General features: G+C 40.7%; 2 protein-coding genes and 1 long non-coding RNA gene across 5 annotated transcripts; all 3 read left to right on the top strand.

Annotated features, from left to right (window-relative positions):
• The first annotated feature begins 2,839 nt into the window (after positions 1-2,839).
• LOC121958208 (homeobox protein Hox-A2a) lies at positions 2,840-5,243 on the top strand. Its single transcript, XM_042507077.2, has 2 exons — positions 2,840-3,618; positions 4,167-5,243. Exons 1-2 carry the CDS (start codon positions 3,255-3,257, stop codon positions 4,901-4,903), a joined length of 1,101 nt encoding a protein of 366 aa, XP_042363011.1. The 5' UTR covers positions 2,840-3,254; the 3' UTR covers positions 4,904-5,243.
• A 2,063-nt stretch (positions 5,244-7,306) lies between these two features.
• Positions 7,307-13,774, top strand: hoxa1a (homeobox A1a). Of its 2 annotated transcripts, none has more exons than XR_015779420.1 (2): positions 7,307-7,974; positions 12,653-12,789. XR_015779420.1 is itself a non-coding variant. In XM_088090198.1 (2 exons), the coding sequence occupies exons 1-2, from the start codon at positions 11,553-11,555 to the stop codon at positions 13,018-13,020; spliced, it is 975 nt and encodes a 324-aa protein (XP_087946324.1). In that variant the 5' UTR covers positions 11,487-11,552; the 3' UTR covers positions 13,021-13,774. The 2 variants fall into 2 exon arrangements, 1 of the variants encoding a protein (XP_087946324.1); XM_088090198.1 differs by lacking the exon at positions 7,307-7,974 and adding an exon at positions 11,487-12,159 and having other exon boundaries at positions 12,653-13,774.
• Positions 13,775-24,799: 11,025 nt separating this feature from the next.
• Positions 24,800-51,081, top strand: LOC148186631 (uncharacterized). 2 transcript variants are annotated; one of them, XR_015779491.1, is made up of 6 exons: positions 24,800-24,957; positions 33,391-33,504; positions 36,447-45,607; positions 47,510-47,591; positions 49,553-49,749; positions 49,850-51,081. It is a non-coding gene; the product is annotated as an uncharacterized LOC148186631 (long non-coding RNA). The 2 variants fall into 2 exon arrangements; XR_015779492.1 differs by having other exon boundaries at positions 34,098-45,607.
• The last annotated feature ends 9,644 nt before the right edge of the window (positions 51,082-60,725 follow it).

Here is a 60,725-nt window from a genome sequence, read left to right as displayed (position 1 = left end):
TATTAGAGGCAATATAAAAAAACATGAATCATAATTGGTAAATCTATATATTTGTATAATATTTACGCACACGAAATAAAGTAAAAACCAGTGGAGCATATTTAATATCCAATAACAAAGCCGAACAAAAATCAAATATAAAATGAAATCTATTTTTTTTCCTCCCTTCCTTTTGATTCGACGTGAAGAAAACTCTCGGGTGGCCTTCTCCCGTCCTCATCTGCGTGGGCACATCCATAATAATAAAAATGTCACCCGGGCCCTTCTGGAGATTCTGCAAGAAGACAACAAACTAAATGAGAAATCGTTTGAAAAATAATTCCCTGATATGTTCAAGTCAGTCAAATGCGGTGCAGAGACGATGCAGGTTGAAGTAGGATCGTAACGGGGCTTATTTGTCTCGTTATGTTACAAATTTGCAGATAGCATCATTAAAGCCAACGCGAAAAGCCTCGGTTAGTTACTGCAAAACAAATTATCAGAGGAAAGGTGGAAAACGGCAGTGTAATCCTTTGTGGGTATTTTGTTAAAATAAAGGGCCTGCATAGAAAATATTACACACAAAAAAGTCTTACCATTGTTCGCAATATTTTCTACACTGAATTTACAAAACATATAATACATGCTAATCTTGAGCTAAAATGGTTATATTGTTTTGTAAATCTCGACTTTTTTTTCCTAAGAAAAAAAAAACATTTTATTTTAATTTTCTTTTTACCATAGACTTTTCTACTTCTGTTATAAAATTACCATGTTTACCCTTTGTGATTATGTTATGTCTTTGTGCAACTGCAGTAGTATTTATCCTCACTGATTTTAGCACCCTGAAATCATTTTCAGCCCATTATGATTGATATTAAAGGGCATGAACATTACCAGCCCTGACATATGGTTAGCAGGGAAACCTAGAACAATTGGACCATGGTGTGTCACAGTTAAAAAAAAAACCCCTGATGCACTGAGTATTTCTGCATCCAACACAGAGACACACACTGAGAGTTCAACACGCACACATGCACACGCACACACAGCAAGACACTGATTTGACCCATATGCGCCATACACAGGTAGCATATAAATAACATTTTAACTGAAACAGAGGATTTGTATGTCTTTCATTGCATTTCCATCCGTGGGAAAGAGCTCCTAAATCAATCCTGCTGTAAAGACAAGTGTGTAGGACAGGCTGGGGTCCACTAAATGCCGCCACCCACTCCTTTCCTTGCACACAAAGCCTGTGCGTAATTCCAAAAAAAAAAAAAAAAGAAAAAAAAAAGCCATCCATCTCTTCCCCTAGCAACTCTGTCCTCTTCCACGCGGTCTGATCTGCTCACAAACCTCCACCGAAATCGAAAATCTCTGTGTAAATGCATTCACAATTCAAAGATAAAAGCCAGGTGGAGAAGCTGCTTCGCCCTACTCACCGTTGGCGCATTACCGCCTCCTCAAAAAAAGGAAATGGTCGCATCTTGTGCTGGATTCTTATTTATCTTTTAAAACATCCCTGCAGCGACAGCTCAGCTACAACTGCGAGCAGAAACTGGTTCTAATCTGAGTGGCCAGTGTTTCTCGCTGCTTCCTGGCTGCATTTGATCCGGGGGAGAGTTAGAAGCCTTAAATGTGTTGTGAGGGCACCGAGCTGTCAGACCTTTTGGCGAGTAAGATTGATCGCGCGCAGGCTTCCAGGACTCTTTGTTTGGTATATAAGCAACAAACTGAGAGAGGCCTACCACTTCTCTTCTTCCTCTCTCTCTTACTCTCCAAGCCATCTTTTTTTTTTCTTTAAATGAAAATACAACATGTACTGCTTGACGAAAAACATCCAGAATGTGGCTTTCACCGATTATTCTGGAAGGGCTATAAAACCAAACACTGCAGGGAAGCGCCATTCAATAACAATTTCATTTACATAATAACACTGCAAATGGATTCGTTGTAAATGGTCGATGGTGTTTGCTTCATTTCAGGTAGAATTGATACTGGGAATACAGTCAGATGCACTTCCCAGCATTGTACTGTCTTCCCAGTAAACCCTGACAGTCTTGTGATTTTCCACTCTTAACATGACACCAAATATTATGATATAATATAAAATATGGTAAGAATAGTGGCGGATATGATTATCGAAAATCATACAAGAAAGGGCTCGTGTGTGTAACCTGCTGTTTGCGGGTTTGTGCACGCACATGGACGCGCGTGACCTCGTTTTAAAATCCACCTTTTGTGCAATAAACGAAAAACCTTTGCTTTGATATCATATCCATAGAGGCCACATAAATAGCCTATAATAAAACAATGTTTGTGAGTGCGCATGCATGCATACACGCGTACGTATCTTTTTCGAGCTACTGGACCTGATCTGTAAATTTTAAACAGCTGTTATTGGAAGAAATGGTCTGAACGTGTCATATCTGTCAGTATTAAGTTAATGGATGGGCGTTTTATTGCAGCACATGTCAATGGATGCACTGCATATTTCATTATAATGCATATGTGAAGAATCACATGTATTCTGGAGTGCGCACTCACTGTTAGATTGTTGGGGTTTGCTTCTGTCGAGAAGTCTCAGTATCAGTTTTTTGGGGTTTTTTTGCACCTCTGAAGCCTGTGCCTATATGAATAGCTACTGGCGTGAAATGTGTGTGTGTGTGTGTGTGTGTGTGTGTGTGTGTGTGTGTGTGTGTGTGTGTGTGTGTGTGTGTGTGTGTGTGTGTGTGTGTGTGTGTGTGTGTGTGGTGTGGGGGGCGTTCTCGACTGACATCCTCAAACAATACGAGAAAGAGGAGTGCACGAATCCGCGCACCCTAGGCTGGGCTCCTTCCCTGTAATAGTGAGCGCCAGCCATTCTTAAAAAACACATTTTGTAGCTTAGTGGACTGGACTGGAGGGGCGAGAGGAGGATAAACTGAGCGGACAAAGATGTAAATAAAAACAGTCGTCCCCCAGCTGAGCGAGGCGTTCTTCATCAGAGTTTTTGGATCAATCAGGCAGACAGTGGCTCCTTTTGATTAAACCCCAAATTGTCATTGGGCAGAGGTAATCATGTGACAGGCAATTCGGTCCAATTTCAACCTTGTCTCCATGAATTCAATAGTTTAATAGCAGCTCGGTCCCCATACGGCCGTAATCAGTGATATAGAAAAAAAACACCACCCGGAGATTTTTTTAAATGATTTTTTCTTTTTCGTCCTCACTGAGCCGCAACATTTATAAAAATACGCGTGCAAACTTTCCTCGGCTCTCAGGGAGCGGAGATGAATTACGAATTCGAGCGAGAGAGCGGTTTTATCAATAGTCAGCCGTCGCTTGCTGAGTGCCTGACATCTTTCCCCCCTGTCGCTGATTCATTTCAAAGTTCATCAATCAAGAGCTCGACGCTTTCACGCCCGACACTGATTCCTCCTCCCTTTGAGCAGACCATCCCCAGCCTGAATCCGGGCAGCCATCCGCGGCACGGCCGGCCCAGACACAGCCCCGACGGATGCAGCCCGCTGCCCACCGCCTCCTTACCCCCGGAGTACCCGTGGATGCGGGAGAAGAAAGCCTCCAAGAGGAACCACCTGCCGACCTCCACCGCTACCACCATTTCAAATGGACCTGTGTGTTTTTCTCCAAAAGGTGCGTGATTTTCTAAACACTTATTATTAGGCTATTATTATAATTTTTAGAATAGGCCTGAGCTCCAGTTTAGCAACAGATAGCAAAGTCATTTCATTCTCATAGATTCATTGCCTCGCTGTGATTGTATACAAAGCTAGAAAAAAAAAGTTTAGATAAAGTTTGGTGATGTAGGATGATTTATTCCCCTAGCCGTAGCAGAGTTTTGATGTGTGACAGTAATGAAGAGTGATGGAGTGCCGTTGCCGAGGAGGGCAGCTGGAGCATTCATTAGTATCCCACACCAGCCCGGACCTCACTGCTTTTATAGCTTCACGCACACGCTGCACGTTATTTTATGTGTAAAACAATCTGATGATAATGATTTTTTGGATAAAAGGTGCACAAGCTATAAGCTAGGGTCAGTAGCTCCAGCGGCCATTTTGCTGCAGCGTGTTGTGCACCCCTCTCTGGTGGTTTGAGAGAGCCATAATGTTTGATTCACGGGCAGCGGGGTTATGTAACTGTTGTGTCCTGCGTTTTTAATCCCAACGATGCTTATTTTCCAGGCTCGCCTGAGATTGTGGAGAGCGGTGGAGGTGCCGGAGGAGGAGGAGGGGGCTCCCGTCGGCTGAGGACAGCGTACACCAACACACAGCTGCTGGAGCTGGAGAAGGAGTTCCACTTCAACAAGTATCTGTGCCGGCCGAGGAGGGTGGAAATAGCGGCCCTGTTGGATCTGACAGAGAGGCAGGTCAAAGTCTGGTTCCAAAACCGGCGCATGAAGCACAAACGGCAGACGCAGAGCAAGGAGAACCACAATGGAGAGGGGAAAGGGCCGGGCGCAGAGGACGGCATCCAGAGCGACGAGGAGGACGAGGCCCCCCTGTACGAACGGAGCGGGGCCCTGCTGGAGAGAGATACCTGCTCCTTTCAGAATAACTCCCTCGGCTCCACGCAGCAGCTCCACAATGGCGAGTCCATGAGCTTTGCTGCTGCGCCGCTGAACAGCAATGACAAAAATCTGAAACATTTTCCCAACCCGTCACCCACTGTTCCGGGCTGCATGTCAACAATGGGCCCAGGCTCGGCATCTGGCCCGGACAATGGCGACAGTCCCCCGGCCCTGGATGTTTCTATACACGATTTTCAACCTTTCAGCTCGGATTCCTGCCTACAGCTCTCCGACGCAGCCTCGCCGAGCTTGTCAGAGTCTCTGGACAGCCCCGTGGACATTTCTACGGACAGTTTCTATTTTTTCTCGGAGTCTCTAACTACAATCGACCTGCAACATCTGAACTATTAACTGAAATCAATCACAATAGCTTTCTTTTTTCCCCCTCTCTCTCTTGGGACATTAAAAATCAGGATGGTTTTAACTCTGTTATTTGTATATTCGGCACATTTATTCTATTGATATTTGACTTGACGATTAATACAAGGTAAGGATGAAATCAAATCACTGACATAGCTCTGCTTAAACGTGGCTTGTAATTACCATAACAAATTGATCTCTTGGAATGGAAATTATGAGTGTATGTGAATAATTATACAATATTAGGCCTATGAAATCTGGTCATTTTATTTTTGTATAGCTTCCAATGTCTTGGATATTTTTGTTAGAATACAATTAACTTCCTACAATCTTTTTTTCTGGTGTTTTGAGTCGTTTTTTTTTAATTTACTGACTGGATCATTTTTGCTTGAATTATTCATGTAGAAAATATGCCAAATTAAAAAAAGGTAAGGCTTAAAAAGATATAGGCATTATGCAAATTAAACAACAGGTTGGCGATGGATATAAACACTCCGCGTTGAGGCACACACACTATTAGATTTTATTGATCTATTTTAGAATTTGATTTAAACGTAATCCGGATTGTTTGAAATAGTTAACTAAAGTATAAATGTTTGGCCTTAAAAAGAAATTAAAATGTTTTTTGTTTTTTTAGCTATTTAAAAGTTTAGTGTTTAAAACTTTTTTCCCTCGATGCAGGAAGTTTCTTTTAAACGTCTGCAAATTAGCAGACGTTTAAAAGTAATTATAAACTAATTATTAGTGCAAAAATAGTAGCATTTGTTTTTCAGATTTTAAAATGCGTTTACTCTAACACGTTGGCACTATTTCATGCAAACACCCTAATTTAGATTATTTTTATTTTCACCTTCAAACTTCAATACTTTGGAGAGAAAAAGCAAACACGCCAGTATCGGATCTTAGCATGACAGGGCTCTTAACATTGTGTGCATGTTGCAGGCAAATACCCGAGCCATGTTTGCCTTCAGGAGCTCATAAATCACTCCGTGGCATGAATGAGACGGACATTAAGGAGACCAATTGTGGCGTAATGTGCACAAATAAAACCCCACTTACATTTTCATACGGGACTCCCCAATTCCTGTGCTAAAAGGGGGCTGAGTCTCTGCATGCGTTTGGTAATAATTCATTTTTATAGCTTGTTTAAAACACGGCTCTGGCTCGGGGACAGCGGCAGTAGCAGGCTGCTCAGGGTTATGAGGCTGCACTCTGTTTCCCCGCGTGTTAAAAGTAGTACAAACTCAAAACAGACTACTTGTGGACTCGATGCAATTTATCGGGCACATATTGACTAAGAATAGCAGCGGAGAGAGGATCATTATACAATTTTTGGCCAACTTTAGCGGGAGAGTTTCTGCGTTTTGGGGGGATTTTACAACATTATTGAAGCCGTTTTGTTCTGCACTATTGGAGTTCAATATAAGGATTATGAATGGTCTTGCTGGATTGTATTGCACTTGGGTTGACTTATGGGAATCGGTTATTAGCTCATGCACAGCTTGACTCAATAGTCACTTTAACAGCGTTGTGTATGAGGACAGGAAAAACAACCACCGGTTGCGACGCCGGCCTGCACGGATCGATTCACAAACTCATCTACAAGTGCGAAATTCATAAACTCGAGCGTGCAGCGGCGGTTTATCGAATAATCTGGAAGCCATAAGAAGCTAATCGACTCGCTTAACATTAGATATACTGGATAACTACAGTGTATGTGTCAATGTGAGTGTGTGTATTTAAGAAAGGGGGATATATGGGGTTAAATAGGAGTGGGTGGAGGGTAGATCCTCTGCACAGCGACTAATCACAGGGCCAGTATAACCAAATCATTCCGAGACAGCGCGCCTTTTCTGCGCACATGTGTTCACACAAAGAGCCAAGAAAGCTCCAAGGCCTGGCTGAAGTTTCCACATGCAGGCAGAGAAGGCAAAATGCACTGCGCCCACTCACTACTGTTGCAGAGGCAGCTGGGAACACAGAGGGGAGAAGGGAGGGGGTGAGGGGTAGTATTGACCCCACTGCGCTTTTTTTTTTTTTTTTACTTGAGGGAAGTTTGCATCAAGTCTTCACTTTCTGTAATACTTTATGAGCATGAAATAGCTTACAATTTTTAGTACTGGTTATTAAAAGACGGTATTTTCAGTACTTATATCTAATAGGGGAATCACCAGAGGCCCCACAATACCATATTATAACAATATTTCAGTCACAATATTATTGCAATTTTAAACATTTTGCGATATGTCGAGAATTGCTAAAACATATAGCTTATACAATATTTTCATGTAAAATATCATAATAATATGTTGTTTTTTATTCTCGATGTATTATTGTTTACATTTAATTCTTAATGCAGTGTTGGAATATTAAGTATTTAGATAATGTGTTTAAGTTAAAGAAGCAATATCACACTATAGCATCATGGACGCAGAGTAGTATCGATTTTTAAAAAACGAATTCTGTGAATCATTAATATTAAAAACCACTACTACTTTTTGCTTTAACGCCGTAATATAACGCATTACTAATAACATTTCGGTAATATTATGCCCGTAACAATCTCATATAACGCGCGTTACAACGCATTTTACCCGAATTTTTTTTTCTTTTTTTTTCCAAGAATTCACCAACATCGCGAGACATTCCAGCACCGGAAACAAACCCCGCGAGTCAGAGTATTTCCTGTTGCTTGAATTCAGTGGTTGAGATGACTGCGGTGACTGACTCCACATTTGCAAGATGGACATACTCTCATTATTTTCAGCTGGTCAGCGGAAAGCACAAGTACATAATAGTAAAGTGCAATCTATGTGCGACACCGAGGGAACTCTACATCGAGAAATAGCGCCAGTAAGTTGAAGAAACACCTGGACAGGTGCCACGCTAATGCTAAGCTAACCGAGTTGCAGGCACGGTCTGGCAAGCTGCTTGAACAGCGAGAAGTGAAGAGACTCGTGGCAGAGTATGTTGATGAAGATATGCAGCTGCTGTCAACAGCAGAATCACCAGCTTTTAGAAAGCTTGTCAGCAAAATCCCCGTCAACACCAGCAATGACAAGGTAAGCTAACGTTGCCATAGAGACCGCTTCATATACAGTATAGGTATTTGGGTGTATTAGAGTCTCTAACCTGTCTTACCTGGGCATTGCTTATCATAGCCATCAAGGGGCAGCAGCTATGGTCGGCTGTGCAGCGCCTAATTACTGTATTAATGAGGCTGGCATCAGTTTCAAGTCGATAAGAGATGTATTTGTTAACATGTGTCAACTAAAACCAACGTTACAAGAAGTTAGTGAACTGTGACTTAAAGGTTGCCAGGTCTCATGCGCCTGGTGTGTGGCACACGCCTTCACCATCAGTCTCATGCTCTCAAGCTGCCCGGGTAAATCTCATGCCAAAACATTGTGACAGCAAAAGTGTTGAACAAACATGTAATGCGGTGAATGACTTTGACTCTAATACAGCTGAGTATTTGATAACGGAGTGGCGTTTCATTATGATGGATCAAACAGCTGATGGTCTGACAGCAGCACAGTGAGACAAGCAAACAGAGCAGAGCCTCTTCTCACGGCACCAAAGTGTCTGAATGAACAAACAGCCAAATATTCAGTGGTGGAAAGTGACATTTTTAGATTTCTACAGACTATTTTGTTTCAGTTTCAGGTTTAGTCAGACTTTGGATGGAATTATTTAGAAACAGCAGGACACATCGTCCATGTCTCATCCAGCCGCTGGCGATGAGCTCTCTCTTTGTTATTATTACCAGGGGCAGATGTAGTGATTTGGGGGCCTGGGGGCCACAGGCACATTTCCTTATTTACACCCTTTCTGTAGCTGGGTATGTTGGTAGGCTGTTGGCAGCTATAGAACAAGAAGGCCTACTCAAAACTATTTTTTTTCCTCAAGAAAAACAATTAATAGCACACAGCAGAAGTTCAAGTCTGAGTCAGTCAGGAGAGGTTGTGCTTAAATTTACCTGAAGTTTGTTGAAGATGCTGCTTTTGCTTCTTATATCATTCTGGATAGTTTAATATATAATATTTCATTATATGTACACTGTAACACACCATGGTCAGATGCAACTGTAAATGTCCTCCATTTTATTTCTTAGATAATTAAATGATACCCTGACAGCCAAACTGGAAATGTCCCTTTTTTTTATTTCTGAAATCTGGTCACCTTGTACTTGAGTAAATGTAGTCTTAATTAAATTTTACCACTGTTAACCAATAAACATTTAACTGTTTACAACTATTAAATGTGTAATAATAGCACCTGTAGAGTATTCTGTTTACACTTAATACTAATATTAGCATTTAATGCTATAAATTAATTTAAAGAAGAATGGAAATGAAAAGAAAAAGAGATTAGGCTATGGGTTACATCATAGTAGGCTCTAGCTTTATTGTGTGTCATATGATATTAATATTTACAGTATCTATCATAATTTACCAGACTTTGATCATTTGTCTGCTTTTTGATTCTGACGAGGATTGTTACTAATTGTATTGTGCCGTGAGACTACATCGCACCTATTATATTAAGTTATTAGTAGCCTTAGGGGCTTATAATCAGCTGCAATAAACTACATTTTAACATTTTAAAATGCCTAGTCATTGTTCTGTTGTTATTTTGGTGAAAGTAACTCAAAAGTAACACAAAGGTAGTGTAAGTCATTACAATTCAGAGACAGTAATATTGTAGTATAACTAATTACTTTGACAGTAACTATTAATATATAATGTATTACAGTTTGGAAGTAACTTGGCCAACACAGTTGGGGAGTAAACCGTAACATGGCATTAAATCACAAAATTGTGTAATTGTAATCAGTTACAATTACAGAGGACAAACATGTAATTAAATTACAATTACAAATCAAAATGTTGGTTTTTACAAAGGGCCTACAACTGGATATATTATCTTTGCATCTTTTCAATATTTTTTTGGCATTTTTTATTGCCCAGTTTAAAACATTTGTTAAAAAAAAAACATATCAAAAAGTAATCAAATGTAGTAAGTGACATTACTTTGATGAAGTAATTGAAATAGTTACATTACCAATAACATTTTAGCAGGGTAAATAGTAATCTGTAACCTATTACCTATTTGCAAAATCAACCTTCAAACCCCGACCATAAATATGCGAAGCATATTTTAGTACAAAAAAACTTAAAATTGTACTAAGTTACTCTCGACAACTATCTATCTATCTATCTATCTATCTACTGTCATTATATAAACACTTGTAAAAAAAAAAACATACTATAAACACACTGAGAAGCATTTTTTTTGGGTGTTTGGCAACATATGGCCAGTGGGGGTGCTCATCCCACCATGTGATCCTCTCTCCCTCCCCTCCGTGGATGTATTATAGGGAAGAAGCTCCCCTCCCTTTTCTTTTCCTTCCTCAGTGAGAGGTTGGTTGGCTCGGCACTCTGCTATCAGCTCTCCCACGCACATTCTCCCCCTGCTCTGTCTTTTCTTCCAGCTTTTCGTGGCCATTAATTTCAAGCAATAAAGCAACAGCTTTATTTGATGAACTTAACAGGATAATCAGCCCATAGTCGCACCTCGGGCTATATGGGCGCATTAGCCCCACGACGGGCCTCGCATTATCACATCATTTGATCACTATACATGCATAATGAATACACGTGGGAGTGAAATTAGAGTAGATAGCAGACCCCGTGACCCCGGGAGAGACAAAAATAATACTACATCATCTTAACGTTTAATAGGTTTCCTTGTCGTTACATCACCTGTGACCTCCCAGCAAGTACTGAATAGCAGCCAAACATCTCTAATGTGACCTTGATGGGGAACAAAGTTATTAAGCTCTCTTTGACTAAACTGGAGTACTTTTTTGCATGTGTCAGGAGTGAAAGCTTCCTGCCTCTCCCTCACTGTCACACTGTGAAAATATTTGCTGAGCAAATCCCCTCGCAGTGTTAAAGCGTGAAACACTTCGCATCGGAATGGGACACTGATAGCCCCCATTGCCTGTGGCAGTGGCACTGAGCTATCCATCCATCCAGGAGAGAATGGCACCATTATACATATGACATCACGGCTGTTATGCGCGGGCGGATGCAGACACGCACGGAGGGCACACGCACCAACACATACACGCACACACACACTCCTATTCCGAAAATACCATACCTGGGGGTCAGAGTGCCAAGTCGTCCTCGTGGCGAGGTTGCAGAGGGTGAAACGTTAATCTTTTCCCGTGCGGGAGTGCGCGCAGCAGGGGTTAGAAGACACCGTGTTTGCCATTCCCCGCTCTTCATGCGACCCCGGAGCTGTCCACAGCCGTCTGCCTCCCAGCTCATTGTTTGCTCGGCCAATACATTAGTGGCGACGCGCGTCACCTTGATCGACGAGCGCCTGGAATTTAAATAGCCACTCAAACACCAATCTGTCACCGGCTAAGGGGATAAGGACAAGTACCTCACTGGCTGACCCGGGCCCACGTGACAACACCCGTTCATTGATATCGGCCCGTGCGCCCCCCCTCCCTCCTCTGATAAGGACAGAGTATAGGTAAAGGTTGGCACGGTCACTCGGGGTAAGAGGGGAGAGAGGAATAGATCAGAGGGTGTCTGTCCCTCGGTTCAGGCAGAACAATGCTACAATGAGCAGCTTCTTAGACTACTCGGTGATGAGCGGTGAAAGTGGCTCGTGCTCTGTCAGGGCTTTCCACTCGGACCACGGGATTACAACTTTCCAGTCCTGCGCGGTTACGGTCAACAACTGCGGGACGGATGACCGCTTCATGGGGAGCAGGGCTTCCCCGGACGGCATCACTCACCAGCCAGGGTCATACCAGTCTCCTGCGGGATCTCTGGGTCTCGCCTATGGGGCCCATCCGGCCTGCAGCTCCAGCTATGGACCCCAAAGTTTCTGTGCTACATACAACCATTACGCGCTCAACCAGGAAGTAGACTCCACAGCAGGGTTCCCCCAGTGCGGCCCACTGATGTACTCGGGTAACATTTCCTCCTCCATGGTGTCTCAGCATCGCCAAGGTTACAGTGCCGCCCCCCTGGGTCAGCTGCAGTATGCCCACGCTGCCTATGGCGGCGGGCACGAGCAAGCAGCCCATTTTGCTGGGTGTTCAAACCCGCTGTCACCATTGCACGCAGCTCACCTGGAGGCTTGCTGCTCACCTCTATCTGAGGGCGCATCTTCTGCACAGACCTTCGACTGGATGAAAGTCAAGAGGAACCCACCGAAAACAGGTGGGAACCATGTGCCAGTGGCACAGAGTGTTATAAATGATCCAAACTCTTTAATTTAAGTGCTGTCATTTTGTCTTTTTTGTGGGAGACAAAACATCAATACAAACACACTTAAAGCTAAGTTATGGAGTTTATTTTATATACTTTATATTTGACAAATCCTGCCAGATTGTGCCATGTTTAAAATATGCTGTGTTGCCTTTAAGGAAAAAAAAATCAGAAATCTGGGAATAATTCTTGTATTTAAAGGTATTATAATGTAGAATGCTGTAGCAGATCCTATATTTTGGTATTACGTTGGACCATGTATATGTGCACACACATTACAGCATATTTCAAAGTAGCGGAAACTAAATGACTGCTGCGCAAAAGTTGCTTCTAGCTGCGTAAAAGTTTCTCCCACGCGTAAGCAGTATCTCATGTTGGTTTGACCAGATAACATGCAGTGTATTTTCATCCCCATGTTCATGCTGTTTTATCTCTCCGTCTCCAGGCAGGTCCGGGGAGTACGGCTATGGGGGTCAGCCGAACACCGTCCGGACCAACTTCACCACAAAGCAGCTGACGGAGCTGGAAAAGGAGTTCCACTTCAACAAGTACCTGACCCGTGCTCGGCGCGTTGAGATTGCAGCCGCGCTGCAGCTGAATGAGACTCAGGTGAAAATCTGGTTCCAGAACCGGAGGATGAAGCAGAAGAAGAGGGAGAAAGAGGGGCTGCTGCCGACTAAAGCTCCATCCTCTGACCCGGGAGAGAGCAGTCGAGAGAAAATGGACGATGCAGCATCAGAGAAGTCTATCTCAGCTCCCTCTACTCCGTCTCCTTCATCCTCCACGGTTTCTGATCCTTACTCCTCCAACTAAGAACTGCCTTCTTACCTCTTTGGGCCACAGGCGGCCTGTATATATATCAAAGCTCATACCCAGTGTACCAAAGCCAAAGTCCTGGTCGATGTGTGGACATTTAGGATGAATTAATGCACTATTTGGGACTATGGACTATAATATGGACCATCTGAGATTGTTTTATATTGTGTATTGTGTTCAGAAGAACAATAACATGGCTGTCCAGACTGTAGGCCAATGGTTTAAAATGTGTCCACTTTCTTTTGAAATTTAAAGTTAAATCTGTGTTGCGCCACCATTATGATATTGCAAAAGAAATCCAGTACCTTCTTCGCCATCCCAGTGCTGCTGAATGTGCCAATATAAAGTCATAAGGCTGCACACCAAACAAAACAAACAAACAAATACCTCAAAATGTGCCAAAGTTGTGCGTAATGGCCAAGGCCATGGTGATTGCACTGGATGTCGACAATTAGGCATCACACAATCAACGAGGTGACCTCGTTTATTAATCCTTACAGAGTACATTGTTATATTACCTCCACAATCACTTTCACCTGTGTGTTTAAAGCCTGCGTGTTTGTGTGTCGCGACTGTCTGAATGTCTTGTGTGAGATTTGCATGATGCGTAATGCTTTCATGTATTATTGGCGGGGCGCTGAGTTTTATCAGTTGGGGAACAGGTCATGTAAGGCCACGTATGTTCCAGGCTTTTATCTGTTATCTATTTAATCCAGTGGAGCACATACAAAATGTTTTGTCCAGAGAGACGTTTACGGGTCAATCATATGTATTAAAGTGCGTTTACCTCTAAAAAACACCCATCTGTGTCATTGCTGAGGGGAATCTTGGGAAAGACAGAATAAAAGAGACCTTTTGAGGATTTTAAAGCAAATCTTCCCTTTAAATCCGCCCGTCAGACCGTTATTCTAAGCTCTGTAGACAAGAAAGGAAATCTCTGTCCATTTTCTTACCGTTTGAGAAGCTGCACGTGTCTTTTTTACGCACCGCAAAGTCCCTCAATGTATGCGGCCGTGCGCGCTCCCGTCCCTGGGGTAAAGAGGTATTGGCATAATAAAGGCATGTTTATCCACGGAGGAGATGAGAGCGCGGATGTCAGCGTCATTTGTGATGACAACCTTATCGAGCTCTCGGCTTATTGAGGGGACAAAAAAGAAACTCTATCGATTAAAACATCGAGGTTAGGCTATCGACAAGGATGGGGGCCCCCACTGGCCCTGTCAGCGTTAACTCCTCAGTTCCCCCAAGTCACAAGGAGGTGTCATCATCCCCACCTGATGACAAGACGAGCAGTGAAAACTTGCAGCACTTCATGTCACAATCACAATTTTGCTTTGATAAGAGCTATTATTTCAGATTTTGTGATATATATATATATATATATATATATATATATATATATATATATATATATATATATATATATGTAGTGATTACGCCTGGTTTGTTTATCTGATTTATGGGGATAATTCATTTCAGTGATTATTTTTTAAAAATCCAACTAACATTATTAGTGCAATAATTCATATTTGTAGATAAAATGTGTCTAAACTGGACTCTAACAGGAAAAATAGGTTGTATCTAACCTGCCCTTTTCAAAGTAGTCCTGAGTCCAATTTCCAAACCAAGAAAAAGGTGTTCCCTGATTCTTCTGCTGTTTTAATTCCTGGTTTGCAGGCTGCGAGTCCATCATACCATAAAAGGGCAAAAAACGCCGAAAGAGCCATGATTAATGAGCGACGTTCACCTTTACCTTGGATCCACCTGCAGGAGCTGCTCTGTTGGAGCTGTGGAGACCTGCTATGGGGCCGCAGCGCAGCCTGCTCAGTCTAATTCAGCAACAGCAAACATAGTAAGTTAAGTAGCTAACCTCTGTTTTATTTAGTCTCACCTACTTTTCCTTTTCGATTTTGTTAACGTGTATTAGGTCTTTGGTTTTTTGACATTCAGAGAAATGGCTTGCTCTGTATGAAACCTGTGACAAGGTTAGTTTTGTAACTTCAGACGCCCTCATTTTGTTGACAGAGGAGGTGTTTCGGTATAAATAGAGAAGTCGGTACACAGACTTGTTGCTCAAGGGGCCTTTTCGTGTTTGTCAGGTCAGTGTGGACAAGAATGAGGAGAGACATTGTCTCTTTTATTTCCTGAAAAAAATGTTGAAAAGTCAAAAAGATGTTTTTATGTGCTCAAACATTTTTGTCTTAGCAAAGAAATTACTATCTTGATTTCCAAAAAGACGTCGGTAATTTATTCAAATGTCAGTGCAATATATTTCTTAACGTTCACTATTTTAGGAGATTGTTCGTATTTCTTTGAACATTTCAAGGCAAAACGAAAAGAAAGTCTGTTGCGGTACCCTAGCAATAGTTCTGATGTTTTTGTTAAATTAATTCACATTTTTAAAATGTATTATACTAAACTATTGAGAAAGTTTAGACAGACAGGCCGAATAACTACATAGATTACATTTACAAAGCTTTTATCTAAATTATTTAATTCTTTTGAAATATTATTATCCCTCATTATTTTTGAACAGAGAAATACACAGTTAAAATGCTGCTATTAGACTGCTTTAAATTTCAGTCAGTTTTTTTAACAACTTATTTCAACTCCTAAAATGTTCTTGACAAATTAGTTCTCATGGAAAAAAATATTAACTGAAAAAAATCAGCATTATTTTTTAGACATATAGATTTTATACAAATGGCTTTAGAATATATTCATTTTTGCCTTAACTGTATATTTATGTATGACAACGAGTTTTTAAAATGTCAGTTTGATTCCGTTTCTCGACAATTTCATGTAATTAATATATTGTTTTAATTTTCATTTACATTTCCACAGAATTCCATCTAAATCTAAACATTTGGTGTCCCTCTAGTTCCCTTGCAATTATAAATTCCTCTCTGTGCCACAGGGACTGACAACATTTTGGCACAGAGTTATTCATTTAGCCACAGATTCTAATTTCCTTTTTCTTGTCTGCTTGTCTTTCTAAACCTGATAAAATACTATATGTTAAATCAGTTTAAAATAATGCAAAATAGAAGTTATAGTAGGGAGTAAAACGACAAACACTTATTTTTTAAATTCACATTTGAAACAACTTTTACTTAATTTATAATATTGGATAAACTATTGAAGTTAAAGTAGGCCTATGTGTTTCTGGAGACCCCTACAAACCTCCCCCAGGGACCCTTGGGTGCCCCCGGACCCCACTTTTGGGATGTTAAAGCTCTATGCTCTCCCTCCAGGCTGTGCGCTATGCTGCAGCCACACAGAGTGGATTAGAAACGCAGCTGATCCTCAAAAGAAACCTCGGGGTCAATCCTCGGTCACAGTTTGAGTTTGTTGTCACAGCACCACCCACACCTAAACAACAGTTTACAGACCACACTGGGCAAACAAGCGCCTCAACAACGCGGTCACAGTTCAGCTCCGACGGCCTGTTTGTCCAAAACACCCTCAGACTCGCTGCTAAATGCTAAAAATGACCTTAGAAAAAGAAGATCAGGACGTTTTTACTGGTCCGACCGCCAGAATCTGGCCCCGCGCGCGCGGCTGATGGTTCCCATTAGGGCCCGCGGATAAACACACGGACGATGACAGATGTTTGACGAAAACCATTAAGGCCTTGCGAAGGAGGAATAGATGTTTAAAGCTTTTGACTTAAGGAGTTCACGCAGGAATTAGATGGAGAATTCATTTGCGCGTCCTTGATGTGGCCTAAAATAGTATGCGACTTGTGCCAACCAGGCATTTGTGCCATGGAAATGTTTGGGATACATTGTATTAAAAATAAATAAGTAACTTTTTGACTTCGGTCATATAAGGAAGTCCTAATAACTACTACAGCAACGGAAAGAAACTTTAGATTGTTCCTTTGACACAAAGAAAAACGGTAAATATTAAATACGCTCATCTACATTTTGATTAGAATATTTTATTAAAAAAGCTCAGGAAACACACAAATAAAGTTCTTAAGCCTTGTTTAAAAATTCCACCAATGATGTGCTTACCTAAAAAAAACCAAAAACAAACGAAGCAAAACAAAACAAAAAAACATGCATTTCTTGTCCAAATGTTTAAAACAATTAAGGATTTAACCTCAAACATGACTGTATGTAGGCTATTTATAATATACAACAACAACAAAAATATTGGATTGCATAATAAGAAAAAGGGCCACCCAAAGCCTTATTTAGAAACGTTATTTTTATTTGCTTAAATATTAACTTGTAAACGAAAAAGTGTGTTTTGGAGAAAAATAAAAAAAACCCCTATATTTAGTAATAATAAATATTAAACAAATCGAATTTTTCTCTAGAATTTCTTTAAATCTTCTTACATCTATTTGAGCAAAGGTGACCCGAATCACATAATTAGAATAGGTTTTTGATTTCTCAAGAATTACAAGACATGCAATTCCCCTACATTTCAAAATAAATTTATCTAAGATTTATGTGCAATTGTGTATCATTTCTGAAATTATTTTTCTTTATGCAATAATTATGGGGTTTTAGTATCTAATAATATATCACAGTAGTAATATCATCTTTATCTCTGATATATAATTGTGATTTTGCCTGCATTTTGGACAATGTCAGAAACCATTTCAACCCTTCAAATACTTTTGCCCAGAGCTTGAATCATGCTGTGAAGAAGCCACTCTTTCCTGTCTGTAGCTGAATGACAAAGGTTTTGTTTCACTGTGTGTGTGTGTGTGTGTGTGTGTGTGTGTGTGTGTGTGTGTGTGTGTGTGTGTGTGTGTGTTAGTGTGTTTAAGACTGGATTGAAGCAGTTTAAGGGCAAGAACTTGTGACAATGTTACTCTTTGTCTCCAACAGAATCGGTAGACACAGAAAGATGATTTGTGAGACACCAAAAGGAAGCAGAGCTGACAAAGAGACTCATGGGCCGCCACCTGAGAGTGTACAGGTACTCATCTCAGCAACACAAGTTCACTCACTCACACTCACACACACACACACACACACACACACACACACACACACACACACACACACACACACACACAAATACTGTCACATGTAAAAAGACAATTTGTTCTGAGGTTGTTCGTAAACAAGTGCAAATACAGGTGCTTCAGGATATTAAGGTCAGGGACGAGTTTGCACATGCATGTACACACACACACACACACACACACACACACACACACACACACACACACACACACACACACACACACACACAGCATTAAAAAAGATTTCACTCATGGAGTGCCAAACTGATGCCGCTGAAGTTTCACCCTGTTGATTTCATTTAGTCTTTTTTCTTAGAGGCTTATTTTGTGTGTGTGTGTGTGTGTGTGTGTGTGTGTGTGTAAAAGATAGAAATTGTCACCATAAAGTTCAGAGAGAATGACAAAGATAGTGTAAGAAATAAAGCATTTAGAAGCAAATGAAAATGCTTTTTGTAGAAAGAGGGAAATTCAGAAGAGCCTGTCATCATACCACCTATGGTAAATATCCATTTGGTATTGCATCAAACCTTACTGACGAAAGCTTCTGAGGTTCAGCCTCATTTCTCCCTTGTAATGGAGAAGTCATAGGTGTTCTAGGGCATTATGCAAATGAAAGGCGCAGCAAAAATATAGTCACTGTGTCCTTGAGGCCTCTGATCAGACTGTTCTTTCATACATAGGTTTTAGTTGTGGTTTGTTTATGGTCATCTATGGCACTCTGCCCTTGACACACACATACACACACACACACACACACACACACACACACACACACACACACACACACACACACACACACACACAGAGTTGGGAAAAACCCAAACAAGAGAGAACAAGACAGTTTCTTGGTCTTGTTGTGATCAAACAACAGCAGGCAGAAAGTGCTGGAAGCCCTGAGAGACAGAAAGACAGAAGTCACTCATCAGGGCAGTCGAGGTATTGGCACATCTGCACTCATTGACCACTCCCCTGTTGTGATTGGCAGCCAAAATGAATTCCTCCATCGACAGATGTGTGTCTCCATGTGCCGATAAAAGGCCGCAGCCGATAGAGGGATTGACAGTATGATGGAGGAAGAGAAGACGGGGAAAGAGAGGAGAGATGACATCATGTGGTCAGCATGTAGTGTGATGAAACAGTTACAGAAATGGTGAAGTGTGCCGTGTTGTTTAGCGTGAGGAAAGGTGGAGATGAGGTGGTAGGTTAGAGGCTGACTGTAGCGGCATACGTCCACAGCAGAACTCACCTCAGAGAGTTGTCTGCGGTTTTCGTTAAGCTCCTTTTGTCTGTTGAAGCAGTCCTGCGTGGCCAAATGGAGCGACTCAAAGTGAACAGAGGAGAGCACAGCCAGGACGCTTTAGCAGGTCTGAGGCCCAGAGGAGGAGAGCGGGACTGGGAGCAGGGCAGTGGTCTAGAGACAGGACAGAGGTCCATCCATCACACATGTCCTGACCTCAGCTTGACCCCAGCATGGCAGCCAATGAGGCGCCCTTAAACTCTAAAGAAAGCCCCCCACCACACACACGTATATACGCTCTCTCTCTCACACACACACACACACACACACACACACACACACACACACACACACACACACACACACACAAACACAGAAGAGATCGGGTGACGCTGAGTGGAGTCTGGATGGTCTTTGTGTTGGCGATCGTTGCTTCCCAGAATCCTTTGTTTTTTTACGTGACAAATGTGAGCATCAACACCTGACAGACAGGCTGTTCATCCCATGTCTCTTTCTCTCCTGCGTGCATGCATGCACACACACACACACACACACACACACACACAAACACGCCCCTTAGACAGGGATAACCTCTAAAGAACAATCTGGCTGAATAGAAGCGAAGGTCAGAAAAGGTATGCATGAATGATATTTGTGACCTTGGCAAAATACAGTTAAATTGCAACTGCAATTGTTCAAAAGAGAAACATTTTTGACACGTGGTTCAGCTACATGTAGGCTCTTTTGAAGCCTTTCTTACGGCATGAGGTCAACGTGTTATTGTTACAAAACCCAAACCAGGTCAGTTTTCCATCTGTACATCTGGGCACAATCAAATTTGTAATGAAAGTATTTCCTACAAATTCTACATTTAAATCACCATCTGCAAATTCTTTTGTAAACTGATTACAAGTACAGGGTTTTGGCTCCTTGATATGGGGAGCAGATGTGACAACCACAGCCATGTGAGGGCAGTCTATCTATATATACACAAGTTTTAAACTGCAAATATCAAACATTTATGTCAGATTTGAAGCACTTTATTCATAGCTACCATCTTCTCCCTGAGGCCTGAATAGAATTCTATAATGATAAATAAAAAAGTCTAAAGCATAATAATGGCTGACATATGGTTTGAAACACTCATATCTTCATTTCTTGTGGTGCCTTTACACCCACATGTCTGAGTGTAGACTATTGTAGTTAAAAAGCAGATTAGGAGGAATTTACAGAGGCAAACATCAGACAGAAGATTCACCCACTGCATTAAAAGCTCCCAGTAATTTTTAATTGTGCAACGTTTCGATCTAACAGAGATCTTCGTCAAGCATTTTCAAATTTTCAAGTCTTTAGGAGGTATTAACTAACCATCAGTAGTTAACATGAGCTAAGCCCTGGGATGTGACTGCATGCAGAAGCTGAAGACTAACCGACTGAATGTAAGCTAAGCTATCGGTTGCTGGCTGGCAAAGTATCAGGGCTCCTACCCGCCACTCACCTGCAAAATGTCACTTAAATTAACCCTTAGCAATCAGAAAGAGACTCAAACCAACCTCAAAATGATCAGTTAAACACCAATGAATGCTCATTTGTATGATATCGGGGTCTCAGTTCATATATTCTATGAATTAATGCCCCAAAAAAGACTTAATGTTGGCTACTTAATCTAATTAACATAAAGTTACAGAAGTTATGTCTAGGAAGGTAAAGTTACAGTGGTTCGGTTCAGGAAAAGAAACAAGGTCATGACGTATCTTAAAATAACTCTGGGGATCTAGGGGAAGTACTCAAGGAAAGTCCTATATTTTGTGACCCATACACCACCCTAACCTGCATTTTTATAGGGACACCTTGGGACCACTTGATTTTTTACTCCCGTCAGCACATTGGTCACGCGATTGAAGCCTTATGTTGAATTACAAATGATTTAATTAATTAATATGTATTGATTTCGATGTATTGCTTTTTGTCGCAAAAGATATGAAGAGTGCATGAGAACAGCCGGCTCAAGTTGGTAATCAGTCTGAAAGGAGTCACATTTTGCATTTCTGCACCAAGCTAACACAACCCACAGTTGCCATTGTTAGATTTCTGTCTTCCGTACCCAATGTGCCTCGAAGAATCATAGGCGAAGAAAAGAAAAAACAGTGACTTTATATTGTATATACTGTGATTTTTCATACCTTCTTGTACCTTTTGCTATGCTTGTGGTTGTTTTCTCATCGAGACCAAGATGTAAAATCAACACACAAAGCTAAAACATAATCCCAAACCCTAAACTGCATAGCCAGCAACACGCCCGACAGCCTTTCCTGAGTGCTTGTCAATAAGCGAGCCTGAGCCAAGTCTTTGATATCAAGGACCTGAGCCTTTGGTCTCCTGAATAACTAGACAGGTGAAGTAGCACGTGTTAAAAATGGCCTCGAGGAGATAATTGCTAACATATGACAGAAAGAAACACTGAACCTACTTTCACACACAGCTCTGGGGCAGGAGAGAGGTTTCAGCACCTCAGATTAAACGTCTCCATGTCAGGGAGAATTTGGAGAGTGTGTGAGTGTTTGACTCTGCTCGGGGCGACAGTGCAGCGATTGTTGGGATTGCTTGAGCTCACCTGACACCGTTTTACCTGTGAGCCACCTGTCAGTCCGCCCTATAGGAAGAGCAATGGTGCTCACGTGCGCTGTGACAGAAGACCACTGGAAACACAATCTGGGAGGGATTAGGGAGCAATTTGTGCGTTAACTGACACAAAATGGAGCGCTCGACCTCTTTGATGGTCGCTGACAAGATAGAAGGCCAGGTCATATCAAGACATTTAGATTGTTTTCGGCAACATTTGACACAGTTGTTGTGCTTGTCAAAATTCCTTCTCCTTCTGGCTGTTTGACTTATGTGTCAGAGCATTTGTTTTGGTTTCAACATTTTTGAGTCATTAGATTAGCAGCCCCCCTCAGAAGCAAAGTTTACTAATGTCTAATACTTGGCTGCTTCACATTTTATGAGTGTTTTGATGCCAGAAATTACACACACACACACACACACACACACACACACACACACACACACAAACACACAAACACAGTTGTAAAGCCAGCATGGATGTTAAAACAGGCTGTGTTAATATAGCAGCTTGTTATTGTAAAGGATGACGGAGATGTTTCAGTGACAGATGTAAGGCTTAGTGTAACTCTAAGCCTCTGGTTTGTACACGCCCTGAGGCGCATCACACTGTGAGAGGCAGAGTGAAACTATGCAGTGATAGGCTGCCTGTCCCCTTTAGGCAAAGAGTAGTCTAGATTTGAATCTCACAGCAGTCGTAACAGTAAGCTTAGCGAGACAAATTGATTGCGAGTTAAATCTGTGAGATACTGTATGCTTATGGTTGTGTAAACACAGCAGATAAAAGCGTCTTATCACATTGTTAGGAGTCGAGACGCTGACACAGCAGCAGTGGCCATCAGAGAGCATCATCCTGTGTAAACCATGATTATTGTGAAAGCAAAGGTCTTCCTAGTTTCTTGTATTTCTGGTGTACCAGTCATGTTTCTGCTACGGCTGTCAGCATTAATGTGTTAATTATGATGCGATTAAAGTTCCTAAACATGTTATTTTTAAAAAAAATTGTGTTAATCGCTGGTTGACATACCTGTCTTTAAGAGGCTGAGTTTTAAAGCTAGAGTGATGATACTGGTGTCATATAAAACTAGAAGACCTGATGAATCCACTGGTACCATGTCATGCTAGCTTCTCAGGAAGGGGTCTAAATGATGCTCCAAAATTAGGCTACATTTGGTGATGGAAAAATGGCACAGTCATTTCACAGCGGTCCTTTGACCTCTGACCTCAAGATATCTGAATGAGATAGGGTTCTGTGGATACCCATGAGTCTCCCCTTTGCAGACATGCACACCTTATGCTAGTCCCATTAACTTTTGGGCAAAAACCATTCAGTTTTTGGCATGCTGTATAAATGTGTTATTTCCACCTATTGTATCTGAATATTTCTGTATTCTCGGATCTCTAAACAGTCTGAAATAGCTTGAAATTACCTTACTGTCACGGGAAACAATAGTTTCACACAGACAGGACCTGTTTGAATCAGAGAAAGTAACTAAACTGGAACTGCTGAAAAGTGCAAATGCTGTCATTTGATTTCCAATCAAGACAATCTGTTAAGAATTGCTTTACCTTGTCAATAAGGACTTCATGACTGTTTTGAAATGCAAAATGATGGAATTGTAAAAAAGGTGATTAAAATAATGATTAATTGCGATTAACTATTGAAATTCAGCAATTGATTGTGATTAAAAAAATATATGGTGTGACCTCATGCAGCTCCTTACATTTGCAAAGTAAATAAACATGCTCTAAAGACTTATCAGATTAAGGAATACTCCCTTCTTCTTGTGGAAGTGGCTGCCAAACTACACGATGTATTGTAATCTTATGTTTTTGTGAAGTTAATAGCTACAAATAGTCAGAGTGGCTAAGAGAGCTCAATGCACTGCTTTAAATAACTCAAGCAAAGTGTCCCCCAGAAACATTCTCCACTAACTAATTTCTATTTTGTTCGACTTGCATCAATTACATATTTGCTTGTTATGCCACATACTGTATTCTGTGTCATCTTGGTGAATGCATGTCTCAGTTTGTTTGTGTTTTATTTATTTGCAACATAGTTTTACACATCTTTATATTTCCAAGTACACCCTATATGTTGTCAAAGTTACGAGGATTTTATTCGCGACTTTATTCGCTTGTGTTAAGTTTAGAGTATTAATTTGCAAAACACTGAGCTCTTGCAGTTAACACGCACTTCCTGGACAATATATCTTCTCGTTTCACACAGCGCGCGTCAGAAGTGCGTGACTTCAGCCTCGCAGCGTTTCATGTTTGTGGTGTTCACACATGCAACGTTTTTGCAACGTCACTGCTGCGTCACGGCCCGCAGATGTTTGTACTGTATTTCCACATTTATAAGCACAACGTTGCTCATTTATGAAGTTATACAAGCTCCTGCATTGCCGATAACACGGCCCTGTGAATGTTTCAAAATAAAATGACTTGTATGTGCAAGTGATGGGATTCTGTCCACAGAGACGCTGTCCGAGGGCTTTTGTTGTGAAAGGCAAGCGGGGAAGTTGGAGTAAAACAGCCGTCTTTGTATTTCCTCATCTCTGTGACAGAGAGAGACTTTTAAACTGCAGTAAACAGTGGTATGGAGTCAGAATCATCAAAACGTCATATTTACTGTCTATTCCTGCTGACAAACGCGCGCGTCATGGGTAAAAAAAACGGCGAGCCAACGTTTACTAAGATGTGCTGCAGCTGACACGCAGCGGAGACGCGCCTGACAAGCGCTGCTCACGCGAGCACTGTGCACGCTGATAACATGGGCGCCGAAACAAAAAACAACGCGCTCGTCACTGCTCACGCGCTACTGACGCGCGCTGTGATAACGGTCCTTAGAGTGATACTAAGACCGACCTGCGAGTGGCAGCAATATGCCGCAAGGCATCAAGACTGCCGGAAATCTAAAAGAAGAAGAAGTAGGAAGCAGGAAGTTCATGCTGTATGTCTTACTTTGTTCACTTCTTGCAGCAACATTAGCTGCTCTGTTTCAACAATTTTCGGCTAAAAACATGAGCGTGCAGAATGACATTAAACCGTGCTGTTTTGTCGGGATACGCGGAGACTTAGACCACTGGTGAGTGAGTAAAGTCATTAATCATACATGCAAATTGATAAAGTTATGAGGAGTGGAAAAGTCCCCAGTTAAGCTAATTTTTGCAGTGTAAAATGCCATAGTCTTATGCTAATAACATTAGCATGTTGTAATGTTGTGGACCTCGAGTTACTAGTGAGCTGAGTTTTATTCTTTTGTTAAAGATTTTGTTGTTATCCACGTTTTGATGATGCTGGGAGAAGTTTTTCTTCAAGTCAGATAGCCCTGTAGTTATAGGAAAAAAATCATGGTTTGAGTTAAAATAAAACATTTTTTTAGAAAGTGTTTTCAGTGATAATGAACCTGTTTTAATTATTAACATTTTTTAAAGATACATTTTTATTTTGTTTTCTGGTCAAAAGTGGGTGGCAGCTTCTGTAACTGACTGTGTTAAATTGGCAGATAATATTGGCTTATGGAGAGTGCTCCAATTCGTTCCACCTTGGCTGTATTCAACTTGTGCTTGTGGACATTGATTCCACATTACGTGCATCATTTTATGTTCATTTATTCTGAGTGCAGCTGCGTGCACTCTGATGGTTGGTGCAAATACATGGACTGTTACAGCTCCAATTTTAATTCTCTTAAACGAACCATTTATTATGTATTCACTGGCTCACTGACATTTCCAAATTTCCTACCATCCTTCTCCTCTTCATCCTCCTCCAGCTGCTTGGCAAACTATAACAGATACCATGTTACGTAGCATAACTATGACAATAATAACTGTGCAGCACTTTTATGGAGAGACATGGTGGCCACTACAGTATTAACTGCAGTTGTTGTGAATATAATTGTTCTGTGTCTTAGTGAAATAATCTATTCCTGACAGACTTCTTGTCTCTAAACTGAATTAACCCAAACAAAGCTTAACAAGTGCTGATACAGATGTAAACATAACATTGCATGACTCTTGTACCAGAGAAAAATTGTGAAACTCCCCAGAAACTAGAATATTCTTTCATCATCAGCAAGTTAAAGAGAATAAATTGCAAAGCAGACACGTTCTTTAAATGTGTACTTTGTGTCCATTGTATAAATAAAGCCTACTTTGTGTGTGTGTGTGTGTGTGTGTGTGTGTGTGTGTGTGTTAAAGCGAGCTGACCTCTCCAACACCACATGCTCACCTGCAGACAGTTGGACAGTCACCCCCGTCAACACCCCCCTCCTCTCACTCCCCCTCGCTCGTTATCATTTGAGCTCCGCAGAGACTCTTCTAATGACAGCGCTTGTCTATAATGTCGTCGTCACAGCTCGTGTACGTGTGTGTGTTACTCCCTGTGTGTGTGTGTGTGTTTGTGCACTCGTACAAGTGCATGTTTGCCCTGTAATGACAGCGGCTGTCTATAACGGCTCGTCCTGGCAGGGATCATTTGGTCCTCCCTCTCTCCCACGTCCGCTGTCCGGTGTCACCCGTGTCCGGGTGGACGATGATGTGATCTTTAGTCCCCTCTGCGATCTATAGACTGGCATTTGGCTCAGGGAGCGTCCCCCGGCCCTGACATGCATGCTAAAGCTTGCCGCTGTTCTGCCGATATCCCCTGCCCGCCTTACCTCCCCCAACAAGAAGTTAACGCCAGCCAGCGCAATATTCCAACAGCCAGTATTAGATCCCAGAGTGGCAGTTAGCCACTGAAGTTCAAGCCCCTGCAGGGAAAAGTATAGAGGTTTGTGTGTATGCATGAATGCGTGGTGCAGTGTGTCAGTGTGCAGTAGTGGTTGGATGTCAAGAACTCATTCTGTTTCTTTTGTGCACATTATTATAGAGTCATTTTATTCTCATTATTTGTTGAATGATCTTTCTGTTGAGGCAAACTTTTAAAGTAGCCTACTTCCACTAAAAGCCATTTTCTTCTCCTATAGCCCAGCTCAAACTCTTTCAACTCTTGCTACAATACCCAATATTCACATACTGCCCTCTTGCAGGCGTTTATAAGGCAGCAACCTAAGAAGAAATGAGAATTAGCAAGAATAGCATTGCTTCAAATAGTAGCAAGCTGGGAAAAACTAAGATGTAGACGCCCATGATTGTCATCAAACTATTAAGCCAGATTTCTGATTGAGGATCGGGGTTAAAATTATACTATCAAAGATACACATGACATAGGTAAAGCTTCAGATTTCTTCCATTGATAGTAGTACCACCACACTACTAGACAAATGTCTTGCACATGATAAGGCAGTACTGTGCCTTAAAGCATATTACCCACAGTAATGGTGTTTACATTCTTTCATTTACTTTGTGATAGGAGTGGTGGAAAGGTTTAGTTTTTTGAATATTAGACTATAATGTGCAGTCCCATTGTTTAAGGTGTGTGTTGACGATTGCATCTCTTGCCTTGATAGTTTTTGTATACCCCATACTGCAGGGACATGTGTCTGTTTAGTTCTTTTGTGTGTGGCATTGGCAGTATTCATTGTGCTCTCAGCAGAAACCCGTGTTGATTGGATTAATTAGGGAGCACCCTCAGGAGATGAACTATTCTGCCAAATAAAGCTGTATTTTCATTTGTGCAGTAAAAGTTCCTGAATCCTCTGAAGCGTCTCTAATGAATATGGGAAACAGCAGGCGGCAGTTCAAGGCAGAATATAGTCATCCAGCAGTCTAGCAGAGCCACAAGAGGATGATGAGAGTGGCCAAAGTGGCTAAAGTGCTTAAATACAAATCGGCCAAACTTTTATATAAATAATGGATTTAATACAACCTCTTCTCCACTGTTTTCATCCATGCCCAAATCATAACATTTTTCACATTACTGTGAAATCTTTAGGATGTATTCTCGAGACCACAAAGGGACACATCACCTCTTCTACATAGGAGCAACACACATACTTTGTGGTGGTTTTGCCTTTTTTTTGGTGTCTTTAAGCATCTTTTAGTGTTTTTTTTATATCTCTTTGTAGTCATTATGTGTCTCTTAACAGCAATTTTGTGTCTTTTGTTTGGTCCTTTTGTCCCTTTTTGTAGTTAATTATTGTCTCTGCCGATCTTTTGCATCTTTTTGTCATCTTTTTGAGTATCTTCCTGGTCGTGCATGTTAATATGAGTTACATTTTGCAGGTGAAGACCACTGGGGGCCCTGACACCTTGGGCCCCCGGGCCTTAGCCTGATAGGCCTGTAGAGTTATCCATCCATGACTGGAAGCAAAGTGTTTTGTCTTTGCATCAATTGTTTGTGTTGTAAGATAAAGTCAGTAGTTAGCATGAGCAGTCATAGGAGCCTCAGCCAAACAAAAAAAAAAGAAAAGCGTCACAACACATTAACACTTTACTCTACAGAAAATGTTTTTAAATGAAAATTGGAAAAAAGTTCATTTTAAAGAAGATAAGTTACTTTAAATGTGCTCATTGAGTTTCCTTCAAGTTCATATGTGTTTGACCATCGTAAGTCCCTATCTAGACTCTGATGAGCTTGTTGTATTGGCCTGTATTCTGTTTATGCGTTCGTGTTTTCTATTTCTAGAGTAGGCTTATTCACTCTCTGGTGTGCCACTGGGTGTGTGTGTGTTCTGGCTGGTGTGTGTGGTCCTAAGGGACTGGTTCTGTCCACTCTTGCATTGATACCGTCACAGTCTCATTTGCATACCTGACAGCACAGACCTTCTTCTTTCTTCCAACCCCCTTCCCTGCATCTCTCTCGGCGTGCTTCCTCCAATCTTCTCTCATTTCATCGTATTTCCCACTGGCTTTTCTCTTTTCTGTATTCACCTTTCTTTGTTGTCCTGCCTTTCTCTCCTTCTCTCACTTTATTTGCTTTCTCACATACTTGCTATTTTTCTCTCTGGGTCAATACTGTGTGTGTTGGGGATTCAGTGGTTGCAGTTTCTAGATAAACACCCTGTTAGCAGGATTATCCCTGTTGTTCTAACAATGTAAACCTGGGATTAGGCCAGACTCTCCAGGGATATACTGTATGTGTGAGCATGTTGGTGTGAGTGTTTGTGTGTTGACCTTAGCATGTATGCTCACTGTCTGAAAAGGCTGCCTTTTAGAGCTTGTAAGGTCCCAGTTTCTCACTGCACATAGGAGCAATTTCCTGTAATTCAAGTGTGTGATTTAGGTGTCAAAATGTATCCTTACATTACATTGTTTTAGTAATTTAACTGTTTGGTGTGTAAGCCATTTGTCATGGATAATGTTTGCAAGATTAAAGGTAGCCTCTGAATTGCTTTGTAAAATCTTATGTTAACATTAAGTTTCTTCTCACCAAAATGCTTTGAGTTTATACTAGAGGTCCAGAAAATGAGTTGAGTGCATTTCATTTCTCATAAAACAAAGCCAGGTGCAAATCTTCAGTCTTCTTCATTGCCTTTCCTGGCACATTGCCACACTTTTTGGCATGTTGCTGCCATTAAAGACTCAGTTTTACTCCCTTTACATATGAAAATAGAATAGATAAGTTCATTTCAGACGTTGTCAACTTCCCTGCCGAACTACTCCCATGCATTCTCTATGTTGACGTAGATACATCCATGAGGTGGCAGTCCGAATCAAAAACAAAAAACATGGCGACAGAGGATAAGGTAGTAATGATGTACCTCTGAATGGATGCAGCGTTGAACATGGCAGTGGTCTGTGAGGCCGTTAATTATATTGCGACATGTGGACAGAGAATTCTTTTCACTGTATTACCAATTTGTTCCATTGGCCATTTTTTACGGTTATATCTTGCTTTAACTGAGCTACACTGCTCCCGCGATCTCCGGTGGTACTACTCTCATCCATATTTGTAAGCTTTCAGAAAACATGCACAAATACAGACAAAAAGAACGTGGAGTATGGACAGAAGGCTCTGTCCATCTCCAAATGTGTATCTAACGTTAAGCAGTCAGGGTGAAACCAGCGACAGCAAGGTATATTGCGTTTGTGAAAACATTGCAGTTTTATGATTGCAACAATCACTAGGTAAATTGCAGAATTACACATTCAGCTTTTTTTTTTCACGCATTGCTAATATCTGTCTGCCTCCTGCACGTGAAATCATGTTCAAATGAAGTAATGCACCCTCAAACATAACATATATATATATATATAGATTTTTTTTGCATTGTTTTTAAAGATCAGAATCAAAATGTGTCATACAAAACAAATTATTTAATTTAACTTGGAAGTTCACGAAGAATCAGTCAAACACAGTACTTGGAGCTCTGGGTAACCAAACTGCGGGCGAAAAGGTGGAGGAGAAAGCTAAAAAGAAATCAAGGCGGGCAAGCGAGTAAGGGGGTGGTTGAGAAGGCGGCGCGAGGGCTGTGGTGGCGATGAAGAGGTGAGAGGTCAAAGGTCAGCCTCCCTAGTGATATCTCCTGTGCCAGAGAGGCAGTCACGACCCGGTCAGCGGAGGTTCAGGTGTCAGAGAGAGACGACTGACTGACGAGACCTCTCCTGCGCTCCGTACCGGTTGGACCTTTCATCCTTCCTTCCCTCCCTCTCCCTGTCACTCCTCCGTGACCCATCCCTCCCTTCCTTCAACCGCTACCCTCTTCGCTCTCTTCACTCTGTGTCTACCCACAGAACCCCCAACCCTGTCATTCTCTCATCCTTCCCTCCTTCCTTTCCCCCCCGTTCACCTTCTTTTTCACCCCTTAAGCTAAACATTACCACAGGGTTTCACTCAGCAGGCCGGGCTGACTGGGGCAGCTCTCTGTGGGGCTACATGTCTTCAGTCCCCCATCATATGCTCACATTCACACTAACACAGACACGTGCACATACTGTATCTGCACACAGGTTGTTGGCAGGAGCATATGCGGCCTACACTGTGCTGCCAGTCCTCCTGGAACATTCAGAGTATTTGAGTTTCCAGTTTTTACATACTGGGTCTTATTTATGTAGTTGTTGCTATTGTGCCTGACGGTTATGAAAACACTTTATTCACTGACTTCATTGTGGAGATTCTGCTCATGTGGACACCACAGAGACCAAGACTGTAACTGAAGCGAAGGATATGACACTGAACATGAAACTAGATTTTGAATATAATGTTCTGTTTTATTGCTGAGGGTGCTTTGTTTTTTCAGATTTCCAGGACTGGCCTTTCGTACCTCCTGCTTGTTCTCACTGAGGTTTCCTTTTAAGGCCCGACAATCGGAGCTTAAATCCACAGCTAGGGACCTGAAACATCAACTCATAGGGACTTTGTCATGTTAGTTTGGACAATGAGTTTAAAAGACAGAAGTATGCAGAGAATTGTTGAGTCACCGTTATTGATTCCATTAACCTCCACAGACTGATGATGGTCATTTTGTGTTGTACTTTTATTCATTGCAGCTTTAACACATACAAGCTAGTCATTTCCATCTTGTGATGCACCCATTAAATCAATATAATACAGCTATTATAGTGGGCGGGTGGCATTGTAGACTTGATACTTACCATTAAGGTGGGAGGCATTGAGCTGCACATTTCATCATTAATGACTATCTCCTAATAAAAGCACACCGTATTGGCAAGAATCACAACAACATATCAGACAAACTATGTTAACATGTCAACATATTTTAAGAATATGCCGTACAATGTCATAATAGTGGATGCTCAGAAGTTATTGACTCATTCTGACCTAGTTGCCAGCCAGAGCTGATAGATTAACCACAGCTGACCCGCAGGTCGCAGTGATGGTGTCATCTCATCAATCGCTGGTGATTGATGAACAAAATGTCACTTTTAGTTATTGCAATAGTAAACATGATTCCTATTGTTTGTTCCATATTGCTAAAAAACGATTTATTTGTGACAAAATGGTACTTGATAGAACTGTCACCTTTTGATTAACCACAAAACCAACAACATACTTGGGGCCACATCCTTTCTGATGTATAGATTTGTCCGATCAGTGGCAGGTTTGTGATGGCTGTCTATCACAAATTGCTGTTAAGCTGAATTCACACAAAATCTCTCGTCAGTTCAGCTTTCTAAGCTGGAACCCAAAATAAGGTGTTTCACTGTCTATATTTTTCCACTCCCTTAGAATATCCAAACCCATCCCCAATTTTTGTGTGCCCAATTCTGGTCCTTAAAAAACTAGTGACAGACTACGCCATGCAAACCTTATCGACAGAAAAGAACGTCAGTATGGGATGGTCTGCAAATCCCAAGAGTTCAATTACTGCTTTAAAAAGTCTTGCTTTCTACAGTATGTTAAATACTGCAAACAAATCGTGGCTAATCCATGAGTTTTGGCAAATACAACACTAAATCAAATCTAGGAAAAGATCATGGTTACATTTTTTTAAAGGTGACTTTTAACTGCGGGTCCTAAAACATGAATTCCAGTCTCCTTGATGAAAGTCAGATTTTTTACATGCACATCATTTACCTGATCTCCATACCCTTAAACTGGGCTCAGACTACAAGAATTTTGGGCTAAGTTATCCCCAGTTCACCCCTCCTAACAATAGGAGGAGAAATCTGAAATCCGGTCTGGGACCATGCTCTATACTGATGTTCGGCCCAGATTTTCTTTTGATATGAGAGGTTTACAGATCCATTCTTAAACCTTCCTGACTGATGCAGACTTATTGGCACCATCCTAATAATTTCAAATGTCCACACTTCCAGCCCTTGAGGCTAACGTTAGCTGGTATACTACTGTCAACAGATATTTAAACTGACAGTTAAAATCTCACCTTCAGTTCTCACTTAAGAGGAGACAACCTGTATTGAACGCATCCTTCCAATCGTTTTCTCATCCAGACTTGTTTTGCCTTCTGTTTTTGTCTTTTTGTCTGTTTTGTTGACATATGCTTCCCCATGAGATCCCGTGATTTGGTGCATTCATGCTCTCTCTGGCATTATAATCCTAATAATACCATGTAGTGCTTGATGCACCATTTTTTAGATCTTTAGTGTGTGTGTATTTTTAGTGTGCATGCATGTTTGAAATGTGTGACGTAACCAATCAGTAAGGATTTTAAGTCTGAGCCTGGCTTTACTCTCTGTCTTGCTACATAAAGGGCACAGTATTTTCAACATTGGCACTAAACAGTGGGTGTAAATTATGAGGTGCAGAATTGTCCAGTGGGCGTAATTCCTAGGAATACTGGGCCTTAAAGAGAAATTAGGATCTGTTTCTTGGCGATATTTATGCTGAAACCGTATACTTGGCATTATTGTGTCTAAGATCATTTTGAGGTAGTCTGTGGGGATTTAAGACCGGTAGCAAATGACATGTAATGCACCTGCAGCTCTATCAAAAGCTAAGTGTTTAACATTTTTGATGGACTTCTATGCAAAAATATGACACACTGTGCACAGTCAATCATGTAATTCAGCAAGTCTTATAAAAATACATAAAATTGTCACCTTTTGTACAAGGGCTCTTGATTATGGGGTTTTATTTAAGTATTTTTCTCCCTGTAGCTCTCTTTTTGTGTCTAGTGTGGGAACAGTATTTCATAACCGTTTCATGTCTGCAGAACGGACCTCACCCCGAGGGTATGGACGAGCTTCTCATCACTCTCTTACTGTCTCATCATCGTGTTGACTGGCACGCCCGAGGACACGAGACAGCCAGACATAGTCACCGGCAGGTATGCGCACACAGACATACACTTTGGCAGGTGCAGGCTGCACGAAAGGGCTGCCAGTTGTTTCTTCTGTGTTGCTTTTCATTAACTTGTCTAATGCAATCAAAGACTGTCAGCAAGAGTGACAGAAGGAGAAAGAAAGAGAAGACAAGGAGGAGAGAAAGGGAGAGATTGCTGCCTTCTTTTCACAGATATGTATGTCTGTGTTCATGCAGCTGCATCTAAAATGAAACTTCCTTTTTCTTACTGATAACATTGTGTCTGGTGTTTTGTTCTGAAATGTCCTTGGGGCGTTTTGCACACACAGATGTGTCACACACACACATGTACAGGTGAGGATATATAGTGATAGAAGCACAAATGCTCAGGGCAGCAAACATTCTACACTGTCAGCCCGTCATATAGAATATCTCCAGAAGCGCACACCTGCATGCTCCAAAAAAATAAAAAAAATTAAAAGGCGAGTGGTACTGCTGAGAAGCGACATTTATAGCAATGCAATTGGGACGTTTAGTGAAATGCCACACCTTAATGAAATAACGACAGAATACATTCACCTCTCTGCATAAACTGATGGCTTATTTCTTTGCTTTCAGGAAGCGCGTCACTCTGCTAAAGGTTAAAGGGAAGATATTCTAATCAGGAACTCCTTACAGAGCAGCAGCTCAATAAGGTCAACTGGTGTCACAACATTCAGGTTGGAGGGAGGAATGTGTGTGTACAAGTGTGTGCGTGTTAGTGTGACGGTTACTTTGTAGTCACCAACTGTTTACCTTTCTGTGGCATGTACAATGTTTCCATTACTCGTTCTATCTTTTTCTAGCTTTGGTTGCTTATTTCTGGCCGTATCATACCATGAAAACACTATCACTACATCCCTCAAATACACACACACACACACACACACACACACACACACACACACACACACACACACACACACACACACACACACACTGATGTCTGACGGGGTGATCCGCCGGCCAATCGCCTGTATTGATTATTGGGCCAGGGAGGTTGGTGGAGCGGCAGCAGTAATTAGGGCTTTTTGGTGTGGATTAGCTGAGAGAAAAGGTCACCTGCTCAACATCAGTGGCAGGACCACAGGCAGGGACAAGGAGGGGTGGACGGGCGGAGGGGACTGTCCCCAAACGTGATGACCGTGATTGGCAGGGGTCATGTATATGTGTAACATGTACGTAGTGTATGTAAGCACATGCCAAAATGGATCAACAAAGGATAATTGCAGTATATTACAATGTGGATCTTATTTTTGTAGGTTGTTTTTCCATATTTGTTTATTGATTATGATAACACTGTACTCACAAATGTACAGCAAGATCTGGGTACACTGAAAATCTGACAGTGCAAGAAACTTGATTGTTCAGTTAGACTGTAAACAAGCCAGCAGTTTAGAGAAATGATCCAAACCACTGTATTTGGAGGTCAAACTCAAAGTGAGCTCAACTTGGATGTCAGTAATCTACATTTTCACAGGAAAACCGTGTGTACAGAACTACAGCATGTGAGGTGTAGTAAAGGTATATCAATAGTTCAGTCAGTCTAATTTGGTGAGTAAAAACTTAAAGTGAAGAGTTTTCCTTCTTTGGAATTTAGGATTTGTTCCACTGTCTGACTTGATTTTTTGAGTGACACTATCACTTTGCCCTTTTTAGCAATTACTTTATCGAATACAACATAGTTACAATCCATAGCTGGGGTGACCACAGCAGTTTTTCACAGGGATGGTCAGATGGGGCCACTGAAATACTTAGGGTGGCACTCGAAAACCAAAAGTCATATCTGAGTTTCAGAAATTCCATTATGTTACGGTTGATGCGGTTTCTTATTTCACAATAGATAAGATAGATATTACTAATTATTCAGCACAGTTGCCAGAGGAAAATGTTGTCATTGTACATTTCTTCACACCATGAATATGTTACATTTGTGCTTATCTTTGCTTATAAAGTGACATATTAATTAAGCTGATGCATCACCTCGGTGAGACACCTGTCAAGTAGCTGACCACTGCAGACCACCGTTTGACTCCAAACAACAAAACCAGTTTTTTTTAACCAGTCATTGTCAACAAACCATTAATGTGTTTTCTGAGGCTTTTTAGCATCCATATACGGGTATTTTCAACCACCCATCACTGTTCTTCCAGTGGGATAGTGCAATGAAAAGGGGTTGGTTTTTTTTTTTACCAACAGGGATTTTGCCCCCCAAATTGGGTATTTTAAGTCATGACACGATCTTTTTCTAAACCTAACCAAATGCTTTTTGTGCCTAGACCTAACCACATATTACTCACAGTGTTTAAATGTAAAATTTCAGTGCATCCTCTGCACAGTAATGTGCAAATGTAAGGCATCTGTGGTTTCTGAAAAGTACAAGGCCAACATTTTTTGCCTGTTTGTTGGTTCACTGTCCTTCAACAAGGCTGGTTGTCCTATAACGTAAAACTTACAAAAACACATATATAGCGTTATTTTGAAAGACTACATTAATTGTAAGGTACACAACTTTTAGAGAGAAAAATCCTCCTCAAGTTTAAAACACTGCATGGAGGCCACCCAAGTATTTTCAGCAGTTATATCAGGCTGGCTGTGGCCCTCGCTGGCCAGCCCTTGGTGAGGCCACTGCACTTAGAACCAGTAGCGATCCAACAAAATCTGACACAAGTTGTAAAAACAGCATTAACTTTTAACATGTGAATACATAAAGAATATACATGTTTGCATGCACTCAGATAATGCAGACATGTGAACACTGCATATTGTCAGTGCATGAAAAGGGCTTTAAATATGACGGGAGTCACCTCATGTACTGCTGCATTGACAATTTGAATTCTCCTACAACTTCTCTCTCTTGTTATGTGTGTGTGTTTCTCTTTTTCTTTCTCTCCTGACCTGCGGGTTGACTTCTCGGTGGTATGGCAGGTCTGAGTGTATCTTAGTGGGTCATGACCCTCGCAGGCTGTGACCTGGACAAACAGGACTGAGGAGCTGCAACAGGACATGGAATTTCCCTTTTGTTTTTGTTTTGTTTCACTTTTTTGTTGAAAAGGTGGAAAATTCCTCCCTCTGCACTTGCTGGAGCAAAAGAAAACATTTTCCTGGCAACGAATGAGGTGGCGTTTACAAAAGAAATATTATGTGACTGTACCAAAAGTAAAAAGCATAGGCAGTGCTCCGTGTTGTATCTGAGGGTGCGTAGTTCTTTCTTTTCTCTTTGTGATTGTCACCTTCTAAGCAACTCAAAATGTTTTCTCTTAAAATTCATTTTAAGAGCAGCACATTTTCTTTGTGAACATATTTTTGGTGTTAGCACAGCAACTTGTCTGCATTATCTGGATGTCCCCTATTATATATATATATTTAAAATAATGTCCTATGTGCCTGTTACCATGTGGAACCAATTGTTTCTTAATAAAAAGGCCAATGTGAATGATTAAGAAGGTGTCTGCACATCTGCATTTACTGGCTGTCAGCTCCCCTTCTCCACAGCGGCTCAGTGTGAAGCAGCAGCAGCTGTAACATATTTAGGGAGCACTGGCTTTGTGCAAAGCTGCAGCACTCCTAGTGGTGGAAATGCACAAGAGGCGCTACATCTTTGCAAAACCAACCAGACAGGAGAAGGAGACAAGTGCTGATTGAGGGAGCCTGTGTGCATGAGTATTGCTTTGTATTGCATCGCCTTGTTTTTGTGTGTTGTGTTTTTGCAATGGCATGGACACGTGCATTTGTTCGATGGCGGTGGTGGGAGAGGCACGCATGCATACGTGACTTTTCTGTGTCTCATCACACAACAAGCTTGTGTGTGTGTCCCACAATGTGTGTAAGTGCGTCTCTGGAGAAGACTATTTGTGGCGCTGTGTGTTCACTTGCACATCCGGGCTTTCTATGTATGTATTGTGTATGATTTGTAAATGTCAGTGGAAATGGCATGCCATCAGAGGTTCTGAAGAAGTGTTGTGTTATGGGACAATAAGGGACATGTGTAACTTAGAGGCAAGTCAGAAACAAAGGCGCTAGGGCCAAACAAACCTTGAATCCTTCAAAACAGACTTTTAGATTGATGTGAAGATCTATATTTGATGCCATTGTGCTGCTGCTGTGTTTAACTGAATATTTGGCACAAGAAAACCATATGAAATGTATACAGTGACTGGTAAAGGTGAACAAGATTGCCCAGTGTTTAGCAATTTGATGCATTGTGTAACTAAAGGTGCCTGGTTACATTTTATTCAACAAAGTCAACAAAAACATCTGCAGTTCATAACACTCATCGCAAAACACATAATCCCTGTTATACCATGTATTCCTGTTGTCACAGCAAACTGGTGTTGCTGACAACTTTGTTGAGGTTGTATTTTGTTTCCATGACAATGGTATGCAGACTTGATCTTGTCTGATTGGGTGCTGAATCAGTTGTATTATAAAGCAGTACAGCTTTATGGTACACCATAGTGGCAGGATAGGCAGAGCAGCCAGGGTCTATCCGGACTCTGCACAGCTCCTGCATTAAAGAGTTCACTAGAGGGTCAAAAGTGTCACCACATACATCACAGCTGTAGCAGAACGGCACACATCGTTGCCATGGTGATCGGCCATTTTTTTCCCCCCACCGTGCTAAGCCAAACAGTGGTGGGTGGGTGCCGAGATACAAGAAAAGACAAAAAGGATTGTGTGCTTGTTCTTATGTATGTTTCAGGGTGTTTGTATGTAAAGTGAGTGTGCTTATTTGGTCAGGCGTGTTTTGGTTACTGCTAAAGAGACATATGTGTACCTTCCTTGTTTGGTCTGACTATCTGTGGTCTCAGCTGTACTCATCAGGAACGCCGTGCAACAATAGCTAAGGTGCCCGCGGAGGGAGCTGCGCAGCGTGATAAAACTGGCAAAATGAGGGTGTCAGAAGCTCCATTGAACATAATCAGGCTGTGGTGGATGGGCTCGGCTGTTGGGTTTGGGACCATAAGTCTGGCGATTAAACATGCATGGGGAGAATCCTTCATCACAGGGCGAAACAAAGCCGCCCTGCCCTTCCCACGTGTTCCAACATCGCCATGGAAAAAGCCTGTTTCCCTGGCAACCAAACTGGCTCTCTTTGTCACAGGAATGGGGAAGGAGGAGGAGGAGGGAGGGGGAATCGAGTGGAGGCATGACACTCCGTGCTGACCTCCACCTGACCTCTAGGTGAACATGCCGTATTGGTTTCCTGCGCTTCTGGAGGGAACGCCGTGTTTGGTCATTTTTCGGCAAAACAAAGACAAGTTCTGTCCCCTGAATTTTAAAAAAATCTCTATTATTAAGACAGTTATAATGTTTCCGTTCAAAATATCACACAGATATATCCAGTTAAGAGAACTACCAAATGTTCTAGGACATTTATGTGGGCTGTCATTACTCCATAATGACAGAAAGCCTTAACGTGTTCCAAAAAGTCAACATCTTTTCTTCTGCTGCCCCCAGTGGTGCACTGTACGGCCAGTGAAGGTGAAACGGGGAGAAGCATAAAAAGGGCTGAGTGAAAGAGAAATGACTCAAGGCGAGGAAATGGAGGATGCAGTTCAGAGAGCGCAGTGGTGAGAAAAAGACAATGGCCTGTTAATACAGGCGGCCAGGAAAAGAGAGGAAGGGAGACAAAGTGAGACGCCGCTTTTATGTCGACCCGCGGCTGCTCCCATAGCAAAGGCTGCTACTCTCGCTGTAATGTTAACCTAGTGTTTCCCTAATGGGCTTAATGACATATGGAGCACAGATTGCGGCAGGAGTCGGCTCACTTTGAAACCACTGTCGCCTCCCTCAGGGCTTCGCAAGCACTACATTATGAAGACGTGGTGACTGAGGACACAGGTCATATCTGGTGAACGTTAATGGTCATCAGATGATGATTAAAGGGATTTTTTTCTGACCTGAAACATCTTTACATCTGATTATGAGCGGCTCTTAACTTGTGTATTTTTTTTCTTTTTGAGATTCCCAAAACATCAATTCCTGACGATCATTATCTAAGACGCCGCATGATGATATGCCTTCTTTCGTAAATTCACGCCACTGGCCCGTGTGACATCTCCCTAAGCATCTCCCCGTGGTATATCACCCGCCATTTTGTTTCAATTTGTTCCCATCACCGATATCTCTTCCTCCTCTCAGCTCCTTTAGTCTGTCCACATCTCGCTTGTCGTCTGGCCGTCATCTTCCCGTGGACTGTTACTGATGATATCGGATTGCTGTTGGCTTTACGCCGCTGGAAAGTGGAGCTAATGGGCTTTCAAATGCTTTATTGTGAATGCAACCTGTCAAGAGGGGAGAGATAGGATCAGATTTGATTAGGAGGCGACAGCGGCAGAATAAAACGTATTTAAACAGAGAGGGACTATTGTTTTTTTTTTTTCTGCATGTCTGTGTGCGTGGAAGAAAGAAACTTCATGGTAAATGTAGCCAAATTCAATGCTTTGCACTGGCCTTATTAGATGCCCTTGGATCACCCTTATCTCTGCAAGTCTTTTCATCCCATTCTCTTCTCCCCTTTCTCCTCAGTTTGCTGTTTCCATATGCATCCCTCCCCAGCGGAGCAGAGAGTAACACTGCCTCTTTTGGCTGGATGCGGTAAATGTGTTCCTCTCTGGCAGATGAATGATGTCAAACAGACATATTTATATTCATTTAGGACTGAGGAGGAGGAGAACCCATCTGTAACGGATGTGATAGAAACCGCTACGTGTGAGTGTGCGTGCATTTAGGTGTGTGTGTAGGCACACGCGTGTTCGAGCATGTGTTCCAAGGTATCCATCGTTCGTGATGAATGAATCGTGCTTTTGTGTGAGTTGATACCGTGTTTGTGGATTTGTGTGTGTTTACAGCGTGTGTGTGTGTGTGTGTATGTGTGTGTCTGTGTGCAAGCGAGGTCATTCCCCGGTCACTCGTTCAGGCTGTGTGATGAATGAAGAGGAGAGGTGCCTGCAAAGCCGGAGAGATTTGGGAGAAACATTGTTCCATGGGGTTAAAAATGGTCTTGTGTTGTGCCAGAGGCTGAGGGAATGTTGCTAAAAAAATGTAAGACCGCAACTTAAGTGGATGTTCATCATATCCGATGTTTAATATCAAGCTGGGCAAAGTAATAAACTCATAAAATATTGATATTAGCCATTTGATTGTGCATATTTGCTCAGTGAGAAATTTTGCATGTAAATGAATATTCCCAAATTTGCTCGTTCACTGTGTCCGTTTTGTCTTCCCTATAGGAGAAGTGAGGTGGAAGTGTCTGTGTTTGGGTTGGATGGCAGACCGGTGGGGTCAAAGACATTTGACTCAACCAGGAAGTATCAGGTTGCAGTAGACAGGAAGTCAGTGGACCAAACAGGAAGGACTTTACGCAGAGGAGGCTACTGAAAGGCAGCAGCATTTACAGCCATCAGTGTCTGTCAGCACAAGGCCAAAAAATAGATTGTGTGTGTTAATGTTAGTGTGAGTGTGTGTGTGTGTGTGTGTGTGTGTGTGTGTGTGTGTGTGTGAGAGAGAGAGAGAGAGAGAGAGAGAGAGAGAGAGACAGAGAGAGAGAGCATGCAGGTGTTGCTCATATTCTGTCCTAAGTACTGATGTTTTTTATGACTCCATTACTCTTATTTGGACCCTGGAGTTCAAGATTTTTTTTCATTACATTTATAAAAAAAGTCAAATCAAAGTCACATTTTTTGAGATTCCAGATATTGAAACACTGATGTAACTAATGCAAAGTGCATAACAGCAACCTGGTCTCACTCCCATCATGTCAAATACCAATGCTTGGTCTGTGGCCCTTGATGTCGGATATTGACACACAGAGGCAGTCTTAGCAGCGGCATGAGACGCACGAGGCAACAGCATTTTGTGGTCCTTCAGGCAACTACTGTAGTACAGAGAGCGAAAAAGTATGCATAGGGTGGGTAGGAGTGGAGGTGAATGAGTCAAACTAACTGTGGACCTTTACCCGGGAACCCGCTGTAGCACCCCACAAATAACATTACGAACTTTAAGTTACGTTGGTTAGGTTTAGGCTAATAGAGTTACTGCGGTTAGGTGTAGGAAAAGAAAGATTGTGATGACGTACCTTAAAATGACTCAAATTTCCCTCAAAGTTGACTTGGTCCCAAATACGGTACATAAGAAGAGAAGCAAAAGTAAAAAAATGTAAAGAAAGAGCTAAAGTTAAGCGGGAGAGAGGTCGAAACAAACTTGTTATATGAGGTAGGATTGTTTTCTTTTAGCTGTTGAGCTCTTAATAGAAACGCCTCCTGATTGGCTGTCACTGGTGCATGGTAAATCATGCTTTGTTCTTTCAGTATTGGATTGTGTCGTTAATGTGCTAACTGGCTATTACAGACAACTGCCTTCTGCTGGTATGGAGCGGTATCCCCTCTCACGCATGTGCAGAACATACGTTCTTGTTGGTGTGTTTATGTGCTCCTTTTTGGCTGAGCCAAAGCGATGAGGGGGGGACGCAGCAGGGGGCTTCCATCGCAGCTAGTTCTCTGATGTTGACATGGTGTTTCACAGCCTTTACAGGGATGTCCACACCAGTGATAATACAGAGAGCCTTACTTAAGTGCAGTACTTGTAAATATACTATAGTTACATTCCACCACTGTGTGGCTGACATGTAGAGTTTCCCCTTCATTCCCCCATCTCCTTATTTCTGCACAGTAGTACACACAGATTACCGTGTGTGTGTGTGTGTGTGTGTGTGTGTGTGCATGTACATTCATCCAAGTGTATGTGAATGAGTCTGAGAATATGTGCATGGGACAATGTGGTCAGGGAGAAGTGCATTGTGGGATCGATGTCCACACCTCGTCCTAAATTATTCATCCTGTCAGCTGGCCTGTCCACCATCGTCGTGGAAACCGCTGACCAAGAGCTTTACCCCCGTCCCTACGGATTCACCTCTTCATCCCCTCCTCGGCCCTCACTTCCACCTCTCTCTCTCTTTCACTCGCTCTCTCTCATTATCGCCTCCCTGATTCGTCCATTTACAGCCTCTCTCGGCCTCACTCCTACTTCCAGTCTTCCTTACCGCTCAGATCTTTTCATCTGTCTTTCTTCTACTCCCATTATTCAGTATATCAGTCTTCCTCATTAGTCCTGAACTCCCACTGACTCACTTTCTATTTCTTTCTCGCTTTTTTTCTCTTCCTGTCTTTCGCCATGCCGACATTCTCTCCTCTGCTACCTCCGTGTTGCTGACTAAGATTATAATGTGTTGGCTTTGTAGGATGTTTATGTTTGTGTCTTTGAAGTCTGCCCCAGTGGCCTCTTGGAAGACAGCCATAATCCTAGTGAGCCACCAGAGGTTGTTCAGCGTGCTGTGTATTTGTGTGTATTCATCCTCATACATGTGTGAATGCATGTGTGCACATGATCAACTCTGAGTGCACACTGTGTGTGTGTGCGCGCGTGCGAGTGTGAGTCAGTAATTGTGACATGGCTCATACATCATGGCCAGAGCCCGTTTGATTACAAGCGGAGGGGCCCGGTGATTAATCGCTGGATTCAGCTTCCTGGCCCGAGTTGTGACACCCGGTCACAGAGCATCTGTACTGACACACCCCCCCTAGCCCTGCTGCCCTGCTCCAGCGTACCCCCATACCGCCTACACCCTTATACACACACCCACATGCACCCAAATACCCCCTGCCTTCCTCTCGCTTCCTCCCCAGCACTCCATTACCTTCTGCCCTTCTCTCGCCTCCAACATCTTACCTCTTCCTTTACTTGCTCACCAGTCCTGCCTCCTGTTTTATCTTAGCCCAACCCTCCCACTCTATTCCCCCAACTCCAGCACTACCGTATATCTCGCCTTTACCACTTTGCACTCTCCACCTCTGCACTCCCTCATCTTGCTCCTCTCCCATAACCTTTCCTTTTCAAGCCATTCTGTGCAACCCACAGCTTCATATCAACCAAAGCTATACTGTTTTGATCTTATCACCTTTAGCCTTGCTGTTTTCCCCTTCTCCCACAAGCTATGACCCCTCCACTCCGTCTTTTATATATACCAGCCACACTAACCCTTTACACTAATCTGATTCTGCTCCTCTCTAAGTGAATCATAACTCTCTCATGCACACACAAAAATCACACATACAGAAACCTTGCATGCGAGTACACAAAACATGCACACCCATTCATTGCTATCAAGCCCAAAGCCTCTTTTGTACTTCAGTTCTAGCATCTTAAAGGACCTTTAGCCCTTTTCACCTAAGGTCATGTGATTTAGGTCCCTGAGGTCCAAAGCAGCCCTTAACCCCAGAACAACAACAACCTAAAGGCCAAGCAACTTCCTTTTTCTGCCTGGAATATGGCACGTTTGACTAAAATGCCTAGAGTTGTGTTTTCGAATGTTTGTTTTTAACCAGGACTTGTGGTAACAGCTTCAGCTAATTTTTGAGATGATGGTCTGTTTGTTTAACCCTTTGAAACCTAAAGCAAAATCAGTTTTCTTGTGCTGCTTTCAGACGCCTTTTAGTATTGAAATCTTTGAACGCTGAACAAATTTATGTGAATTCTTTGAAGACATGGTAAAAAGGCGATTTGGTAATAAGTATTAGTATGTATTTTCAAAAAGATAGGGAAAATTCTAGGGGAAAAAAAATAAGAAAAGGCTTTGGAAAAACTGTATTTATAATAAAATAAATAAATCATAATTTTAAAGCACTTTTCCAGGTCATAGTTAAAAATGTAGATTAATTTATTTAAATTAAATTAAATTAATTGAATTTTATGTTTTGTTGTGGTGTGTTATTATCTAAAGAGCCAGTAGATAGGATTAGCCGGCATCTAGCAGATGTAATGAGCCACAGTGACCGGATATCAAATATAATTTTTTTTAAAATTATACAAATGATAATTATTTAAAAACACAAATCAAACTTGCATTAGCATACTTGAATAATAAATTCAATTGCTTTTTCTGTCCACTAAATTACATTTGTATATTTCTAATTGCAGATTAATTTGATGTGCTAGTTTGTTATTTATGGTGAGGTATGTGGGATAAATTCAAAAGAAATCATATTTACTATTGGTTTCCATATTTTCATCAAGAAAACATCTATAAAATGTTTTGACACTGTAGAAGATGAGGAGAAAAAAGGTGTGAGGACGAGAGAGATGCAGGATTAGAGTCAATGGGAAACAAAGGAAGAGAATCTGTGAGTGTGAGCAAGCAAGCTAGTGAGAAGCAGAGACAGTTTGTGTGTGTGTGTGTGTGTGTGTGTGTGTGTGTGTGTATGTGTGTGTGTGTGTGTGTGTGTGTGTGTGTGCACGTACGTACGTGAATGTGTGTGTACGTGTTCCCCTGGCTCTCACCTCCATGCGGTATCAGGATGAGGGATGGTCCTGCCAGCGATCAGCCCAGGCCTGGACTCAAGCTCCGCACAAGGATTCCCTGCTGAAACCATTAGTCTGGGCATTAAACACCATTAGAGCACACACACACACACACACACACACACACAGACACACACACACACACACACACACACACACACACACACACACACACACACACACACACACCATTAGACCAGAGAGTGGAGGAGAGTGACTGCCAGAAGGATTGGTAGAAGCTGAGGACAGAAGAGCGATAGGAGGAAGAGAAAGAACAATGAAGAAAAGGAGGGATGAGAGATATATAGAGGAAGGTGGAAGGGTGTTGAAAATCCACTTCTCCTCTAACATCTCTTTTCTCTTGCCGTCATCCACTCTATTTGCCTTTTCTAATGCATAATTAATTAACGACAAGTAAGAAATTAATTTCCTGGATGCTTACCTCATCTTTCCCCCACACTACACATGAAGGATTCTCATATCTGCATGTGCATGTATTACCTGCTTCAGTATGAATGGTGTGTGGTTATGTGTGTCTGTGCTCTCATGTTGCATGTTGGAGCGAGCGTGTCCCCGGCGATCCAGGTGTAACTGGGTTAGTGACAACCAGGACAATGTGACACCTGCAGGTCTCAGCTGTGCCTCTCCCTGCTGAACTGGCCTGGAGTCAGCTGGAGTTCTGTCATCTGGACTGACCTCAGCTGAAACGGCCATTCTGGGACGGATCCAGGGTAAGAGGCTCCACTGTGCACAACACAAATATCAGTCTAAATATTAACCTTTTGTCTTTTAGCTGGACAGATGAAACAAAGTGTTACAAAGTGTGACAGATAAGAGTCGCTTCTTTTTACTCTCACAAACTCTCACTCTAAAATTTTGTAATAATTAGCGTATGAATTCTTGAATTTTAGAGATCACAGTGACCATGACTTTAAACGACCAAATTATAATCAGTTCATTGTTGAGTCCAAGTGGAGGTTCATGCCAAATCTGAAGAAATTCACTCAAGGCGTTCTTGAGGTATTGCGTTAATGAGAATGGGACTGACCTTGACCTTTGACCACCAAAATGTATTGAGTTCATCCTTGAGTCCATGTTGACATTTGTGACAAACTTGAAGAAAGGCATTCCTGAAATACAACGTTCACGAGTATAAGATGGATGGACAACCCAAAAACATAATGCTTCCAGCCACAACTTGCCAGTGCAGAGGTATAAATGTGGCTGAGTAGCTTTGTTCTAGTGCAAGCTGGAGGAGATGGGCAACCGGTGTCCATTTGTGCAGTTCCGAGAGAAAATTTAAAAACTCCGTCAACATGAAAAAAAAAGTTGTTAACCACAATAGCCCCAGTGGGGCAATGGGAAAAAGTTCCATTGGTTTTCACGCAATGGTAATGCGTAAAATCGGTATTCACACCCAGGTCAAATGACTCTTCAGTAGACACAGGTTTTTATCACCTCTGGCTCCAATCGGCATTGATGGGAACGCAACACCAGGGTGAACACGGTCGTTTCTGCTCCTTAACTGCCGAGATGCAATGATGCTCTGTCAGTAATTACTGTCCATATCCACCTAAGCAGCACTACAATACTGATTCAAATACATCTGCACCAAGTTTGACAGAAAGTCCACCTCGCTCTCCAACAGTAAATACAGTGGCAGTGGGAATAGACTTTTAGTGGATTTACCCGTGTTAAAAAAAACCACATGCACCCGCTAATTGCGGTGGGAATGAGGTAAAAGACATATTCAAGTGGGTAGACCTGTTCCATGGAGATGCAAATCTCTGATGCGTCAGTCTTAAGTCAAGCAGGGCCAACACATGTAAGGAAAAGGGTGATCTGTTAGTAAACTATGGCCCTTTGCTTATGTAAAATGAATTAAGCCAGCAAGCCGTAATAAATTGATGTGGAGGTAAACCATCTGAGAAAAGATCTAAGGAAGAAATTTCTGGATTGAAATTGTGAAATTGTGATATTGTGAGGTTGACTTTGTTTCATTGTAGAAACCTGAGTTATTTAGCAACAGTTATTTGGCAGTTGTGCAAAACACATTGATGTATCTCACACTTCTTTAGTGCACTTCTGCTGCCCATATAAGTTCTCTCATTTTTATGCAGATTGATGGGTAATGTCATGTAAAACATCACTTCATGGTCCTTTTGTCAAGATACTGTATTTAATTAAAATCTTGATTTGCCTATTTATATGTTTTTCTGTTAAAATTATAAATGAATGTTTCAATTAAATCATTCGGAAATGAAATGATTCTCATTCCAAAATGATATGTTTAACATTTGCACTAGATGAAACAGAGGCAAAGATATCCACTTAAAGCTCTGAGCTTCTCTCTGAAAGGCACCTTGTGGGTCTGAGCATTACTGACAAAACGTCCCACAGACATGCAGCAAATAAATGCTGCTGGTGTGTGACAGTTTGCCGGATACCCTCCTCCTCTCATCAGGCAGAACTTGTGATCACAGACTGATATCATCACACAAATGTCTTACTGTCAAATCGGATTTCTGCTGCTCAAGTCTGAGGACTGTCTCTCTAGGCCCGAGTGGTGGCAGACCATGCTAACCAGCGCGACGCCATCGGAAGCTAATAAATCATCTGTGGTTTTATTTCAGATTTATTCGGACCGTAATGAAGACGCGACGGGCCCCGGGCCGTAACCGACGGCGACAGGGTGACACTGATGAATGGCTGAAGGTACGTTCTCTACAGTCGGAAGGAGAGGGAGGACTGTCAGGCTGTGTGTGTGTGTGTGTGTGTGTGTGTGTGTGTGTGTGTGTGTGTGTGTGTGTGTGTGTGTGTGTGCGTGTGCGTGTGCGTGTGTGTGTGTGTGTGAGAGTGTGTGTGTGTGTGAGAGAGAGATCACTTGCACTCTAAGGATCTGTTAGATCAAACAATGAGCGTGTATTATGTAGCGTAACCATCAAATATAGGCTACTCTTCACAAAGAGCATGTGGATCCTGGCACCAGAAAGCACTCAGTCCTCATCAGCATTGTTATTTTTTTGCTTTTATCATCATCATCATCATCATCATCATCATCACCATTATCATCATCATTACTAGCATAGATTTCCAAATAGGTTAGTATTTAAAGAAAATCCTCTTAACAAGTGTTAAAGACATAAATAATGCTGCACGACAAATAGAAGGCTTCAAAGAGACACCATGATTGGTATCAGACAATGTTACTTCCAGTGATCAGTGATCAGCCCCCAAAATCCTGATCGGAGCACCCTTAATTATTATAATTATAATCATCATTATCATTGGCGTCATTATACTGGACATTATTTACAAATTATCGTCATCAGCTCATTATCTATGTCACCTGCATTTTATCATTTTCAACACAAATCATCATCATCATCATCGTTTATTGTATCATCAAACAATGGTTCATATGATATCCAACAAATTAGGGCCCAACAAATGATGTTAGGAAAACAAACAATGTGATGCCATACCTGAAAAAAACTTCACTTGGTTCCACATGGGACACAAACACTGATCTCCTGGGTTGAAAGTCCTGTGTTATTTGCCTCTATACACAGACTTTTTGGTCTTTATACTGATTCTATCTTCACTCCCATCAACATACTGGTCATGTGATCGCAGCCTTCCCGATTGGGTTGTACACAAATTACCGGCTCATGATTACATGGCTTTTATACAAATTGTGGTCCATTATTTTTCATAGGTATTCTTGTGAACAGTGCATTACAACAGCTTGAACTTTATCATTGTCATCAACATCATCCCAAAAACGATGTCAGCATCTCCACCTTGATGGTCACCATTTAAACCTAAGTTCCCGCAATTACAGGACTCGTGTTTTTCTTCAACATCTTTTCCATCACTTTCATAATTTTCATGACCATTATCATCATCATCCCCACCCATAATTACTATAATCATTATTTTCAATATCGTAATCATTAGTCATCACCACAGGCATCACCATCATTGAAATGAACTTTAATCTCATCATTGTGATTGTGGATATTTTCATCATCATAACAGTTGTATTTAACAACAGCATTTCCGACATCTCCATCACCTTGTTAGTAACATCAGCATTATCACTAACATCCAAATCAATGACATTAACTTCATCATCACAGTCATCATCAGCCTCCTTAAGACAATTATTATAATTATGATCAACATCATGAATGTTGAATCAATCATTGTCATTGGCATTACAAAGCGCCGTTATCACAAACAGCGTCATCATCTCCATTATCCAACTTTTTCTGTCCTGATATCTCAACTGATATGATATCAGTGCTCTCTTTTCTGCAAATACAAAATCTGTCTGTACCTCACTGTGGATATCATTTGCCCACCATGACTTAACTAATTTAACTGGAGGTAGAAATAGAATTTTCATAATGAAATTAACACTGATATCATCATCATCTTCACTTCATCATCAGCATCATCATCATCATCATCATCATCATCATCATCATCATCATTACAAACAACATCAAAATCATTGGTTTAAACTTCACCATCGGCACTATTGCAATTATCGTCATCAAACCTCTGACCTCTCCTCACTGTGTATGCATTCCCATCAGTCTCTCTGTGTTGCTGTACTCTATTACCCTGACTGTTTTTTGATAATGTGCTCTTTCTGTGTGTCATCACAGTCCTCTCTGTCAGCCAAGGACAAATCGACTGAACCAACTCAATGCTTCAAGCCTGGCAGCTTCTAGTCATCTTGTCAGTCAATGAATCCATACGAAGCTTGTCTCAGCCGGACCTGACACAGTATGGCACAGCACTTTTTGAAGAGCACCAGCAGATGTGGATGCATCTTATACAGCACTGTGGCAACAATATGACGGTAGGTTTGACTAAGTTCTCACTTGACAATTAAAAACACTCTTTTGAGCTGTTTTTAAAGAAGTACTTAACTGAGAATCTGTTTTTTTGAATATCAAAAGCTCACCCACCTAGAGGCTTTAAGTCGTCTGAAAGGTCGAGAGCTTACTCTTTTCAGAGGACAGCAGCTCCAGTCAGCTCCAGTCAGCTCCAGTCAGCTTGGATAACAGTCTTTACAGTGGATTCCATTAGAATCCCAAACTCACTAAAACAAATGTCAAAATGTATCAAAACATACATAGAGGCATCTTACCTGCTGTGATCTGTAGGTTCAGACTTGCAGCTTTGGAACTACTGGGGGACCATCAGGACATGCAAGTCAAGCAATTTATTAACTGATTTAAAGGGAGGAAAATTAGAACTGAAGATGAAAAAACGACAAAAATGATATTTAAATGTAAGGGTAAGGAAGTCAATAGTAGGTAACTATTAACATTTCCATTCGGTGAAAATTAGGAAAGAAGCCCAAGGACAGATCAAGGTTTCAACACCCAACTGTCGGTCAACGTTTGGCTGTCTGTTAGCGTCTGTTACCTTAGTCCTTGTGGTGTGTCCTGCACCACTGGCCCTTGTCCACCCTTGCTGGCTTTTTTTTTTTTTTTTACTGATTTTGCATGTTGAATTGGATTCAGACATGGCAGAGCCCGTGGGTGAATGAAATCACTCTCATCAGCAGTTCAGTGTAGCAAAGAGAAGAAAAATGATAGTGAGGAAGGTTAAAAAACAGCTGTAGTCAAGAGGGAGTGAGATCAAAACAGATTTTTTTCTTTAGTTTTTCTTTAGTCTTTGAGCTCCTAAGCAGGAATGTTTCCTGAAAATTTGCGTTGTTGTTGTTGTTGTTGTGCAGAATGCTTTTTGTCGAGATAGACATGAGGCAATGCAACAGTAGGCTTTCATTGCCATTTTCTCTTCAACATCGGTTGGTGTGTCTGGGTCTTTAGATAAGGACGCAGGTCTATGATCAGATTAGAGTCAGAGAGCTCCAACAGTTTAGTATTGCCATCTAAAAAGTATAGGGTGAACTGGATAATATTTATAAAGTACTTTAACTTGACACGTGTCAACTTTGGCCTAAACACAATATCATGGTCATTGTGTGCTAAGAGAATATTGAACCATTGAACCATGGAAACATAGGACCTTATGTCCATGGGACATAGCTTCCGTGTTGGAGGTAGTCCAAAGACTAACTAACGCTAACAATCTGCCTCTCCCTTCCCAAGTTGGTAACTGCACTCAACCTTTTTTCACAGCAGGTATTGTGATTTCTTGTAACACAAAACATAGGTGATACCAATTTTATTAATGATGGCTCCATTCTGTAAAGTGTCATAATAAGCCATGATAGCAAGCCAGCATGTACAACAACAGCACCCTTAAACCATCTAAATGTATTGCATTAATACATGTAATTAATTACATGTGTTTTTCCTGATGACATGCTAAAAAGTCTGCTTTGCAAAAGGACTCACATGAAACAGCAGAGGGCAGTTTTGATTGAAGAAAGTAACCTACCAAGCCTCATAAGTTGAGCTTTTTTAATTTTTTAAATTTTCTTTATAAATCTTATTCTCAATAATTGTAAGCATTTCTCACAGAAGACACCTCGGCATGTAGCAGCAGAAAAGCAATGAGTGAAGGCTTAATTCCATTTCGGTGCAGTTTCAGGGTCCTTGTATAGCACATGCTGACTCACTGTTACACTGTCACTGGGACACTTTAAAAAAACAGAGCCAATGTAAATGTTATGGTCAACATCTGTTCTTTTCCTATGACATGTCAAAATGTCTGCTGTAAAAAAGGTTTATTCTCAAAGATTTCAAGCCTGTTCTGTGTGAGAAATATTTCTTAGTATTGTGTGAATATTCCTGAAGTGTTTGATGTGTACATCTGTTTTTCCAGCTCTGTGTGTGTATAATCTGTGCACTGTAGTGTGAGTGTGTCGTCACTCCATCACCCTGTCTTTCCAATTACTGCTGTTTGTTCATGGTGAGACAACATGAAGGCATTTGGCCTCTCTGGCTGACAACCACCATGAAAGGACAGATAACGCAGTCCTCCTTTACACAAGACTGGCACCATCTCTCTCCTTCCATCTTCATCACCTCCTCTCACACACTCTGTTACACTCTTTCACTCTGCCTCGCCATCCCCTTTCTACTCCTCTACGAAGCTGTCACTCACTGGCTGCAGAAATCTCTATCACAATCTCTTATCCAGTTATCTGCCCTGTCTTTCACTACTTTCTCTCTCATCTATTCTCTGCTCCCTTGAGTCTAAAAGAAAAGTTGTGATCTGTTTACCAAATCTGCAGCACAGTTTAGTGGGTCTTTTAATTTTAGTTTGTGACAAGCATGCTTTCATACACACATAGCAAGAGCACACACACCTATAACTGCACAGAGCCAGTTAATTAGAGCTCGAGGCCCTTCTCTCCTAATGAACCTGAGGGTAATTAAAGAGCCCCTGGACACGGGTGTGTCTGCGAGCTGCTTCTAATTAAGCCCCAGCGAGCTGATTTAGCTAATTAGCTAAAGGCTCGATGTCGGACACCAAAGCATTCCAGCCCCCGCGGAACACAGGAAGTTACAATGTTCCCACATTGTCCCTGGCAACACTTTCATTTCCTGGGGCATTAATCACCAGAGTTACAACTGTCACTGTAGTGACTGCCATACGGGAATAGAGGGAAGGGGGGCAGCTGCAACCCTGAGGGTGCAAAGTGTGGACCATTCATGTTTAAGCTCTGGGACAATGGGACCAATCACAGGCTGAGTTCACAGCCAGCAGTTAGGGGTGGGAGGGGCTGAAAAAGTATGTAACAAACATTTTCATCATTAAACAGTGATAAAACTGTTATATAACAAACCTTTCTTGATATGGACAATCATTAGTCATCAGTTGAAATAAAGGAAGTAGTACAAAGACCAAAAGTCTGTATATGGAGGCAGCTTGGAGATGTGTCCTCCAGCAAACTGGTGTTTGTGTTCTGTGTGAAAATAAGTGCATTTCTTCGTTATTGTGAGGTATGTCGTCATCTTGCCTCTTTTCCTTGACCTACGTAGCTTTGCTTGACTGAACCTAACCTACATAACTTATGTTAAGTTACGTTAGCTACGAAACTTCATTTGTGGAATCCTAATTTGTTAGATGTTATATGAACCATTGTACATGCATTTTCTTAAGGTATCATACAGGTTTTTGTAGTAGATACGTTAACTCTCTATCAATAAAAGCCAAGTCATCTGTCTGTGAGTGTGTTAGTCTTCCATGTATCTGGAGAACCGTTCATGCAATCGAATTCATTCATGGCCGATTGTGTTGCTGGGTGCCTGATGATGTGCAGTGTCGAATTGGCTGCGATTTGAACAAGCAACAGGTTAATAAATTATATTTCTGTATTACTTAACTTAAAAAAAACAAGCTTTGACTCTGTTCAGAGGAGGAGTGGGGCATCAGGGCTCCGTGGAGAACAGGCTGAGAGTGAAGCATGTCCCTTTGGGCTGTGTGCGTGTCATCATGTTTCTGACCAGGAGTAGTGATGATTTTTGGTGTATTTAATTGCCATATTATCTTAAAACCAGGGGTGAAAGGAAGCATTTTTCATATCTAAGTATACGTATCATCAAAAATGTCATGAAATAGTCTTTGTATATTATGTCATAAAAAATGTCATGAGAAAGTCATGAAAAATTCACGTAATGGTTGGTCATGAAAAAGTCGTATTATGTTATCTCAGAAAAATGGCCTAAAATAGTCATAGCATTGTATGCCATGTTTATAACATTTTAAAGACATACGATACTATGACGTTTTATGATACTTTTTATGACATCATATATGACAACGTATGCCTTTTTATGACTTTATGACATACTACATTATGATTTTTTTATAATATACTTTTAGAAATACTATACTACATAATAATACTATAAAGACATACTATACAATTACTTTTTTATGAGGTTTTTATAACATTTTTATGACGGACTATACTATGAAATTTTCATGACTTTAGTATGACATATTGTACTATGACCTTATATGACCTTATTTTAAATGACTTAGTACAGTTTGACTTTTGATGACTTCTTTGACATACTATATTATGAATTTTTCATTACTTTCTCTATGATGTACTGTGCTGTGACATTTTCATGATATTTTAGAAAACATACTGTACTATGAAATGTTAATGCCATTTTGAACAACATGCTATTTTAAAAAATGTTTCTGGTTTTTTTGGAGGACATACTATACTATGACTTTTTAAAGCTGTCTTGGAAGAGATACTATATCATGATTTTCTAAAACAATTTTTGACAAGATTATACATTGACATTTATCTGCTGGTCAAAATACTATACTATGACCTTTTTTTATTCAAATCAAAATGGCATACTATACAATGACCTTTTAATGCCATTTTGGACATACTATAAATCGACATGCTATACTGTCACATTTATTGTATTTCTGATGTCATACTGTGCTAGGACATATGACCGCAATTTTGGAAAACATAATATACTATGACTTTCGTAGAAGTGCAGCTGAGCCAACACAGGCCTCCAGCACATTCTTTGGGGGTGCAAGGTGGCGCTGGCAAGCTAGTCGTCTCCACAGAAGAGCTGGAGCAGAACATCAAGGTCCAATATGCAGATACAGCCAAAGACACACCACTTGGATAACCGGGATATGTACCATGCCCAGCACCACCAAGTACCCCTCTTTAGGGTAGCATAAAAAGTAATTGTGAAAAAACATACTATAGTATGTTGTCCAAAATAGCATAAAAGTCCATAGTATAGTATGTCGTTTAAATTAGATAAAAAAGTCACACTATATTATGTTGTCCAAAATAGCATATAAAAAATCTAGCTATAGTATATCATCCGAAACAGCATTGAAAAAAATCATGCTATAGTATGCCGTCCATAATGGTATAAAAAAGTCATGATTTAGCATGTCGTCCAAAATAGTATAAACAAGTCATGATGTAATGTCATCCAAAATAGCATCAAAAAAATACTATAGTAATTGTGTGACAGACAGATACTGTAACATGTCGTACAAAACCGCGGGAAAAAGGTCCACATGTAGCCACTGTAGCCACATGTAGCCATGTCATCAGAAATGACCCAAAATGGCCTAAAAACTTCATACTATAGTATGTCATCAAAAATTAGCCAAAATGGAACAGAAACGTCATAGTATACAGAAGTATGTCGTAAAAAATTACCCAAAGACGATTTTTTTTTGCGATTTATGACTTTTATGGCTTTTTTGCCATACTGTACTTTGGTTTAAAATGCTCAAAATATTGACTTTTTGGACCACTTTTTCAACAGGTTATACTATAAACTGCCTCAACATGCTGTATTATGACTTTTTTCAGCATTTGGAGAGATGACTTTTTTTGAGCATTTTACCTGAGCTATAGTATGGCTTTTTTTATGACTGTACTTTTGCTTAAAACGTTCAAAATATTGACTTTTTGGACAGTTCATTTAACAGAATGTACTATAAACTGCTATACTATGACCTTTTTCAGCATTTGGAGCGATGACTTTTTTGGCCATTTTTACCTGAGCTATAGTATGGCATCTTTTGCCATACAGTTCTTTGGATTAAAACCCTAAAATATTGACTTTTTGGACCATTTTGTATTTTTTGCAGAGGCTATACTATAAACTTCCTTAACATGCTGTACTATGACTTTTTTTCTGCATTTGGAGTGATGTTTTTTTGTCGCCCTTTCTTACCTTAGCTATATAGTATGGCTTTTTTTTACCATACTGTACTTTTGCTTAAAACACTCAAAATATTGACTTTTTTGACCATTATGAGTTTTTTCAGCATTTGGAGAGATTTTCCTTTTTGGTCATTTTTACCTGAGCTTTAGTATGGCTTTTGTCGTGGTAAAAGTTGACAGCTCTGATAATCTCTCTATAATTAACTTCTTCAGGTTGGTGCAGATGTCTCAATCAAGGAACACTGGAGAGGAGCAATATCAGATACAAAAAGGGTTTATTGCAGTCTTTGACAGAAAAACAACAACGAACTCAAGTCAATTCAAGTCGAGGATTAGACTCAATAATACTTTTGATACAGTCAGTTTTATAGTCTTTCTTTTGGGCACTGCTGGGGTCTCTCCTCCTTCCCAAGAGTCCCCACCTTTCTTACGCTCTCATCTTTTGGCTTCGACTCTAATGGTGTCCGGCTGCCAGCAGGGATCTCTGTACTTTTCCACACCTCAACCCCACCTTTCACGTGCCACCATTATTTTTAAGACCGCCGGAACTATATTTTTTAAAAAATCAATATCTCTTGGTTTATTTACCATACACAGGTTACAAACTGGTTAAATGTTTACTTTATTTAACACATAGGTTGCAAAATACAGCATAATAGACCACTCAATAGATTCAATTTACTTACGTATGTAAAAATGATATTCAGCCACTTTAAACGGGTGTGTGTGTGTGTGTGTCTTTAAACTTTTCACTTCTGCTGTGTGTGTGCTGTTAAACTTTTCACCTCTCCTGTTGCTCACATACAATGAGATGGAGCTACTCAAGGCCTCATAGCAAATGGTTACTTCTGGCTTTGAATCTCGCCATTAGCCTCATACAGCAAGATGTAGCTTTTCGAAGCCGAATACCAAAAGTTGCTCTGACTTTTAATGTCCTCATTATGCCCAGTTCTTATGTTGGCGACTGCTCCTTTCGTTCCTCTGTAGGCTGCTGAACTTTTCACCCAATGGTCTGATTTTTTTGATCTCTACACTTTTTTTGCCACACCTTACTTTGGCTTGAAACTGTGAAAATATTGACTTTTAGGAGCGTTTATTAAACAAAATGTGCTATAAACTGCCTAAACATGCTGTAATATGACTTTTCTTCAGCATTTGGAGAGATGACTTTCTTGACAATTTTACCTGAGCTATAGTATAGCTTCTTTCGCCATACTGTACTTTGGCTGAAACGCTCAAAATATTGACTTTTTGGACCATTTTTTTCATCAGGCTATACTATAAACTGCCTCAACATGCTGTATTATGACTTTTTTCAGCATTTGGAGAGATTACTTTTTTGAGCATTTTTACCTGAGCTATAGTATGGCTTTTTTCGCCAGACTGTACTTTGGCTTAAAACGCTCAAAATATTGACTTTTTGGACAGTTTATTCAACAGAATGTACTATAAAATGCCTAAACATGCTGTACTAGGACTTTTTTCAGCATTTGGAGAGATGACTTTTTTGAGAATTTTCACCTGAGCTATAGTATGGCTTTTTTTTGCCAGACTGTACTTTGGCTTAAAACGCTCAAAATATTGACTTTTTGGACAGTTTATTCAACAGAATGTACTATAAAATACCTAAACACCCTGTACTAGGACTTTTTTCAGCATTTGGAGAGATGACTTTTTTCAGAATTTTCACCTGAGCTATAGTATGGCTTTTTTCGCCATACTGTACTTTGGCTTAAAACGCTCAAAACATTGACTTTTTGGACAGTTTATTCAACAGAATGTACTATAAACTGCCTCAACATGCTGTATTATGACTTTTTTCAGCATTTGGAGAGATGACGTTTTTGAGCATTTTTACCTGAGCTATAGTATGGCTTTTTTCGCCAGACTGTACTTTGGCTTAAAACACTCAAAATATTGACTTTTTGGACAGTGTATTCAACAGAATGTACTATAAACTGCCTAAACATCCTGTACTAGGACTTTTTTCAGCATTTGGAGAGATGACTTTTTTGAGCATTTTACCTGAGCTATAGTATGGCTTTTTTTTCGCCATACTGTACTTTGGCTTAAAACACTCAAAATATTGACTTTTTGGACAGTTTATTCAACAGAATGTACTATAAACTGCCTAAACATCCTGTACTAGGACTTTTTCAGCATTTGGAGAGATGACTTTTTGAGCATTTTACCTGAGCTATAGTATGGCTTTTTGCCATACTGTACTTTGGCTTAAAACGCTCAAAATATTGACTTTTGGACAGTTTATTCAACAGAATGTACTATAAAATACCTAAACATCCTGTACTAGGACTTTTTTCAGCATTTGGAGAGATGACTTTTTTCAGAATTTTCACCTGAGCTATAGTATGGCTTTTTTCGCCATACTGTACTTTGGCTTAAAACGCACAAAACATTGACTTTTTGGACAGTTTATTCAACAGAATGTACTATAAACCACCTCAACATGCTGTATTATGACTTTTTTCAGCATTTGGAGAGATGACTTTTTTGAGCATTTTTACCTGAGCTATAGTATGGCTTTTTTCTTCATACTGTACTTTGGCTTAAAACACTCAAAATATTGACTTTTGGACAGTTTATTCAACAGAATGTACTATAAACTGCCTAAACATGCTGTACAAGGACTTTTTCAGCATTTGGAGAGATGACTTTTTGAGCATTTTTACCTGAGCTATAGTATGGCTTTTTTGCCATACTGTACTTTGGCTTAAAACGCTCAAAATATTGACTTTTGGACAGTGTATTCAACAGAATGTACTATAAAATGCCTAAACATGCTGTACTAGGACTTTTTTCAGCATTTGGAGAGATGACTTTTTTGAGCATTTTTACCTGAGCTATAGTATGGCTTTTTTCGCCATACTGTACTTTGGCTTAAAACACTCAAAATATTGACTTTTTGGACAGTTTATTCAACAGAATGTACTATAAAATGCCTAAACGTGCTGTACAAGGACTTTTTTCAGCATTTGGAGAGATGACTTTTTTGAGCATTTTTACCTGAGCTATAGTATGGCTTTTTTCGCCATACTGTACTTTGGCTTAAAACGCTCAAAATATTGACTTTTTGGACAGTTTATTCAACAGAATGTACTATAAACTGCCTAAACATCCTGTACTAGGACTTTTTCAGCATTTGGAGAGATGACGCTTTTGAGCATTTTACCTGAGCTATAGTATGGCTTTTTTCGCCAGACTGTACTTTGGCTTAAAACGCTCAAAATATTGACTTTTTGGACAGTTTATTCAACAGAATGTACTATAAACTGCCTAAACATCCTGTACTAGGACTGTTTTGAGCATTTGGAGAGATGACTTTTTGAGAATTTTCACCTGAGCTATAGTATGGCTTTTTTCGCCATACTGTACTTTGGCTTAAAACACTCAAAATATTGACTTTTTGGACAGTTTATTCAACAGAATGTACTATAAAATGCCTAAACGTGCTGTACAAGGACTTTTTTCAGCATTTGGAGAGATGACTTTTTTGAGCATTTTTACCTGAGCTATAGTATGGCTTTTGTCGTCATACTGTACTTTGGCTTAAGACGCTCAAAACATTGACTTTTTGGACAGTTTATTCAACAGAATGTACTATAAACTGCCTCAACATGCTGTATTATGACTTTTTTCAGCATTTGGAGAGATGACTTTTTTGAGCATTTTTACCTGAGCTATAGTATGGCTTTTTTCGCCATACTGTACTTTGGCTTAAAACGCTCAAAATATTGACTTTTTGGACAGTTTATTCAACAGAATGTACTATAAAATGCCTCAACATGCTGTACTAGGACTTTTTTCAGCATTTGGAGAGATGACTTTTTTGAGCATTTTTACCTGAGCTATAGTATGGCTTTTTTCGTCAGACTGTACTTTGGCTTAAAACGCTCAAAATATTGACTTTTTGGACAGTTTATTCAACAGAATGTACTATAAACTGCCTCAACATGCTGTATTATGACTTTTTTCAGCATTTGGAGAGATGACGTTTTTGAGCATTTTTACCTGAGCTATAGTATGGCTTTTTTTGCCAGACTGTACTTTGGCTTAAAACACTCAAAATATTGACTTTTTGGACAGTGTATTCAACAGAATGTACTATAAAATGCCTAAACATGCTGTACTAGGACTTTTTTCAGCATTTGGAGAGATGACTTTTTTGAGCATTTTTACCTGAGCTATAGTATGGCTTTTTTAGCCATACTGTACTTTTGGCTTAAAACACTCAAAATATTGACTTTTGGACAGTTTATTCAACAGAATGTACTATAAAATGCCTAAACGTGCTGTACAAGGACTTTTTTCAGCATTTGGAGAGATGACTTTTTTGAGCATTTTTACCTGAGCTATAGTATGGCTTTTTTCGCCATACTGTACTTTGGCTTAAAACGCTCAAAACATTGACTTTTTGGACAGTTTATTCAACAGAATGTACTATAAAATGCCTCAACATGCTGTACTAGGACTTTTTTCAGCATTTGGAGAGATGACTTTTTGAGCATTTTACCTGAGCTATAGTATGGCTTTTTCGCCATACTGTACTTTGGCTTAAAACACTCAAAATATTGACTTTTGGACAGTTTATTCAACAGAATGTACTATAAACTGCCTAAACATCCTGTACTAGGACTTTTTCAGCATTTGGAGATGACGTTTTTGAGCATTTTTACCTGAGCTATAGTATGGCTTTTTTCGCCATACTGTACTTTGGCTTAAAACGCTCAAAATATTGACTTTTTGGACAGTTTATTCAACAGAATGTACTATAAACCACCTCAACATGCTGTATTATGACTTTTTTCAGCATTTGGAGAGATGACTTTTTTGAGCATTTTTACCTGAGCTATAGTATGGCTTTTTTTCATACTGTACTTTGGCTTAAAACGCTCAAAATATTGACTTTTGGACAGTTTATTCAACAGAATGTACTATAAACTGCCTAAACATGCTGTACTAGGACTTTTTCAGCATTTGGAGAGATGACTTTTTGAGCTTTTTTCCCTGAGCTATATTATGGTTTTTTTTTGCCAGCCTGTATTTTGGTTAAAAACGCTCAAAATATTGACTTTTGGACAGTTTATTCAACAGAATGTACTATAAAATGCCTAAACATCCTGTACTAGGACTTTTTTCAGCATTTGGAGAGATGACTTTTT

The sequence above is a fragment of the Plectropomus leopardus genome, chromosome 17, assembly GCF_026936395.1.
Source record: "Plectropomus leopardus strain MGB_pleo_1.0 chromosome 17, ASM2693639v1, whole genome shotgun sequence".
Taxonomy (NCBI): Eukaryota; Metazoa; Chordata; class Actinopteri; order Perciformes; family Serranidae; genus Plectropomus; species Plectropomus leopardus.
The sequence above is the reverse complement of the archived record's forward strand: the minus strand, read 5'-3'. Positions and strand labels throughout refer to the sequence as shown.

Bases quoted from the DNA above. Each gene is read 5' to 3' on its own strand.
- LOC121958208 (XM_042507077.2), top strand. From the start codon at position 3,255: ATGAATTACGAATTCGAGCGAGAGAGCGGTTTTATCAATAGTCAGCCG. The intron at 3,619-4,166 runs GTGCGTGATTTT...CTTATTTTCCAG, and splicing joins TGTGTGTTTTTCTCCAAAAG to GCTCGCCTGAGATTGTGGAG.
- hoxa1a (XM_088090198.1), top strand. From the start codon at position 11,553: ATGAGCAGCTTCTTAGACTACTCGGTGATGAGCGGTGAAAGTGGCTCG. The intron at 12,160-12,652 runs GTGGGAACCATG...CTCCGTCTCCAG, and splicing joins GAGGAACCCACCGAAAACAG to GCAGGTCCGGGGAGTACGGC.